We start from the raw sequence: 72,089 nt of genomic DNA on the forward strand, positions 1-72,089 counted from the left end.
GAAAAACAAATTAAATGCCAAGCACGCCCACAAGGCCAAGCGGCAACAGCAGTTGAGACAAGTGGAAAAGGAACAACGTCAATTGTCAAATTTTCAGTCTAAAAGTTTGCCACCGTCTTTGTCAAGCGAAAGTGAGAAAGATGGTATATGATGTCAATATCGACCAGTGGCCAACGTACTCATGTAGGATTAGCTTCTTGCAAGGAAACATGCTGGTCAAAGTAACATCGACAAGTGAAAGTGTGACATTCATTTGGGCACTGACGCAAAATCGCACTGAAGGTGAATGGGTGCTTCACACCTTTTAGAAAAGACAGTGGCGTGTCGATAAACATTATGCCAGCGGAAAGTACACTGAACTGTCTTAAAGCATGACATTGTTGAGAGATCCACTTGTCCACATATTGCTGACATGATTACGCAGCTGAATGGAGCCAAAGTCTTTTCCCGCCTCGAGTTGAAGAAAGGGTATCACCCACTCAAACTGGAAGAAAATTGCAGGTACATTGCTACCTTTTTGTCTCATTTCGGTTTATTTAGATATAAAGGACCACGTTTCAGAGTGTCATCAGCTGTTGAATTCTTTCAGGATGTCATTCATTGCATAATACAGCCAATCACAAATGCTTTCAATTACAGTGATGAAATACTGGTTTTGGGGCCACATGAAAGGTACATGATAAAGTTCTTACCCAAGTGTGTTGTATACTTGCCGATGTAGGTCTCCCTTTAAATACAGCAAAGTGTGAATTTCATTTAAAAAAAAACCTCAAGTTCTTTGGTCATATTTGTTTTTCATTGGGGAATGATTCCAGAACCAATTATAGTACAAGCTTTGCCATCTAATTCTCGTACACAAGATGTAACTATGCTGCGATCCTTTCTGGGTATGGCCAATTACTGTTCAAGGTACATATGTGGCTTTGCCACTGTAAGTGCCCCACTGAGAGACTTAGCAAAACAAAATGTTCCATTTCGATAGTCCATCAAAGTTGAACAAAGCTTCAAGAAAACCAAACATGCGATTGAGAATGCCACTGAAATGGCATACTTTGATCCAAAGCTTCAAACAGAGATTGTTGTTGATGCCAGTCCAGTGAGGTTAGGTGCCATCCTTGCCCAGCACAATGTAAATGTAAATTGATACTTGTATAGCGCACTACTCACCCGCAAGGGTCTCAAGGCGCTTGTATGAATACCGCTGTGGAACCCATCCTGGCTTTCCCTGTGAGGCATCCACTCCTGGGCACCCCCAAGGTGGAGGCCAGGCATCCTTAGCGTTGTGGGGGCCGTTGTGGAGATTAAGCAAGCTATTGCCCAGAGTTGCAGAGTGGGACTCCATGATTGGAATAGGCACCGAGGCGAGAATTGTCAGGTCCGTGGAATTTTGAGCCCAAGCCCCGCCGAGGCGGGGAATTGAACCCTGGTCCCGGGCCAGACCTCTGCATCAGGGTCTGCCGCTCTAACCATTGAGCCACACTTCTCCACAATGGATATACAAATGCACCAAGACGGATCGTGGCTTATGCTAACAGGAGTTTGTCTCAGACGGAACGTCCTTATGAACAATCTGAAAAAGAAAGCCTCGCTGTGGTCTGGGCCTGTGAGCATTTTTACGGGTTCCTGTATGGAAGTCACTACTGTCACCAATCACCAAGCATTACTCACCATTTTCGGCAATCCTAAAGCCAAGATGCCCCTCTCATTGAGAGGTTGGGGTTGGGGCTGCAGGAGTATGATTATACGACTGTGCATCATCCAGGAAGAGATCAAAACCCAGCTGACTCCTTCTCACGTGTACCAACACTGTGTCCTGGCACTACTAAAGCGACTGATGCTTATGTAAACTTCATCATGCAATCCAGTACCCTGCTGCCGTATCGGTGGAACAAACCATTGCTGCCACGAGTACTGACAGGGATTTGCTAATACCCAAAGACATCATTACACATCAATCTTGGCGAAAACATACTCATCCTCTTCATGAGGACCTTCGAAACCAGAAATTAGAAAAAGTGCAGGAAGAACTTCCAGTTTCCCCAGACGGCATTATATTACAAGGGTCAAGAATTGCCATGCCCGAGAGCCTGAGACGCCAAGTCATCGAGCTGGCACATGAGAGACATTGGGAAGTTGTTGCTGCTAAACGAGCCCAACGGGACCGAGTGTGGTTTCCTCGTCTTGATGAAAGAGTTGAAAAGAAATGAAGGGCGTGACATTTGTGCGACTGCTTCTCATCCAAAACAACCACATATCCGTTAAACATATCTGATCTTCCAACGCATGCATGGGATAAGGTTACTGATGATTTCTTCGGACCCCTTGACAATGGTCATCATCTACTAGTAATTGTCAATAAATACTTCCATTTTCCCCTTCTTTAAGACCAACTACTCATCACAGAGTCATTGAGAGGTTAGAAAGTATTTTTGCAACATGGGGTGTTACTAGGTAAGTCTAGACGTAGATGTTGTAGGTGTAGATGTAAGTGGCAAGGCAGAAGAGAGGTATGTGTAGTTGTTGAGGTGGGCGTAAAGGTAAGCCTAGAGGTGAGTGTAGATGCAGATGTCGTAGGTGTAGATGTAAGCGGAGAGACAGAAGAGAGGTAGGTGTAGATGTTCAGGTGGGGGGAGGTTTAGAAGTAGAAGTGGGGGTAGCTGTATTGCCTGGTGGTAAGTGTAGACACAGATGTTGTTGGTGTAGATTTAAGCAGAGAGACAGAAGAAAGGTAGATGTAGTTGTTGTAGGGGGGAGATGTAGAAGTGGGGGTAACACTAAGCCTAGAGGTAAGTCTAGATGTAGATGTTGTAGATGTAGATGTAAGTGGCAAGACAGAACAGAGGTAGGTGTAGTTGTTGATGAAGGGAGAGGTGTAGAAGTGGGGGTAATGGTAAGCCTAGAGGTGAGTGTAGACCTAGAGGTCGTAGGTGTAGATGTAAGTGGAGAGACAGAAGAGAAGTAGGTGTAGTTGTTGAGGTAGGGGGTGTGTAAATGTGGGAGTAACGGTAAGCCTAGAGGTGAGTGAAGACGTAGAGGTCATAGGTGTAGATGTAAGTGGAGAGACAGAAGAGAAGTAGGTGTAGTTGTTGAGGTAGGGGGTGTGTAAATGTGGGAGTAACGGTAAGCCTAGAGGTGAGTGAAGACGTAGAGGTCATAGGTGTAGATGTAAGTGGAGAGACAGATGAGAGATAGGTGTAGTTTTTGAGGTAGAGGGAGGTGTAGAAGTGGGTATAATGGTAACCCTGGAGGTAAATCTAGATGTAGATGTTGTAGGTGTAGATGTAAGTGGCAAGACAGAAGAGAAGTAGGTGTTTTTGCTGAGGTAGGGAGAGGTGTAGAAGTGGGGGTAACTGTAAGCCTAGAGATAATTGTAGACATAGATGTTCTAGGTGTAGATGTAAGTGGAGAGACAGAAAAGAGGTAGATGTAGAAGTAGAAAATGAAAGTGTAGAGGTAGGTGCAGATGTAGGTATGGAGGTAGCTGTAGGAGTGTAGAAGTGTAGAGTTAGTCTTTGAGGTAGGGTTCACATTAGAATCGGGGTAACTGTAAAGGTTGGGCTAGTACCGATGGCCTGTTTTCATCATATTATATATATCACCTGTGGGTCTTCATCATTCTCAACCTAGTGCAAAATGAACAATGAAAATAAAGGAGGCATCATCTGAAGTCTGGTCTTTATTTTGTGCTCCTCATTGGTGCATATCTTGATTATAGCATCCTTCATTTGAACACCCCCCTCACTATTGACGTATGCAGTGCCTCGCTGTGGTCTACTGAGTTTTAAACTCCTTGGGCCCGATTCACAGAACTGACTTAAGACAAAATCCTAAACTTACTACCATTTTGGTATTCACAGAATGCACTTACTGCTTTTGGTATTCACAGAATGCACTTACTACTTTTGGTATTCACAGAATGGATTTACGACTACTAACTTTACGTCCGCACTCGGGCCGGAAATTCCGGCCTGGAGGCGGAGCTTCCGGCACGGAGGTGGGGCTTCCGGGCCGGAGGCGGAGCTTCCGGGTCAGAGGCGGAGCTTCCGGGCCAAAGGCGGAGCTTCCGGCCCAGAGGTGGAGATTTTGGCCATGGCTAAATCTCCGCCACTGGCCGGAATCCCCACCTCCGGGACGGAAGCTCCGCCTCCGGGACGGAAGCTCCGCCTCCGGGACGGAATTTCCGGCCCGAGTGCGGACGTAAAGTTAGTAGTTGTAAATCCATTCTGTGAATACCAAAAGTAGTAAGTGCATTCTGTGAATACCAAAAGTAGTAAGTGCATTCTGTGAATACCAAAAGTAGTAAGTTTAGGATTTTGTCTTAAGTTAATTCTGTGAATCGGGCCCCTTGTGATTCCTGAGAGAATGGAACAGTGGTGGCTGGTGACATTTGGAGGAGGTGAGGCGTAAAAGTCACGGGCAGCGCAATGTGGCAAGTGAGCGTAGCGCGCGAGCTCGACCCTATGAAGGAATGTTCGGGAGGGTTCTTCCCCTGCGAAAATTTAGAAAAAAGAGCAGGCAAAGGTGCATTTTCAAGCACATTTCATAAAGCAAGAATATTAATGAACCATTCTATATATTCCCACCTTTCATCTTCTCCTCATTATCTTTTATTCTTTCTGTCATCACTCTTACTCCTATCCATAACCCTGCACTTAATCCTACTTACGCTTAATGATATTTACATCTCTATTTACTCTTAGTCCTACGGTTACTTCTACTTACTCATACTTACACAAATTTGCACCCACTCAGTCCTATTTACACCAAATCATACTTCTAATTAGTCCTACACTTCTTACTCCTTTTCTTGCTTATTCCTCTTCTTACTACTATGCTGACGCTTCACCGCAAATGCATAATGTAATAGCAGTGAAGGCTCGCAAACGAAAGGTGGGTCGTCTAACAATTAACAAAGTTCTTAAAATGCACACAGACGAACAACGTTACTTTGCTGTACATTAAAGCCAGGCCTATTTTTCCAGAGTGTGGGAGACAAGTATTAAGTGAAAGAATTTACCAACAAGGGATTGCTCGAAATAATGTTTTTGTGTTGACGTTAAACGCTAAATGGAGAGTATGCCCCATAATGCCACTGAAGCGAGGTAACATATGCTAGACGCCTACACACTGAGAAAAATAAATAAGTAAGCCCCTTACAACAGTAATAATAAAACAGTCTAGAAAAAGTACAGGCAAACACTGATGTATGAAACATGTTACCTTTTTGGTCAGAACGTTTCAAGCCCCAGCTTCTACAAATGTTATATAGTTTGCCCAACAAGAGGAAGGCAAGTGAGGCTATGTACCATCGCAGCAGAAAACACAGGCTCTCCACATGCCCCAAGCTGTCAACATCCGGTCAGTATCCCACCCAAGTACAGTCAAAGCAGGGTGTACAGGCTGCACAGGCGAGGCTTAAGTCTGCTGTTAGTGATGTGGTGTGTAGGAGGGTGGAATGTGTTTGGCTTGGCTGGTGGGTGACAGTAGCGGGTCGGATTGTCATGTTTTCTGGCCATGTATTTGGGGAATAGGCAATTTTGGCACTGCTCCTTATGGGGGCGCCTGGCGACAGAAGGGACTGTATTTGAGTTTCTCTACTTCTGGGTTTTGTGTGGGGTCTGATGGTAGAAGGACTGAATGTAATATTCCATGACCCTGGGGTCTGATGGTACGGTTATGCTAAATATGGATGTTTCTTCGTTTTTTTGTGATAGCCTGAGGAAACGTGGGGCAGTGCTCCAAGAGAAAAAAAAGAAAATTGTAATGGGCTCTCTTTTTTTGGTATTCGCCTACTGAAGAAAAGAAATATGCACTCTGTCAATGCCGCAAGCTAGACCAGCGACAGGTGTTTAACATAAAAAAAGTCACAGAGCCACTAAATGCATATCTCGCTCCGCACAAGAAGCATTTTGTATACTTGTGAATTCAAAAAAGGAATGTGTCAATAAGCAAAATGTGCTGCCAGCGCATCCTAGACTTTCAACCCCGCATCTCGCCCCTGCCCCATGGTTCACGGACGATCTGAAAGCATCTAAATCCGTATGTAAACACTTGGAGAGATCTTGGCGAAAAACTTATGCCCTGAATGACAAATTAATCTATCGTTCGGCACTCAGGCAATACCATCAAGCCTGTCGTAAGGCGGGGGGGCGTGGCCTGCTGTGCAGCGAGATGGCTGCTCCTTGAGCGAGCTCCGCTGGCCTAAAAACGATCCTGTAATAATCCTGCACATCGGGGCGATGCTGGTCTGCCCGGACTGGTAGCAATTGCTGATTAGACAGTGGGGGTTCGGCGGAGGTGCGCTGTGTTCGCCTTCTCCCGGTCGGAGCTGCGCTGTAGCCTGCGAGGCCTGTGGCCGGTGCTGGAGGCGGAGCTTGTGGGAGCGCTAATGCGGAGAGCAGGCACTTGAGCCCGTGGTTGCATTGCGGGATCAGGCCCTGGCCGCGTGGAGGAGGAGAGACCAACTGCCGCTGGCTTGGAGGCCCCTGGCGCCGGTTGCCCCCCCGGCACCCCGTTGTGGGTTGAGACACGGTGGTGGGCGCGGTGCCTGCCGCCGGGCGGGCGGCCTGTGGTGGTGAGGCTCCGTGGCTGCTTGACCCGGTGGGTGCTGCCTGCCGCCCCGGGCGGAGTGCATCGGCGGAGCTACCCGGCTCCAGGACCCACTGCTGGACGTGAGGGAAGCAGTGAGTGCTGCGTGGCTGCCTGCGTGTGGCTGACGGGAGACCTGCTGTGCCCCTGAGGCTGGAGACCGGAGGAGGTGGTGAGCGCCATTTTGTGGAGTGCGGGCGCAGACAAGGTGGAGCGGAGCGGCTCCTTGCTGACGTCGGGGCCGACTGAGGGAAGTCCGAGGCGCCGCTGCGCGACTGTGAGGAGCGTGGTGTGTGAGGCGGCGGCAACACCAGCGACTCTGGGGGTTGCGGTGGATTCCCTTGGAGACTCGTCTTTGCTGCGACGCTGCCCGTAGGCTGGGCTGGCTGGTCCCTGGCGCAACATAGGAGCGGATGGACATCTGGGCAGAGGCGTCCTTGTGCGTGTAGCGGTGAGTGGACTGCATGACCAGAGGCGGCACACGCGTCGCGGGAGTCGGGGGCTACACTGCCTGGGGCTTCTAGGCTGAAGTAGGGATATTGGACATTGCCCCCACCCCTCGCGTGCGATGGGGTTGAAAGATGCTCTACTGGGGGCCCGAATGTGACCTGGCTCTGGTGGATGGCGACACTCTATGTTTGTCTGCTGGTGGAGTTGGCGCTGGCCGCGGAGATAACAGTTGACGACCTGCTCCCAAGAGCGGTGTGAGGTGGCTGCGGATTACGCCTCCGATCCTCAAAGTTAGATACAGTATACGTGTGAGGCTCCTGAGTGGTGGCGGCGACCTGCTGTGGAGCGCCTGACCGGGAACTAGTGGATGGCCCTGGCTGGGGAGTTGCAACGGGTTGCGGAGGCGATCTACTGACCATGGGGAAGCACGACTCTAAGCAGCCGAAGCTGCATTTTGACCAGAAGCGCTCCACGAGGCAGGTGGAGTCGGAAGCAGGAGTCTCGACCGGAGGAGCGGCACGACCAGGTGGCGGAGGACCATGGCGAGGATTTGCGCACGCTTATGCTTGAAATGCGTTCTAGCTTGCGCACCATTGACACTAAACTGGACACCCTTACAAGTCAGTTAGACTCTGTGAAGACGCAGGTGGCGACACATGAAGCGCGGCTGAACACTGTGGAAACTCGCCAGTCGGAGTTTCATGACTTCCAGGTTGAGACTAAGGGCCAGCTACTCCACATGGATAAACTGCTGAGTATAATCTGTGCGAAGAACGAAGATTTAGAAGCGCGGTCCCGGCGCAATAACCTCTGCGTCACGGGAATTCCGGAGACCACTGCCATATCCAAAATGGAAACCTATATCACTGATCTCTTGCACGAGCTGTTTGACCCTAACCTATCTGCGGTGTTTGCTGTGGAGAGGGCGCACAGATCCTTGGGCCAAAAACCCCCGGTGGGGACGCCGCCCCGGCCTATCATTGCGAGACTACTGAACTACCAGGATCGTGATCAGATCCTAAAACTGGCCAGGGAACGTGGGAGAATCACGCATAAAGGCAACAGTATTTCCTTTTACCCTGACTTCACCACGCTGGTGCAGGCTGCCCGACGGGAGTTTCTTCCGGTGAAGCGTGTTCTTCTGCAGGCACGGGTTCCATACTCACTCCTCTATCCTGCTAAACTAAAGGTGTCCTTTGAGGGGACCGCCCACGTCTTCACGGACGCCAAAGCGGCACTGAAGTTCGCCAAACATGTGGGTGGTAAATCCACGAACCGTCCCCGTGGTGGAGCGGAGGCGGCTGAGAACCGGCTGAGTGACAATGATTGACCAGGAGTATTGTCTGGTGCATTTATGGGGGCAGATATTCCTGACTCTTGGTGGGCTCCTGTATGGCCGGGTGGGGGGTGGATTCGGGCACCCTGTAGCTTCATGCACCGCTGTCTGATATACTGTTTTTTTCTTTTCACTCACTCTGGTTTGGGCAGCTCGCGTCCCCTGCAGTTCTTCTGGCCACCCTATTACATGCAGGGCTGTAGCCGGCATAGCTGCTCCCCCTTGGGAATGTTCCCTTATTTTCTCAATGTCTATTTGGGGTTAATGGGGGGGTGATTATTCTACGACCCGGTTGGGGGGTTGGAGTGGGTGGGGGTGGGAAGGTAGGGGTTGTAAGTTTGTTGACTGCCAGAATTCACACTGTATGCTCTGGGACAGATGTTCTATGCTTACCGGGTGGTCCTCGTAAACGTGTGTTGCTATGCCTTTGTACTGTTAGTGGGTGATGCCCATGGTAGATAGAACGTTGAACTGTCTGACCTGGAATGTTCGAGGGCTCAATGATCATCGTAAGACACGATTGGTGCACGCCTACCTGGTGCGTCATGGTGTGGATGTCTGCCTCCTGCAGGAAACGCACTTGAATACTGCTCCGGCTCCGAGATTGCGTCACACTAGGTGGGGGAATGTCTATTCGGCTATTTATTCTAACTATGCCCGCGGGGTTGCGGTTCTGATCCGACGGGGGCTGGACTGGAGGGAGGGCTCTGTGCAGTGTGACCCGGATGGTTGATATGTTTTAGTGCAGGGCCTGATATGCGGCTTATCCGTGGTGTTTGTGGCTGTGTATGGTCCCAATGTCGACTCTCCCTTGTTTTTTCATAAGCTTTGGGGGCAGGTGAAGGCTACTGGGTGCAGTACAGTGGTATGGGGTGGTGACTTCAATGCGATACTCGATGACAAAGCAGATAGAAGAGGGGCGGCCCGTACACTGAACCCGCTGGCTAGCTCTGCATTGAGGGAGATAATAGCGGACGGTGCACTGGTTGATGTGTGGCGTAGCAGGCATGAGGCTCTAAGGGAGGTCACCTTTATATCAGCGCACTGTGGCGCTTGGTCGCGCCTGGACTACTGGCTAGTGTCGCGGGACGTGGCCTTGTGGACTGTGCAGGTCGAGCATATGCCCCGTTCCCTGTCTGATCACGCCCCTTGCATGTTGAAATTGCTAATTCCTGGGGGTTCGTGCCCACCATGCTCGTGGAGGCTCCCGCCTCACGCATTACTGGATGATGCCTTTAGGGAGGAGATTAGGACAGACATTACTGATTACTTCGAACTTAATGCGGGATCAGTGGCCACAGAGGCCTCGCTGTGGGAAGCTTTTAAAGTCGTTATTAGGGGCAAATGTATAGCCATACAGGCCGGGGTGCTGAAGGCAATACGGGGGACCCTGGCGGCATTGGAAACTGACATAAAACAGCTCGAACACACAATTTTTGCCACTGGAGAGCCTAAGGGGCGGGGATGTTGAAAACTAAGCTCTTGGCATACGAAGAGGAGGCGATGAGGGAGGTGAAATTCCTAGGGAAATACGCAGAAGATCGACGATATGGTGAGGGTGGGAGACCGGGGAAAGCCTTGGCCAACATGATTAGACCGCCGCGTCTCGCGACTTACATTCACGAACTGCGCACTAAGTCTGGCGAGCTGATTCATGACAGAGGAGATATTGTGGAGGCATTCTCTGGGTTTTACTCCAATCTCTATGCTAGCACCCAGGAGCAGTGTCCGGAGGGGCTGGAATCCTTTTTGGATTCAATTGCACTGGTGTGGTTTAACAATCGCCATAGGGAGTATATGGACCTTCCGATAGATGCTAGCGACGTGGCGCAGGTCATTAAGAGTCTGCCGCCTGACAAGGCGCCGGGACCTGATGGTCTGACCACGGCATTTTATAAGGCGTATGTGGATGAGCTGTCGCCCCGGTTACTGGCGGTATATGAGGAAGCACTAGAGAAGGGGATATTGCACGCGACCATGCGAGAGGCCCTAATCATTACACTGCTGAAGCCGGACAAGCCGGCTGATGACCTGAATTCCTATCGACCCCTATCCCTGATTAATGTTGATGTAAAGATACTAGCTAAATTGCTCGCGAACCGGGTGCAGCCTCTGCTGCCATTGATAGCACTCCCCGACCAATCGGGATTCATACCGGGTAGATCGACCTCACACAACCTGCAAACGATTTTCTCCGCTCTGCACTACCTGCACCCCGATGTCAGGGCTGCGGTGGTGTTTCTGGACGCCACCAAAGCCTTTGATACTCTCGAGTGGCCCTACCTATTTACTATATTGGAGAGGATGGGCTTCAGCGCACTGCTCATCAAGAAAATCCGCTTGCTCTACACTCTTCCCAAATCCAGGGTGCGGGTAAATGGTATGGTTTCGGAACCGTTTTCCATCTCGCGGGGCACGCGGCAGGGCTGTCCCCTATCCCCGCTACTGTTCGCTATTGCTATGGAGCCGCTTGCGGCCCGAATCCGCCACCATCATACAGCGCGAGGGATAGGCTTCAGTTCTAGGAATCTCCTTATATCGCTGTACGCGGACGATGTGACTCTGTATCTCATCAATCCCGCAGAGAATTTGGATCCCGTATTGCGGGAGTTTGTCCGCTTTGAAGGTCTTGCGGGAATCGCCGTAAATTGGTCAAAGTCAGTGATCTTCCCCCTGACCGATGGTACCATCGCGGTGTCCTCCGAATACCCCTTATGTTGGGAGGCTGACGAGGTCAAATATTTGGGGGTTTGGATAAGTCGTGACCTCCAGGCAATCTGGACTCTTAACTTTGGCAGGGCGATGATGTGGTTAGGTGAGAAAGTCAGGCTCTGGACTTCCCTGCCGCTGTCCCTCACGGGGAGGATTGCGCTGACTAAGATGATTGTACTACCCAAGTTCCTCTATCTATTTGTCAATATACCCATTCCGCTTACGTCGCATTTTTTTGCCACCCTGAGATCCCATCTGGTGTCGCTGGTGTAGGCGGGCGGACAGGCTAGAGTGGCTTGGGATATTTTGATGCTGCCTTTGAAACAGGGCGGCCTGGGAGCTCCAGATATGTGGCTATATGCCCTTAGTGCCCAGGCTCAATTCCTGCATTTTTGGACCCACCCTACTCCCTTCCAGCCGCACGTGGTGGTGGAGCGAGACGCTGTGGCGCCCCTCCCCCTGAATGTGGCGATATGCGCCGCGGCGAGGCGCCCCAGAATGGATGTGGACATGGTGGGGGCTTTGCAATGGGCGTGGGAAGGGTTGCGTAAAAGAGCTGGGGTTCCACTGATGTATGCCCCCTCGATCCCACTGGCCCATAACCCGATGCTGCCGTGTATGGCAGATGGAGTGGAGAGGCGCCTTGTTGAGAAGCTACATCTTCGTACCTTTGCCGATCTTTTCCCTGGGGGCAAGTTCCTGTCCCCCGGGTGCCTGCAGAGGGCGAAACGGTGCCCTTCTCCGAACTTTTTTTGTATCATAAACTGAAAGCAGCCTGCCGAGCATTGAGTGGGGACTTTCCTGATGCACCGCCGACCTTTACAGCTTTGGAGGTGGTGTTGGGTTCCCCGACCCCGCATAAGCTGGTCACTCGTATATATCGTCAAATGCAAAACATGGCGCCGTTGGTAACGCCCAAGTCCCTACAATATTGGAACGAAGAGCTCCAGCCAGCGATCTCTGAAGAGCAATGGGAATTCTGCTGTGGGCAGCTTACTGAGCTCTCACCCAACTATAAGTTGCGTCTCATACACTTTAAATATCTGCATAGGTTCTATAGAACCCCCATCAGCCTGAGAAAAATGGGGCTTAGGGAAACGGATGAGTGTTGGAGGTGTGGGCATGCATCGGCCTCTTTTCTTCACATAGCGTGGTCCTGCCCGGAGTTGGAAAGTTATTGGTCTCAAGTGTTCCATTTGACAAAGCAGATAGTGGGTCGTGCGAACGCCCCGTCCCCTATGCTTGGGATATTGGGTTATGTCAGGGATACCTCGCCGAAATCGCGTAAGCTGCATGCGCTGCTCCTATTGTTCGCTAAACGACAAGTGGTGATACATTGGGGTAGACGTAGGGTGCCCACTGTGAAGAGCTGGCTAGCGGATGTCACATATGGTCATTCGCAGCTCACCACGTTCTGGGAGCTGCTGCCTTCTACATCGCGTCCTCATGATATTTGGGATCCATTTGTGAATTGGGCCCGGGAACGACAAAGCTTGGAGGCAGAAGAGGGTGGTTTGCCTGGCTGATCTCACTGGGGGGTTTGGGCTGTGGGAGCGATGCATAAAGGGTGTAGCTGTCTTATTTCCTCCCATGAGCTTGTGTGGCGCTTCTGCTACTAGAATAGTTGTGTGTAGTGCCTGTGCGGTCCTGTATGATTGCTTTTTGCGGGCGCTGGTGCCTCGTGTATTGGGCCCCTGATTTTCCACATCCAACGACACTGCAAGCGTTGCCTACTGTACAATTGACATGTGGACCACCGCAATTCCTCCTTTTTATGTATGACATCTAAACGCATACTATCTGTGATTGTGCTATAATGCAAACTGGCAGGTTTTGTTGGTTGTTCTTCTGTTGTCAACATTGTAAAAAATGTTCAATAAAAAAAAAAGCCTGTCGTGAGGCAAAAGCTCTGTTTGTCTCACAGTCTATTGAAAAGGCCATTAATCGGCCGAAAGCCCTCTTCTCCATGGTCAAGAAGTTAGCTGGCTCAAATACCGCCCCCATTCCACCTGCACTAGGGGAAGTGGAATGCAACGAAATTGCTGACTTTTTTATATCTAAAGTCGAAACCATCTATAGTGCCTTGTCCCGAGCCTCCCCTATACCCCCCCTGACCCCTCTATTCTGCCCCTACTGAGCCCACAATCCCAGGCAACACTGATCTCGGAATGGCCCCTACTAGATTCCAACTAGCTGCTCGCCTGTTTAACAAAGGTCAACTCAGGTTCCCCCCTGGACCCAATTCCTATGAGCATTCTTCGTCAGCTATCCCCTGATGCTCTAGTAATTATCCAAGAGCTCCTTAATTCCTCATTGCAGGAATCTATAGTCCCGGATGAATGGAAAAGAGCTCTGGTAGTGCCACTTTTAAAAAAACCTGGTGCGGATCCCAAGACGCTCGCCAACTTTCGACCCATCTCTCTATTGCCCATGTTCTCAAAAATCATGGAGAGGCATATTAACCTACATCTTACATCTCATGTGGAGACCACAGGTTTTTTACATCCATCACAATCGGGATTTCGCTCTCATTTCTCCACTGAAACAACCCTCCTGGGGGTTACCAAGAACCTACGCATCCGTCTCGACCATGGCGAGACCGCGGCGCTTATTCTTTTAGATTTAAGCGCCGCATTCGACACGGTCTCTCACTCCATTCTTTTGAATGCCCTGAGAACGGCTGGAGTGACTGGCCCTGCTCTTGCTTGGTTGGCCTCTTTCTTAGATCACCGCACTTTTCAGGTTGTCGCTTCCGGTTCATCTTCCTCTGTCCGCTCATCCGCGTATGGTGTCCCACAGGGGTCTTCACTGAGCCCTATGCTCTTCAATATCTACGTGAGACCCCTAGCTACCATCGTGGAAGACTCTGGTCTCTCCCTTTATTCATACGCTGATGACACCCAGATTCTTTTTTCCCTTTCCTCGGCTGCAGCTAATGCTCCATCTGCTCTTAAATTAGGACTTAGCCGAGTGGCAGAGTGGATGCAGGCGAACCTCCTGAAATTGAATGGAGATAAGACGGAGGTGCTCATTCTGGGCAAGCAAAAACACCTTTGGGGCCCTGCACACTGGCCGTCAGAGATGGGTTCACTACCCCTTCCAGTGACCCAGGTTCGTAACCTTGGCTTTGTCGTGGATGATTCACTCTCCATGCGACACCAAGTGGTTAAGGTGGCAGCCACCTGCTTCTCCATCCTGGGGTGGCTCCGCAAAATCTTGTGGATGCTGCCAGAATGGTCTAGACGCCAGGTGGTCCAGGCTTTAGTCACCTTCCGCCTGGACTATGGCAATGTGCTTTATCTAGGAGTTACCCAGGAGCTTCAGAGGAGACTTCAGCTTTGTACAGAACTCAGCCGCCCGCCTCCTCTGTAAGGTCCCGTGGAGATCCCCAATTTCTCCTTTCCTTAGAGACCTTCACTGGCTCCGCATTACAAACCGTGTCAAATTCAAAGCCCTCTGTTTTTTGCATAAAATCAAGCAAGGGTCGGCCCCGGGTTATCTTAAGGGCCTGGTCCAACCATACTCTCCATCCCGCCCCCTCAGATCATCAGCTCATGGCAATTTTCTGATTCCTCGTTTCAAATTGACGAGAATGGGCGGATGCTCCTTTTCCTGCGCTGCCCCTAGGCTTTGGAATTCTCTCCCGACTACGCTGAAACTTGAACCATCTCTGCTGAAATTCCGCAAGGACCTTAAAACCTGGCTCTTTTCTCATTAACAACTGCGATGGGTAATCACTAACTCTACCGGCGCCGGGAGACCCCTTGTGGGTAGCTGTGCGCCTTATAAATTCAACTACAAATACAAATGTATGTAGGCAATATGCTCTGACATCAATGGGTACCAGGAAAGCCCAGTGCCAATATTATTCTGACAGCAGCAGGCCCTACTACCATAACCATGAGGATCATGGGAGCCAATTCTTACCACGGTTCTATGTATTTTGGGCCAGGGGGAAATCGTGGAAGTGGTATCTGTGCTCATAATCACAGACTGCCCTCCATGCTCGCTTCCCCTGGGCGCAAGTTCCAATTGTGAATGCGGACCTACAGGCTCAGAACATATGCAGCACATTTGCATAGGAACATTTTGGCCCTTGTAAATGTATGTCCGAAATGTTGTTAATGAGTCTGAGGTATGCATAAATTATATACTTGTAACTGCAACATGTATGTGCTGGAGGGGGTGTTTCCAGGGGAATCTCTACATGTCTATGGACATGCGATACAAATTCGATGAAAACCTGCAAAGAAGTAACATGGATGCTACGGACGTTGTGGCATGCATTTCCTATGCTTACCTGAGCCCCTACCGTGACGTACTCCCAATGAAATACACATTAATCTTATAGAAACGCAGTACACCCTTGTCAACTGGTTTTGCCGTACGTGTGTAGGACTTTGCTGAATGTATATAGAAATCATTCATTTGTGGAGGAAATTTTGGTTACAAAAATACGTTCGGAATTAGGACATTTTCAAACGCCAACAGCACAGAGGGTATGTAAATGGGTTCACAGCTACTCTGGGGAAAAGAAACATTACATAAATTGCCTATGTTTGTGAATAAAATGATGTTAGGGGCACAGCGTGGTTGGTGGCATGGTGTTATTATTAACAGGATCAGGAATTATTGCTTTTATTTAATTAGGCAGAATTTGAGCAGAATCGCCTCGAGAAGCTTGTCAGAATCAGTGTGTGCTTTTTAGGTCTCGCCTAGGCAGCACGCATGCGCTGCATTAGGAGGGTCTTTGGCCATCGGTCTTCACTTTTCAAGCACTGCACTCGTGCTTGTGGCGGCATCCACCTTGCGGGAGCGAGCAGCGATGCGTCACAAGCACAAGTGCAGTGTTTGAAAAGTGAAGACTGCACACGCACGCACGCACAGCTTACCCTCCCCCACCTCCCTCTCTCACCTTTTTTTTTCACCCACTCCCCTGCAGGCTAGTTTTTTATTTACAAACCTATCTGGGGAAGGGCGTGGCTGTTTGTGTAAATTGCTCTTGCTCTTGTGAGGCATAATGACCAAAGCCACTTCTGCTGAATGCACTACTCTCTTGGCTGGCGCTGCGCTTTTTTTATGCCATGCCAGCCGCCATGCACGATGCCCGCTTTTAAATTTATAAGTGTGGTGTTCTGATCTCATTTCCAAGTGACCTGATTGCTCTGTTTAGGCGGGGGTTACAACTCACAGCTATGGGTAGGTGGGAGGTCTCAGCCCACTGTAATCACACAGTCAAGGCTTCATCCGATCGCTGCGCAGCTCTCGCTAAGGACACCAGAGGTAAGGTTTAGAGAATGTAGCTTTCGGTGTGCTGCTTCTTTAAAGGGCGGTTTCAAGCCACAAGAAGGTGCATCAAAGGGCAAGCTCTGAAATCAGTGCGCTGTGAAGGGTGAAAATATGGAAAGCATCTGATTCTTCACATACTTGGGAAGTTCTGTCTCCCCTCGCTTGTCTCTGTCCATTGCGCTCTTTGTGAGTTCACTGCTCACTGTTGCAAGTCGTCTTTCACCTTACAACTGCAGCACCTAAGTCACATTCTTTTTAATCACGTGCTCTCTCTGGTGTCTCTCTAATTTCCTCATCCCCCTCCAGTGCTATTTCTCCTCTCTCGGTGGTCTTTTCCGTCGCTTGCCTCTGCTGCGTTTCTCGCTCTTTTTCTCTCAATTTATGGTTTGCCGCAGTGCAATACAACAGAGAGCCTTTTCCTCGCACCTCCGTAGTTAAACAACAGTATGCTAATAATATTGCCACTGTACTGTGTTTTTTTTGCTTCATGTGTCACAAAGAGCCCAGTGAAGCCAGGCAGCTGCTCCAGTTCTTCGTCGCGATCTAACTGACAATGCCTTAATCTGTCAAGGGGCCATACTCACCCGTTCTACATCTGTGGCAGTGACCTCTCTTCCTCTGATTCCAGGGTGTGTAAATAACCCGGAGCTTCCATTTAGTGAAAACTTCCTATAGGTCCTGCCTCACAACAATATTTTCTCTCCAATGGAAACTAAAACAATGATTTAGCTTTCCCCACATCGCAAAACTCACTATTAATAATGACTGTTTTTGTTAGTCAAATCGGAAGGATGAAAGACAGCTATGGCCCTACGGGCGTCTCGTTATGCCTATGCACCCTCTGATTTATTCCTTACATTAAATATTCTAAAAAATATCCGTTAGTATTTGGTTGAATTAGGGACCCTTGTTCCTTTCCTCAACTCTATATACATAGGTCCATGGTAATTTCAGTGTAAACCCTTGTTAAGTACTACACTCACACTTTTTATTTTTTTACTCAAACCCAATGGATGGGATGGGCGTTAAGGCTGCGTTGACACCTGAACTGGACAACTTTTAATCATTTTTTTTTAAAGTTTTATTCGTAGATTTTATATTCCTGTAATTAGGATGCTTTAGTTACCTCCCTGGCAACCTAAACTAAAGTTTAACCAAATTATTTTCACTAATTAACCATTCATTTTAAAACAAAACTATGGATTAATCAAACAATTACAGTTTCACTAGATCCGCAAGTAAGTCTATTCCCCAGTGGTAGTATTAGTTCTAGTATTAGACTTAAACAATTTTCAAGTGCTAAAAATCTGTGTGAAATATTAACTCTATATCAGAGGCATTCCTTCAGTTGACACAAGTGCCAGCAAAGTCCTGGCTCCGCCAAACCGTGTGCAAATTAAATCACGGCTTTGCGATTCATCATCAGGCTTAAGTGAAGCCACTTGAAGTTACATGGATGGATTAATATACTAATAAGGTATGCGCAGCAAAGCAAGGAGAGCTATTAGTGTCCTAAGCGCTTATTTAAATTCTATGTTTGGAAGCTCGCTTTCAGTAATTCACAAATGCATGGAAATCCGAAAATAATTAAGTCTAGAGGTAATAAAATACAGACGTTGTTTTAGTGAACATTACATAATCTTTGAAAGTATTCTAAGTGGTTGACCATGCGTCTGTCTATCATTTTCACTGGTGTACCTGTGGTGAAACACAAACACACTCTTTAAATGACGTGTGCATTGTCTGTAGGTTTTTGGTCTTATGATAATGAGTAAATTGTCCGTGACTGTTTGTTAGAAAACTTTCAGGTGTACTAGTTAGGTAGGGCTGATTTTTGTTAAAAATGTGTTTAATCCTTTATGTAGACATATACATGTCCAGGATAGAGGTGATTGCCTTCAGAGCGTTTCTTAATCTCAGGAACTATAGTTCACAACTGACTAGAAATGTGGGTTTCCATTCTAGAACTTTATATTTCATTGCGCAGTCACCTCGTTCTTATTCAGCTGGTTGTCCCTATTCTGTAAAAAACAGAATTTTGTGCACAAATTGGGATCACAACTCGTCCTCTCATGCCACTCTGTATAACTCGCCATGTTTGCCAGGTGAAACCTAGTGAAATGAGTTCTGGGGAAGAAGTGCCCATTTCGAGTATTGAAACCCTGACGGTAGAAAGAAGGCACATTATCCCGGATTCTTGGCACGGAAATTAAAATTTGGAGGTAAAATGTCCCTAGGAACGAATACACTGGGTGGTATAACTGCTTGCCAAGTGCGGTGTTGCATCCCAATCAACTAGTAATCAAACCTTAAGTGTGCGAGAAGACGGAGACTACAATTCAGAGGACAATAATGATTTCGCCGTGTGACCCAAGTGTGTGGGGCTGTTCCCCCATGCTGACTTTACCTGTACAGAAATCTTGACTATAAGTACAGAAACCGTGTCCGTGCTTGAAATGCTGTTGATGACCAGTAATCTCACAAAACTGTCCCCCATAGAAGCTGGAATGCCCTCCAGGAGATGGGAGACGCAGGGAGAGGTGGGAAAACTATCTGGACCAGTCAATACCCATCACAGCGTAGTGAGATTGTTGTGCGCAGAGCGGCCCCGTCGCACTTCTTTAAAAACTCTGGGGCATATTAACAACGGCCAGCAATAATTATCGCTGGCCACGCTTAGCGATAATTACATTATCGCAAGCTATCTATGGTATTTATCGCCCTGGTAGCGCGTTATTAACAACGCGTTACTCCAGGGCGATAAAAATTCCAGAGATAGCGAGGTTATCGCCCTTTTGCAAGAAACATCGCTGGTTTTCCAGCGATGTTCCCTGCAAAACGGCGATAACCTTGCTGATACGACCCACAGGGTCGTATCAGCATAGTCCACCCCCTATGTTAGGGATGGCTAAGTTAGGATTTTAGCAGACGTTAGGTTTTGGAGAAAAAAGCTGTTTTCGCCAAAATCTAATGCGTCCTAAGATCATGTCGGTTGCCTTGTAAATATCGCAATGTAAACATCAGCGATATTTGCAATGTAGTCCATCTTGGGTACGCCCAGTAACGCCCACTTTGCATCTCATTGGAGATGCAAAGTGAGGCGTTGGCAAAAAGGGTGCTAACATGCTATTATGCATGTTTGTCCCCTCTTGTAAATAGGGCGCTGGTTTTAGCTCCGCGTTTTTGGCTATGTAAGCCAAAAAAGCAGAGATAAAGCCCCTGTAAATATGCCCCATAGGTTTATTCATTATAAGTTTCTCACCAGGGCCTATTATACACCCAAGCAGCTCCAACTGACAGAACTCAACCCTCAGGATGCCCTGCGTTGCATCATGGATCCAAATCACTGTCCAGACCTGGACTGGCACTGCCCACCCTCACAGGCGCTTTGATCTGATTTGGTCCCTGTAATCAATGACATCGCCCGCACATTTTTGCAATACACACCCTTGTGCTTATTAAGATTCAGAGCCGACGTCCCCAGGAGCCAGCTTTAGCTGGTAGACGTTGCCATTTACAATAACTCTATCTAAAAAAAAAAAAGAATGCCAGACCTATTGCATTTCTAATGCTTGTTGGTGTTGGTGAACGGATTGCCAACTATTCACACTGCCCCTGGGGCACACTCATCCACTGCGCACACAACACGGAAAGAGTGAAACTTCAGTCTGAAGGCCCATTCAAACCTTGGTCTCTCCGCAGCCACCACTGGTCTGGGAGGGGGGTGGGAAGGGGTGCATGGAGGACCGGGGGGAAATTATAGGGACCTTCGCGCAAGAACCACACTCCACGCTGTTACTTGAAGCGTAAAAGGCCATTTTATTAGGACATGGTTGCAATCATTTAGACTTTTTTCGACAGTACATAAATGCAATAAATATACTTTCCCCATCCCATACCGACTCATTCTCCTTTCATCCATTCTCAAAACCATCTCACCTGTTACACTCTTCCCCCATTCACTCGGTGACCTCCTTCCTCTCCCCATTCTCACCTTCACTTGCCCTCCAAGCATCCTCTGTGTAATTTCCTTCATTGGTCATTGCTTCCCACGCCCGCTATCAGTCACCTGTGTACCGTTCTCCCCCCCCGAGGGGTGGATCCGCCCGTATGTGACTACCCACCCCTCCAAAGTACCGCCAACCAGGGAAACCCCCGGAGGGCGGTTCCCTGCCCCACCCCCAGTTCTAGTGCACCTTTCGCCTCCATCCAGTCTACCTTGCGGCACCCTGTGGACGACCCTCCATCCCCTAACCTGCGTCCCGTATAAAGTTCGCTATTGCCGGGACACCCCAGACTGCGAAAGGTGCACCTATTCTAAGTAGGACTACCTGTCTCCCCAGGTTGCATTCCGAACGCCTCCCCCACCCCTCAAGGCACCAGGTGGATGACCATCCACCCTTGAAAACTGTGTCCTGTGTCAATAAGCAGCATTTACCAAACAAACCCCGTCCGTGACAAAATTGTACCATTGCACACACCATAGCATGGTTTTTGTACCCTGAAATGAAACTCTTTTCACTGTCGTCCTTCCCTCCGTCTCCTTAACCGCGGACCGTCCCCCTGCAATCCTGGTCCATCGCCCCCAAACTCCCTTCTTGGCAAGGCCCCCATCGGTGGATGACCATCCACCCGTACAGCCAGTATCCGTTGTAATCCAGTAACCTTCCAGGCCAATCCCCCATCCCCGAAGAGCGTCCCAGCCCCAAACAAGACCACCTGTGACTCTTCCAATAGTCCCATTACCTGCGGGCCATTCCCCTGTAAGCATGTTCGACAGCCCTCAAAGTCCATCCTCTGCAAGGCACCATCGGTGGACGACCATCCACCCATAAAGCCAGTGTCCCTTTCAAACAAGTTACATTTCCAGGGCAATCCCCATCCATGAAAAGTGTTCCGTCCCCAAACCAAAACCAAAACCGCCCGTGTCCCCTCAAACAGTCCCAGTGGCGGATGGTGACATTTGAAAGTGGTGGGGCGTAAACTTTGTCGGAGTGCACCGTGGCGAGCGAGCGCAGCGAGCGAGCTCGACCACCTTAGAGGGGGTTCGGGGGGGTTTTTCCCCCCGAGAAAATTTTGAAAAAAAAGTGGGTAAAGGGTGCATTTTCAAGCAAATTTGAGAAGCACAGAGACTAGAGCTGCAAACACACATAGAGCCCACTGCAGAGGGTATGTTCTTAGGTGAAGTCCTGCTGAAACTAAAATGCATTAACATTATAATCTCAGTTTCCCCACTTAACAAAGAGAGTCATCCCCAGAAAATGAGTTCCCCATCCTGTTTCTTCATTACATTTTCAGACAAAATTAGGAACATTCATAGACCATCCACACATGCATTAAGCACATTGTAAAAACAAAAAAAAGAATCGCGTACAATAAAGCACAAATACACACACACAGTCGCACATACAGACATACATACCATAACACACACTTACAGACATACACAGGCACATCTTGAGACTCAACATAATGAAGAACATGACAAAGAGACAGAGGGAGCAAAAATGTTTTGTGCTGATGGAGAGTTAATGTATTCACATCATGCCAGGAAATGGGAAGGCAAGAAACCAGAACACCAGCCAAATGCTTCGACAAGAACGTTGGCCACAGCAATAACACTAATCGACCTATCAATGATTAAAAGACAACTGCAAACAACAGCAGAACCACCAGACACCGGTGATATGACAGCTCTTAGGAAGGAAACTCCATGACTGTGCAGTCCTGTCTCCAGTTGTCGCACTCATGGGTCGATCTGAGACCGAGGACCGACAGCAAGAAAGCTAAACACGAGATCTCTGCTCAGCTGCAAAATAGAAGGGTCCTGGCCAAGGGCCGGATTCACAATGCCCACACGTCTGAAGTGGGAAGTCTACCCCTGTGGGTCTACTCAGTTATGGCATTCATTATGAACCCTAAAAGAACTCCAGGAATCTAGTTCATTCATAAATTTGCAACACCAATTAAATAGGCAAAAATATACTCGGATGGAATTCCACCAGGGGAGAAATTCCTCAGGAATAAATTAGGCAGATATGTGTATAGGCCACTTTTTAAAATTGTAGATATGGAATATATTTGCCATTCCAAAACACCTCTAACAAATATGGATATGTTCCTGCCTCTCCCATATTGAAATGGTACCTATTCCTACCTTTCGCCAAAGCAGTTTTGCCTGCTTTCCAGGGTGGAAAAGTACCAGCAAACGGTTTGTGAATACCCACAAACCTAGGAAATTGTGAACACCTACTGAAATGTTAGGCCATGCTCCAGAACACCCACACTACTGCTTCTGCAAGTATTAACGCAGAAATTCAACCACACTAACAGCATTTCCGATTCCGATAGTCCGAAGTACAATGCGCAAGAGCAAAATTTCAGCACACCCGATTCTGTGAATCAGAATGTTTAATTTTCTTTCGCAAATTTCTATTTTTGTTCAATAGGAACTCAACTTGCAAAACCTTTTGTGAATCGAGCTATAAAGCGGTTTGACGCCTCATGGACAAAAAAAAAAAAAAAAAAGGACTGTTCGACGAGCTCAGAGATTAATCAAAAACAACTGGTTACAACAGCTGCAATGATACCTTACATGGGCCAGGGCTTGAATTCAAGCCTTTGGCTTCAGTGGGCCTTAGTAAAAAACACAAAGTAACACGTCTACGGCTACATGGTCGACATACCTCCACATCAGCTGCATCACAAGCCAATTTTTGTTCCTCATATTAACTTGTTTTTTTATAGCACTTCATACTGCACTCCTGCCATTTCTACTCCTATGCAATTTTATGGTACTCAATTTTGAAGATTAGAAGGCTGCATCAGCCCCATGAATTGTCGCTCACCTCTCTTTACATGAGCACCAGTTATGTTACACACGGACAATTATTTTTTTTTGGCAGGCTCGGGGAGATCAAGTGATTTTCCCAGAATCACAGGATGTTGAGCCGACGCAGAGACTCAAACCTGGTTCCCTAGCTCCAAAGTCAGCAGCTCTAGCTGTAAGGCTACGTCCTCTTCCCCTTTGGTATCGCTGCCGACTGCCAGGGTCTGGTGATGGATGGTGTAGGTGGCACTGCTCTCTTTCTCTTAGATCTCTTCAGCGTATTTACTGCCATCACCCGTGGCAACCTTTGCACTTTTCCTCATGGTTTTACTTCGAGCTCCACATTATTCAATTTCCATATTTGGTCATTGGAAAACCTGGATTCCTCATTTAATCTCAATTTTCCTTAACAACACACATGACCCAATTTCTCCTGAGTTAGTTGACAATCTGGAAATGTTGTCCAGGGGACTTGTTTATGAAAAGGATTCAATCCCTGTTGACTAACGTTATGCCCACTTCGCCGGGCAATTATTAATACTGTCACTGGCTGCCCGCTCTCCTGTCCTTTGCTCATTAATTCTTTCACTGGCTGTTATTCCCCCTTTCCTCTATCCTAATGTTGGCTTGTATGTTAAAACTACAAACCAACAGGTACATGGTACAGCATGAGGTATCTGCATCACAGTGCACCTGTACTGCTAATCACATCTAACAAATTCAAAGAAAATGGAAATGGAAAAGAGGAAATGCATTTTTATTCCAAATACCACATTTCTAAAAATAGCCATCAAGTTTATGAAAGCAATGCAGCATTCTCAGAATGACAATCAATGGCTGCCCCGTGTTTCTATTGGTGAATGCTCTCCTGAGCAGGATGTGTCACCACGCTCCCAGCAGCGTGGTAGCAGTTCCCGCTGGGTTCTGTATACAAACATGGATGTCATTGGCTGTAAACTGCCCCTGGCAGCCATTTTGTTTACAGTAAACACCAGGACCTCTCCATTATTGGTCAGTAAATGTCACATGCGCTAGGCCTGTTTGGAAAACTTCCTCTCTCTGATTGGAAAAAAATAAAACAACTATATTTCCGGATTGAGCATCAGTTTTGCCCTATAATTCTCACCACTATTTTGAGGGAGAGATGAGGACAGGGTTAAATCATAGGCAGCAAATCCGCCCTTACAATGCCAATGAAAATTAGAATTTAGCAAGCCCTACTTTAATATTAGTCATTCCTCGATACAGTTCAATGAGTGAATAATGTTTGTATTGTTCGCCTCACAAAGAAGCCAAATAGAATAATAAAGAGATAAAAATAGCACACAAACGTGGTGCCAACGCCGAGAAATAAAAAAAAAGTGCGCGCCTCTTAGCACGTTGCAGTCCTTCTCCAAACATTGCATGAAACCAACCAGCGTTATAATTGCTTCGAGTTGTAGCCAATTAAAGCGTAGGAACCGGACATTTAAAGGACAAAACACGACAACGGCTCCAGGTAAACAAGACACCGTAGCAAGGCTTCTGCCTCTAGGCATTTCAAAGTGCACGCAATGACACCGAACTAGTGGTCACAATAAAAAACGTCACAAGTGCGGCGACAGAATTTAAATGCCCACTTACACTTCAGGGCAAGTACGAAACCAGTGGGGCAAATCTGCGCACTTCTAGCCCCTCCTCTAGGCTTGTTCTACGGACGGGGTATGACAAAAAGGCATTCATTCATATAGTATCGGTCACTGTACACGCATTCATTTATGAATGCACGAAAGTGGGGCTGTTGCGAAACACATGAAGCCACACGTATCTGTCAAAAAACTCTCCCCGACTCCCGGGTGAGCACACGCAGATATAGTTATAAAGTAGTCAAAAACTAAGACGAGTACACACAAAGTAAACACTCTCTTTCAGGCACACCTCCCCAGTGAGCGCCATATGAATGCAATTTAGAAAGCGATCCACACACTATGTATGATCTACTCCTGTGAAGATTTGTCCACACTTTATAAACAAACTGTTTCTCTCTCACACATGTCACACAAATATCGAGTGTGACATACAGTGACACAACTTGCTTTAAATAGGATACAAAAACAAAAAGGTAACAACTAAATCAAACATCAAGAGAGCCATAGGGCAGAGATTAGAGATTCTGATGTGTAGTTCATAAGACATATATACATATTAAAGGTGATCAAAAACAAAAATACTAAATCAAGGGCCAATATGTATACTTTAAAAATTACTGATGTTTATTGGTCCATTTGTATTTATTCATTGTCCGTTTAAATGCAAAATGTGCATTGCCTAGTCAGGAGGTGGTAGTGGGACGGGGAGGGAGGAAGGAGGGGGTTAAAAAAAAGTTCACTTGCCTGTCGGCTGCCTCCGTCCTCTCCCTGGTTCTCGGCCATCATTCATTCCCTATGAGGGCTCCTTAAACACACTCCGCTCGTGCTGCCAATTCTTACATTACTCGCTTTTCTTCATGTCCAGGCCCGCGTTGGCGCCTCTCTGCGACTGCCCCTTCAAACGGTCCAGAACACCACGTCCCCGTGACGCAACCCGGCCCTCAGCCAATCCTGGCGCTGCAGCAGCGCCACTGATTGGCTGACGGCACAGCCTACTCCTCGCCCGCCGCCTCCCCATTTAGGAGACCGAGGGGCTCCTAATGGGCATGCGCAAGGCAGCAAAAATACAAGTACGCATGACTGGGCACGGAGTAAAAAATTAAGCTCCATGCCCACTCATGCGCACTTGTGCTGCCTTTCCCAAAGGCGTCTGACAATGATGTCAGTCAACATGACACCGGACCGCCCACGGTCCGACGTCATGCTGACTGACATTCACAGAGGGAGGACTCGGGAGCTGCGGTTGCGGACAGTCACAGAGGAGGGAGCTGCAGCTGCGGGCGCGGCGCGGGCGGGGGGGCTACGCCCCCACGCCCCAATGGACGCACCGCGCCTGAACAGTCCCCATTACCTGTGGGTTATTAGCTGTTAAGCATGCTCAACAACCCCCAAAAATTCCCTCCTCTGCAAGGCACCATCGGTGGATGACCATCCACCCTTACTCCAGTGTCCCTTGTAAACAAGAAACATGTCCAGGACCATCCCCATCCATGAAAGTGCCCCATCCCCAACCAGGCCACCAGTTTCCCCTCAAACCTTTTCATTCACTGCAGACCATTTCCTTGTAAGCATGCTAGCCGTCCCCTGAGACCATTCATTGCAAGGCGCAGTGTTTCCCCCTAACCCACTTCCTAAGTTCCTTGTCATTGAACCATATCCCTTGCCATGCCTCTTGGATTAAAACCAGACCTGCCATTTTCCTGAGTCCCTTCTCTCCCACAGCTTTGCTTGTATTGGAGCCAGGTCCCATATCGTATGACACAGTCACTCTCACTGGCCGCAACGCTCACCCTGAGTCTATTCTACTGTTCCCCCCTCAATCATCAAACATCCCAAATGACTACGTTCCCCGCCTGATGACATCCGTACACCCGCTATGTCGCCTCTGTTGCTGCCCAAAGTTCGGGAGAAAGTCCGCCTGTCCAGGCGACCACACTGGATCCCAGGCCACTCCCCCTACCTGCAGTAGAAAAAGAATGATTAGTCCCGTAAGGATTATGTCCCGTCGGCCCAGCCCTCGAACGAAACCTAAATAGCCTGTAGCACCGCTAAACTACCTTCCGCATTTGGCAACCCCAATTCCCCAGCCATAGGCCTCGCTTCTCCTAACACCAATCACTGGTGCATCATTCCCCCTCCTCGCTTTCCCCAGCTCCGTTGCCACCCGCTCCACTTCCCCCCCAACCGCTGTAGCCGAACAACAACCCAAACCTCCCAATCGCCCTTTCCCGGGCCACTACCCTCATTCTCCACTACGCCTCAAGCGCCAACGCTGCCCTATTTCGAAAAACGTCGTGCCCCTGTTTCACCCAGACAAGCCAGGCACAAACCGCCCGTCACCACAGGCACTGCACCCGTGTCTGCTGCCCCACCGGTACCTTATCATCGCGTCTCCTGTGTCCTGCACTACCATACTCCCAGATGCCCCCGACGAAATTGCCATATGGTCAGTGGTGTTACGACACGACCACCGTGTGCTGGCTCCTTGCTCCTGACACGTAACACATCCCCCCGCCCCTATAACTAAAACTGCGTCCTGTGAGCCAGAATCCCTGTTTCCAAATTACTGCCTGCTACAACCCCGGTGACCATCTCAACCCCAAACGCATCTTGCAGTGCCCGAAAGCCCCTAACCCTGTGTGGTTCCCCCAAGCAGCGGCCCAAGCCTTCTCTCTCTCGTCAGCTCCCCCTCCGGCGCACCCCCTCAGCCTCCTTTACTGCGATGCCTACCAAAAGGTGATTATCTTAGCAAGTGGCCAACAAACTACCTCTACCAGTCCCACTCCCCAGGCAAGTCCCTACCTGTATAACACTGCCCCCGTCACGCCTCGTGACGCTCGCGCTCCAGATACTGAGGTCCCAGAGCCCCGCATTTCTTCAAGACCTCAGCCCCCACCCAGTGTTCACAGTCAGTCAGGCAATCCTGCTTCCTCTGCATATTTGCCCTGTCTAACAGCTGCCCTCGCACCCAGCGACATTCCCCCTCCCCCCCACCCGGAGACCTCCCCTACTCCCAGTCCTCAAATGCTCCCTGTGCAGATGGACTTTGCACCCAGGTCTCCTGTACAAAAAAGAGGGGGGCATCCGTGATGGCCAGCCACGACTCCCAGTGCTCCTGCTCGCCGCAGCCACTGCTTCCTCTTGTGAGTCAACGAGTGCCATGGAACCATGGCCTCCAACTGATCGAGAAGGACCTCCAGGCCCCTGCCTACCCCCAAGGGCTTCTCCACCCCATCCACCGGTGCGGCCCAGCTTGCCCCGGGAATGACCCCGTCCCTCCCACGTCGTTGTCCAACCGACACGGGAGCCCTCACCAGTCGCCTCCGTCCCCCCGTGACCTGTCCGTTAGAAAAAAGTCCCCCGAAAAACCCACACCCCCTCCCTCCAGGTCCACCCCTCGTCTGATTACTGGCCCATCAACGTAAGTGGCGAGAAAATTCTCCTGCCTGTCTTCCCAGCTGTGGGTAGCGGCTGAATATTGCGTCGAAGAAAGACCACCCCAAGTTGAGCTACGTTTGGGCTGACCTTAACCCTTCTCCCACCGTTCCAGCCCAGCACACACCCCCTCCATCTTATAATACCCCCAGCTGTCCCCGGGCCTCACACCTCAATATGCTGCCCCATGTGTTCGAGACCGATATCCATAACTTGCGTCAATTGGCACCCCCAGCTCAAAAGTCACCCCCCAAGCATGGCAAATAGTCGCTAAACACGACAAATAGGGACAAGCTACCCCGTGTTTGCCAGCCTTCCGTTCGCCTGATATCACCATCGGCCGTTCGAAACCCAAAACCCTCTCCTCGCGTGGCCCCAAGGTTCCCATCGTCTGACGTACGCCGCCTCCTTGCTTGTATCACCACGAACTCCCCAGCTGACCAGCTGTGTGTCATTTGGGCCCTGGGTTCCCCAGGCCCCCAGCATTGTCCCAACCTTACTGAAGGACATGCCATTGCATACACTTATAAATGAGCACCCGGTGACAACCAGGGCGTGAACACCTAATCTTCAAAGTACGACTCCCAGACTTTAACCCCCCCATTCATTTACCTGAGTGTCCGTCCGGGACCTCCTCTTCCAGACCGAAGCTGCCATCCCCCTTGGAGCTCCTTGCCCCCGCTCCATCTTAGGCCGCACTCGCCTGAAACAAACAACAAAATGGACTGGTTACCGGAACTCCCCCCCCCCACGCACCCCCCTGGCAACCCCCCACTCCCAGGCCCCATCGGACATCCTCCTATCGCACTGTATCCGGCACGCCAACTTCTCCTCCGTCGCACACCGTCACCTTCTTCCATCCTCACCCCAACACCATCCATACCACCCTTCACACAGCACATACTCAGAACTTGGTAGTATTCACAAGGTTGTATTGCTCAATGCGCGAATCCCTCGAAGGAGGGCAGGCCGCTGCGGACCCCCCTACCGCTTCTGGCCAGCGTCTCGGGGCCGTTGTGCGCCCCGCTGGCATCACCCCATATCTGCCGGCCTTCTTCGCCGGTCCTGGATCCCCCCCCCCCCACTTGGTCGCGAAACTAAGTGGGTCCCCAGCACCACCGGGCCTCGTGCCGTGCTGGCAGTCCCTCGCCCGGACTCTCATGACCCCAGCCACTACTGCCTGCAGCTCCCCGCCTCCCCCTAGGCCCACCCCCTACACCTCCTTCCCTAGCAGCAGCACCTATGCAAAGCCCTGCCTCGCTCCTCCTACACTGACACCTGCTACAGCCCCCCTCCCGAAACCTATGCTGGCCCTTGCCTAGCCGAGGGTAAAGCCGCTGGGGTGGGCCCACTGTCCACTACCATGAGCGGCTCCACAAATGCTGGGGTAAACCGTAATAAACTACCAATGCCGCCCCCACACCGCAAACCACGTCCCTCTGAACCCACGTGGGCAATGTGCAGAGCCCTTTTTGCATATTTATATAGCGCGAACTCGACCCTAAGGTATTGGAGCGCTTTCCATCGCACCTTATCTGCATTACACATTCCGGCACGGGGAGAGTAAGTGATTTGCCCAGAATCACCGGACGTGAGCGCGACCACGAGGCTCGAACCCTGATTTCCTGCACCAGAGGCGGCAGCGCAGCAGACCGTCGGAAAAACCAGCTTCCGGGAAGCAGAAAGAGGAGGGGTCCCGCCTCTGCCCCCCAGACCCCGTTGTATACCCCGCGTGAAGAAACCGGGGCGCTCCCACCATGCCGGGCAACACACGCATACCCCGCCTCAGTCCCGCCCTGGGCCGCCTGACAAGATCGCGCCGCCGTGAGTGCCGTCCCTGCGCCCGCCCCCCTCCCGCATGACCCATGACAGCACGCTCGCGCAAACGACAGACACGCCCACATTCAGAGCCCCCCCTGCCCCCGCGCATCCCGGACAACCGTGATATGGCAGCCCCCCGCCCCCTACCTGAAGCGGACGGTCGAATCTGCCATCCAGCGCACGGAATCCCCCTCCAGCGCACGCGAGGCCATCCCGGCCCACACGCCTGATGAGACTGCCCCAGGACGTAGGATATCCACCCGGCCGGCCCATCCAAGACCTCATGCCGCTCAAACGTCCGCCGCATCGATGACACCATGCCTTCCAGCCCGCTGTGGCAAATTCCCTTTCCCTACTCTGACTACCAGTGCCAGCCCCCCGCCGATCGACCAATCGGCACCTGGCCTAACACTGTATGACCTATCAGCTACAAACTTTTTTCTCCCTCCTGGTGGTGCTCAGGTGTCAGGAAGAGGCCGGATACTCCTCTCCTGACACCTATATACCCTCCCAACTCCTGCCCCCCTCCTTCCTATGATCCCACCCCCACCATGTCCTTCCGGTCGTTGCGCGAATACCCCGGGGGAAGGCTGGTCTTCGACCTGTACTACCCCCGGTGCCCGCATTGTGACTATGAAACTGCCTGCAGGAGAATAGAAGGGATGAACAGACTTTGCATGAAATGGGCACATAGGAGCGAACAGCCGTGAAAGTAGCCATGCAGGATGCTTTGGACGACTACGATTAAACTATAACGGAATGAAGCAGACCTGAGAGGAAAAAAGGGCTGGTAGGGAGTCAGTCACAACATAATCCTGACTCTGTAGCAGCCCTACAGACCCTTCAGGGTTTTCAGCCTGCCACAAGATCAACTGTTTTGTCTACACTGCAGTCGCGGCTCCACTCGCAATTCTCGGGTGGGAGTGAGGGGGGTTGTAAAATGTAAATAATACTAAAACTTACCTGATCTCGGTCCCGGGCCGCCTCTGCTCCTGGGCCGGTCCGGAGCAGGAACAAAAGCAGGCATGCTCCCTCCTCCATCCCCTCCTGTAGCCAATCACAACCCTGCAATGACAGCGTTGTGATTGGTGCGGAGTCCCGGGCAGTGCCCAGCCCGGCACCAGGTAGGGAGGCCATTTTCTCTATGTAGGCTGCATGCCTACATAGAGAAAATGTAAAGTGCGCATGATTGCTTTGGTCGGCCCCAGGGCTGACCAAGCAGTCAGGGCACTCAGAGTGGTGCAAGCCACTCCTCCCCGACGCACCCAACTGCCCGCCCCCAACCAGGCATATCCTCCTGCCCGCCCCCAACCAGGCATACCTCTGCCTTCTGCTTCTTCGCAGCGCGAGAAGCAGAAAATAAAATGGTATTTAAAATACCATTTTAATTTCTGCTTCTCGCACTGTGAGAAAGCAGAGGTGCAGCGCTCCTACGCCCTAATGGAGCGGCCGCCACTGGATGGAAGAAGCCTGCTTTCTGGTGACAAAGGCCCTCTGGTGCTGCATCGTGGCTACCACGGTGGGACTAGCCGCCTCTCAAGACGTCTCTTGGGACAAGTGGATGGGTTGGCTTCTGTGGTACAACATATTCTGGTATTGTTTACATTGCATCGATGCTATTCACATTCGTTGAATGCTACGCTCTAGTCTAGAAGTAAAGAAGAGCTGAGACCAGTCCGCCAAGATCGTAATCAGGCGCTAAGTCTTTTTTCAGTCTCCTAAAACAGCACCTCCTGGACTTCTTTCAGCTCCTCACTTGTTCACTAGTAGCAGGAATGTGTGAAAGACAGGCAGGCTTATCTGAGAGACCAGGACTCCTATGAAAATGAACTTGCGCTGTACCAGAATATTGTTGTCAGAAAATCATCTGTCAAACACATCATGTCCTAAAAATTGTGTACAAAAATATCTCCCCATCGGAGTCAGTAGTAAACAAGCATTGGCATAGCCAATAGGTCTCGCCTTTGGAACCTTATAAGTGTTTAGCCAGGCAACAGTTGCGAGCTGGGTCTCGCCTGACCCAGCATGCGCTGGGTCAGGCGAGACCTAAAAATGTACACCCAAAGGGGAGATATTTTTGGAAGGAATATTTAGGACATGACATTGATATCGCCTGATATTTCTGTCTACTCTAGTTTGATTTACAAGCAGTTAACTCTCTGGGCTCACTCAGGGGTCAGGCAAGCGCCCACAAAACGAATACTAGGAGCTTCGAAGCACCTGATGTCACAGACACTGAGCACTGGCTCTAATCTCAGGGTGTGCCCCCGTCACCTGGAAGTCCCGCCCCCTGAAGCTTCCGGTGACTGCCTGGCACGTGGTCTTCACAGGGAGCGCGTGAGGCAGGGTACTCACTTTTCACACTCACATGCCCGATGTCTACTCACTGAGGTTAAAACTGTCCTGCTTGTTTAAATCTTTAATTATTGTATTTTTCAAAACTAAACAGTGTTCAGTATAATATTACATACTGGCTATTAGATATTCGTAAACATTGCACATTATGGGTCATAAAGGAGACATTTCGATATATTTGCAGCAGAGCAGGGTATTAGACTGGACTGTAATAATCAAATTACATGGGGCAATTAAAATAAAGCCATCGCTGCAGTATACAAGACATAAACAGTAACAATTAACATCGAGCAGTGGTTCTCAACCTGTGGTCCAGGGACCCATGAGGGTCCGTGTAGCCTCCTCAGAGGGTTTGCGACTACTTAGAAAATTAAAGAATAATAACAGAAGATTAAAGTGTGTATAAATAAAAAAGATAAATGCACAATTTAAAATGTTTAAACCGTTTACTGCCTCTGAAATATCAACTCACAAGACTTTCGAAGGCACCCCATGCAAAGCAGTCGAGATTCTAACCTCACAGAGAAAACACCACAACACTGGACTGTAGGGCATTTTTTAAAGAGCTGGAAATGGTCAATCCATGGGACCAAGACATTTCAGATTTCAGCTTCAAAAAACAGGTAAAGAAAAGAAACGCATCTGAATTCAACTTAAAGACAAGGGGCTTAACTCACAAAAGTAAAGTTAGACTTATTATTTTCAGTATTCACAGAGGTAAGTTACGAGTGGTGTCTTTACATCTGCACTCAGGCGCAATTCCCGCACTCAGGGTGGAATCTCCACACCAGGGGTGTAGATCTGCCCCAAGTGTGGAGATTCTGCCCCGAGTGTGGAGATTCTGCCCCGAGTGTGGAGATTCTGCCCCGAGTGCGAAGATCTGCCCCAAGTATGGAGATTCTGCCCGAGTGTGGAGATTCTGCCCCGAGTGCATTCGTAAAGATACTGCTCGTAAAATACTTTTGTGAATAGCAAAAGTTGTAAACTTAGACTTTTGGTCTAAGTTTCCCTTTGTGAATCGGCCCAAGTTGTTTCGAGGTCTACAAAGTGTTTCAAGACAAACATTAATCAAACATCCATTCTATTTAATGTAATTTTAAAAAAAATAATAGTCCTTCTCCGTATTTTTGTAATGCAATCTCCAGAGGATTCTAGAGGTCAGATAGTCTCTTATATGGACCTCTGACCTCCCCCTTCTCTCTGATTAACAGCTCAATTCAATGCCAGGACCGGAGGCTTCTGATTATGCTTTGTCAATTTCTTTACTGGCTCAGCAGCAGCCAATGAAAAATAAACCACACTTAAGGCCATATGTAGGTAGCCTAATACCGGTCGGTAACGGCCGATTTTCGATAAATATACCGTTACCGACCGGTATTTAGGCTTTTGCTATGTAGGGGGAACATTTCAGGATTCGGTAATTTACCGAATCGGTAAAATTACCGAATCGGTAATTTTACCGATTCGGTAAATACCGAATCCTGAAATGAGATGTAGGTGACACTCAAATGAGTGATGTGTAGGGAAAATAATTCGGTATTTAGCACCAAATATATGTTGGTGCTAAATACCGAATTCATTGCAAAAAGCAATATTTTGCTGGACTAACAGTGCCATGTGGCAGACATACATGCCCTTAGGGCATGTATGTGCGCCACATGTGCACACATGCAGGAATCAGGGGTGCAACAGGGTGTCAATGTGACACCCTGCCACCCTTGAATGTGCTCCCCCCATTACCGAATCGGTATTTACCGATTCGGTAATGAGGCATACCTTCCCATTGGTTCAATCAATGGGAAGGTATGCCTCATAACCGATTCGGTAAATACCGATTCGGTAATTACCGAATTTCTCCGATTCGGTAATATTTACCGAATGATTACCTACATACGAGTTACCACTTCTTAAATACCGAATCGGTAAAGTTCGGTATTTAAGAAGTGGTAACTTGTATGCTACCTACATATGGCCCTTAGTAAAAACATAATTTCCCATGAGGCTTTGAACCACGCCTCCTCAAACATCCAATAGCAACATATCAAAGTGAACAAAATAGGGAGGCACTATCTTGGCTTCCTCGTTCTTTGCTGCGCCGCAGTCAAGATAAGTGCCTCTCTATTTCGTTCTACTTTATCAGTATTGCGTTGATATTTGATTAATTGATGGTGTATTTGCTCTGCTGCACGTTTGTGCTTATTTTGTGCTTTGTTTTTTGACTTTCAGCATGCCTCGCGCATCGCGCTAATTGTTTTCTCTGTATCGAGCGTTTTTACCGCTCTGCTTCAGGCGCTCGTTCCTTTATTTAGTTTCTGTCCCGCTTTTGTGAGCGCGTGTTGCGTTTCAGGTTCCTTCCCCATTTCTACCTTTACCGTTGCCACCAGCGCCGCTGGCTTCTCCGTTCGCTTTGGGCGTTCGGAGGGGATTGGCCCCCCCGCAGGGAGCGAGACGCATGCCGGAGCCCTGCAGCGCAGCCAGCGTACGTCTCAGGAGTCTGCACGCGCTTGCGCGCGCACGCGTGCAACTCCCTATTCTGACGGATAGACGCCTTGCCCTGGGCTGAACAGTGGGTTAATACGCAGCTGGCAGCCAGGAGCCGATACCGGGCCTAATTTGTGTAGTTTTCGCAGCGTTTTTCCACCGGAGCTTGGGGAATTAACCCTTTCACATCCAGATCCTTATGGTTCATAATTGTTGGATACCCTTGCTTTGCAAAGGTAAGTGAGGGTTTTACCACCCTTCATTAGTCCTGCGCTTGATCTTTTTAAGGTATCTCTGTGGCTCCACTGCCCCGGCTCTGCTCCCAACCGACGCCCTGATTTTCAGAGGATTGTGGACTGATAAATCTAGCTTCCCTCTGGGGATTTTGATAAATATATATATTTTATATATTTTGCTGAACCATGTCAGACTGCAAGTTCTATGAAGAGGAGGTAGCTGCGTGTGATGCTCCTGAGGATGACGCATACTATTACGATGAATCCATGGAGGAAATTATAGATAAAAGGCTGGATGCCAAATTGAATAAGGTGCTCTATTCCGCCTTATTACCCATCTCACAGCGTCTGGAGCTCCTGGTGGCCAACAATCGTTCCCCTTTGGGGGTTTCTCCTGCCCCAGCACCCCTCCCTCCCCCGAACGTCCAGGTCTTCCATGGCCCCATGTACCCACATATGCTGCGCTCTATAAGTCCAAGGAGCAGGCCCAGGAAAACATCACAACCCCTACCCCAATCATCCCTATCTAGATCCTGGATACCACCACTGACACTGTAACTGACACTGACTCTTCTCCGGAGTCCAGGCCCCGTAAATGCGCAAAGAAACGCAAACACTCCTCTTTCCCGGTCCACCCTTCCCCCTTTTCTTTTGATCCCTCAGTCATTGTTCACCCTCGCTCGGCTGATTGGGCTCCTCTCCCAGCCGTGGCGGAATACATGCAGACCCACTTGAGAAAGAGTTTTGACAAAGTGTCCACGCCCCGATTTAGCGCACAAGGTTGCATTGACCCCAGACATTGACTCTTCAATGACCACCTTTTTAAAGAAATACAAAGAGGATCCAAAAAAGGGTATTGACCGCGCTCTCCGGGCATGCCAAGACAAGGTATTAGACATTGCCGGCCCACTGGCCAAAATCCTTGAGCTCGCTCTACAGGCGCAAGAGACTGGCGCTGCCATCCATCCCAAAGTTCTAGCTGGGTGGACCCAGAGGGCAATCTGTCTCCTTGGAAATGCTAACTGCGCCTTGTCTTCTGAAAGTTGCAAGTCCGTACTTCTCAGAATTGACCCTCAATTGGAGGAGCTGGCTGTGGCCGAAGCAGGCCCGCTAGCTGAAGGTCAACTTTTTGGTGACAAGTTCGATAAGGACTTAGCCAAGTTTGTGAGTACCATTGCTTCTCTGGATAAGTCCCAATCTTCCCTGAAGAGAGTTTTCCATCAGTTCTCTGGTAGGGCCGGTCGTGGCAGGGGACGCTCGACCGGCCGCTACGTCAATCCCAGTCCTCAGAGAGGGTTCGCCCACCGACTTAGGGGTACACCCAAGAGCCAGACCAAGCGGGCTTCTACCCATCCAGGTCACGAGGCTTCAGAGGCCGCTTCAACGGAGGTGTTAACAGGGGCTACAAGAACTTCAATAACCAATCCTCTGGTAAGTCCATTGTTGTTTCCAATGATCCTCCTCAGGGGCAGGCTGTTACATTTTGTGGTGAACTGGACACGTCTGACCACCGATGCGTGGGTTCTTCACACGGTCCAAGGGTACCAGATAGAATTTCTAGACTCCCCCTGTCAGGTGACTCCTCCCCGCCCTCTCCTTTTTTCCCTTCAAGAACAGAATTTTATAGACTCCGAACTTCATGATCTTTTGGCCAAGCAAGCTATTGCCGTAGGACCCTTCTTTCCTGGAGGGTTTTGCAGCAACGTTTTCCTGGTGCAGAAGAAGGGAGGTGGCCAAAGGCTAGTTCTGAATCTCAGAGACTTCAATCCCTTTGTGATGTACAGGCATTTCAAGATGGAGGGAATCCATCTTTGGAGGGAATCCATCTTTCGAGAGATCTCTTGCTAGAACAGAACTGGATGGTCCGTCTGGATCTGAAGGATGCCTATCTCACAGTTCCGATTTGCCCCTCTCATCAGAAATTCCATCAGTTCCAATGGAAAGGGCAATGGTACCGTTATCGCACACTACCTTTCGGACTATCCTCAGCTCTGTGGGTTTTCACCAAACTCTTAAAACCAGTTGTAACCTGTCTTCGGGAAATGGGGGTGCGCATGATTGTCTACCTCGACGACATGCTGCTCCTGGCTCAAGCTCGAAACTTTCTCCTCACTCATCTAGACTGGACGATGTCCCTGTTGCAGGAGCTAGGGTTTGTCATAAACGCCAAAAAATCCATGATCATCCCAAGCCAACAGATAGACTTCCTAGGCTTTCAGATAAACTCAGTATCCACCCAATTGCTTCTTCCTCTGACCAAACTCAGATCTATCAAACGAGAGATCAGGAACACTATGTCCAAGCAAATGATTTCCTTGCGAGTAATGGCACGGATTGTGGGCATCCTGGCGTCCTCCATCCAGGCCATTTTTCCAGGGCCTCTACACTACCGGGCCCTGCAACGTCTCAAGATTTATTACATACAGAAGAGGTTTTCTCATGATCACCTCATCCCCCTATCCGCAGAGGGTCGGGAGGAACTTCTTTGGTGGCTGGAGCACATGGCAGCATGGAATGGAAGAGCGATTTTTGGTGCCTCTCCGGACTTCATTGTCGAGTCCGACGCCAGCCGATGGGGCTAGGGCGCTCGGTGTGGAGACTTTGCCACCGGCGGACGTTGGCCAGCCGACGAGTTAAAGCTGCACATCAACTGCCTCGAATTACTTGCAGGTTCTTTCGCCCTAAAATCAGGTCAGCTTTTGATCTTATTCCAAGGGCTACACTTTGGCAAGTACTACATGATCAGGGGCTCCCTCACATTATTCTGGCACTTCTAATACGCCTTCACGAGGGAAATTATGCTAAGGTCCGATGGGGAGACCAAATGCAACTGACAGACCCAATATAGGTTGTAAGAGGGGTGAGGCAGGGCTGCGTTCTAGCCCCCACCTTATTTTCACTTTTTGTAAATGGGGTGGTGAATTATTTAGCAGAAGTCCACGCAGATGCCCCTTCATTGGGGAGTGTCAAAATAAGCACATTGCTCTTTGCGGACGACACGCTTTTAGTTTCTAAAACCCCAAGTGGCCTTCAACTGCTATTAGATCGCTTCATGTCTTTCTGTGAGATGAGAGGATTAGAAGTAAATACCTCAAAGACAAAACTTTTGTTAATGAACCCCCATATATCGTTTAAAGGGAAACTATTATTGGGGGGGGATTCCGCTGGAAAGGGTGGATTCCATTGTATATCTTGGTATAACCCTCACTGACAAAATTGAATGGAAACAACATATTTCGAAGCGAATTCTACAGCAGAGGAAGACTTCTGGGGCTATAATCTTAGAACATACTAGACCGATTGCAGCCCCGCTACAGATATATGACCAGAAGGTGGTTGGCTCGGCTCTCTATTGGGGCTGAAATCTGGGGATTTGATCATTTGGAGGGCCTGCTTCTTATAGAGAACAAATTCCTAAGATCACTCTGTTCACTTCCCCAGATAACCCCGCTCACTCCTCTAAGACTAGATCTGGGCAGAACTACAATAATGGATAAAACGAGCCTTCGACCTCTTCTCTTTTGGCTCCGCATTAAAAAAACACCTGAGCTTGTCCACTATGCGATTGCTACCGAGGAGGTTTTTAAGCTGGATCGTTTCTAAAAAATTGGCTGGTTCTGTAACATCAAAACATTGCTTTTTGAAATAGGCCTGGGAAACCTTTGGGAAGAAAAGGACTCTAGCTTACTGCCCAGTAGAGAATGGGTCAAGTCCTACTATTGGAAATGGGTGGCAGAGAGAACAGTCACACAAGTGAAAGGAGGTCGACTCACGATCGAGTTCATGGAGTTTAAGATGGTTGGTGTGTACGAGCCCTACATGGACTTCCTCACTGTCCCGCAAGAGAGGAAGTTATTTATCCAATTTAGATTTGGATGTCTCCCCTTAAACTCCTTTACCGCGTCATGGAATAGGGGCTCCCAAGCTAAATCAACCAATTGCCCATGTTGCCTCGAGACAGAGGAGACGACTAAGCACATTCTCTTTGCGTGCCCTCCGTATAAAAACCCAAGAACTAAATGGTTAGCCCCTGCTTGCAGACAACTAGGAACCCGTAGTCACCTTGAGGCACTACGTATCCTCAGGACAGAGGCCACAAATAGTATGTGCAACGGCCAAATTCCTGGGGAGGTTCTGGTTCATTAGGAGGCAGAAGCTAAAATGAACTGAGCATCTCACAAAGAATCCAGTCCGCACTCGATGTCTTACGATCATGGCACTATATGACTCATGTTTAAATTACAGAGAACTGAGCTACACTGTATTTCTGCTAATTATGCACCAGCACTTTATGTACCTTTTAAGTGTTTTTAGCTTGTATGGTTTTATTATCTTGGAAGCCAGTTCTTTTAACCTGTCTTTTAGTTTTTAACGCCTCGGGTTTTAATGTGTTTTGTTGCTGCATAAATAATGTCATCTATTTTTGGCTTACAATTTCTATTATGAAAATCTTGTTTTAACTACCATGCTTGTGTACGCCTATGCACTTTGATGGTCTTAACGACCGAATACAGTTTGATGATGATGATGATGATAAAATCAATATCTCCTCTGAAGAGCAATTGTTGCATCCTTCTCCGGATGGACAATGTGTCGGCGGTGAGATACATCAATCGCCTAGGAGGAACGAGATCTCGGATGTTGGCCAATATAGTGAGGGAGTTCTGGCACTTCCGCCTAAATCACAAGATCAATGTCATAGCGGAATACCTGCCGGGCAAACTCAATCAGGTGGCAGATTGGAACTCCAGATTCCTGAGGGATTACAGCGACTGGAGGCTTCATCCTTCCCTTTTCGTGGAGATCATGGGTATGCGAGGTCCCTGCAAGATAGATCTCTTTGCCTCTCGTCTCAATGCACATCTCCCGCAATTCTTCAGCTGGAGACCAGACCCGATGCTATGATCCAGAGAGTGGCGGCCCGTCAACAGGCAAATTCACTTGTGTTGGTGACACCGTTGTGGAAGACTCAGTCCTGGTTTCCCACACTATTGGAGTTGTCAGTGGATTTACTGTTTCAGCTCCTGGTATTCCCGATGTTTCTCCATGACCCAGTGGTCCTGCAGAAGCAATTGTCCCTCATGGTATGGACGCTCTCAGGCGACATGAGAGCATTGACGGACTTTCGCCGGCGACTGCCGGCTTTATACAACAAGCTTGGGCTCCATCCACCCGCAAATGGTATTCAGCTTCCTGGAAGCGATGGGTGGGTTGGGGCCTTCAACGGCAGGTGGATCCCGTGGTATCAGATGTAAAGGAGGTGTCGAATTTTCTGTCAGAATGTGTCCAGATATTCGACGTTATGGGACGTCTCTAAGGTTCTGTCCTTACTGGAGTCTTGGCCGGATAATAAAGATCTCTCACTAAAACAGTTATCAGCAAAGCTCACAATGCTATTATGTTTGATCTCATGTCGCAGAGTGTCTGATGTGTGTGCTTTGGATTTGGCAGGAAGAATGTTTTCCCCACAGGGTGTCTATTTCATCATCTCGAGACGGACCAAAACTATGTCACGTTCGGTTGAGTATCCTGCTTTTCCACACAATGCTAAATTATGTGTTTTGCAATGTCGAAAGGTTTACGAGGAGCGCACTCTTGCGCATGGATCTGATCCTTTGGGTCAGCTTTTGTTAGCGATTCAAACGCCTTTGAGACCGGTGTCGGCTGCCACCTCGGCTAGGTGGGTCAGATGGGTAATGTCAGAAGCAGGCATTGATATTTCTGTGTATGGTGCTCACTCCGCTAGAGGCGCCATGGCCTCTAAGGCATACATGTTAGGGTCTCGTTTAGAGGATATCTTGAAAGCTGCCGACTGGTCTTCCGATTCTATGTTTAAGGTGTTTTATTAGAAGCCTATTTCGCATGTTTCCTCTGTTGTTATTGATGAGCTTTGAACCAGCATAATCAGAAGCCTCCGGTCCTGACATGGAATACAACATTTTCCAGCTATCGCGGCAAGAATTTTAGATTCTGTTAAGGACCCGGAGGTGAGGATTATCTCACCCGTTGGGACAGTTAAGATCAACCGCCATGTTGTATATTGTTCTATATTCATAAACAGTTATTACCCACCCTGAGATATCAAACCTTGTGGGTTCCCTATTTTCAAACTTGTTTCTGTTTCAGGGAACGATCCTAAACAGAACTACGGTGCTGATCTGGATGGAGATGGACCACCTCGCTGTTGGAGGATGGAGGCTGCTCCCAGGATTCGTGGATTATTCTCCGTTGAGAACTTGGACTCTGCTGTTTGTCTCTCCGTTGAGAGTTGGAACTTTTTCTTCGTTCGGACATTATAGACTGGTATTGCAAAGAAAGAGGAAGCCAAGATAGTGCCTCCCTATTTTGTTCACTTTGATATGTTGCTATTGGCTGTTTGAGAAGGCGTGGTTCAAAGCCTCATGGGAAATGATGTTTTTACTAAGTGTAGTTTATTTTTCATTGGCTGCTGTTGAGTCAGTAAAGAAATCGAGAAAGCATGATCCTCGCCTCCGTGTCCTTAATAGAATCTAAAATTCTTTTTGCGATAGCTGGAAAATGTTGTATTCCGTCCCGTGCCAGAGATCTACGGATATTCGCTGCACAGAATCACTCCTTCCGGGTTAAAGAAAAGCATGCAACCAATCATGACACTGCCTTTATTTTTGAGCAATTAAGATTAAATATCCGCGCATTCGATTTGGCCGCTTTGCTGTAGGAGAAATGACACAAGTATGGGCCATCGAGAGGATGACATTAGCCTGAGGGCTTTGCAGCCACCTCACAGACAGCCCAGCTCGGATGGTCTGTCCCTGCCCAGCACGCGCCGCTCTGCGGAGACAGTTGTTAATGACTCTCTCAAAGATACTGGACACACAATCCTGCAATGCGGCAATGTACAGCTTTAACACCCCTGACAGCTGTTTTATTACCCAATTTGTTACATCTGTGAATTTGGCTAATTTGGCTCTTGAAATATTACAAGTGAGTGAATAATTGGCAATGATTGATTCCGGGAGAAAAGGTGTTCTGTAATCAGTGTGTGTGGATATTGACACACCCCTGATAATAAGGGCCACGGATGGCCCCCAGCCCTGTGCGCTTCAGCCGGAGTCTAACCAAAGGATTGAATCCCTACCTTGTAACTTTATCCACGGATTGGACAAGATCAAACGATTATTGAACAGCGTTTATTTATTCAATGCGCTGTATTTTGGAACAATGTATTATTCAAACGATTTTAATTAAACAAACAGTAAAAATGAATATTACTCTTATGAACTCAACTCATCACATCTGTTCGCCCCCCCTCATCGCCCTCCTGAGTGCACACTGATAAGGTTTGTTTTTTTAGTATATATAAATCTAACACTTCATACCGCACTTGTGCAAAACGACAGAAGCTCCTGGTACCCAATTCAACGATCCAGTCTTTGGTTCCTCCCTCTGACCCTGAGATGACCTCACCAGTCAGCAGTGGGAGGTTAACTCACTGAGTCACCCTGCCAGTCATCACTGGGCCTGTGAGTTACCTCCACCTCTTCTAAATACACACCCTCTGTGGTGACTCGTGAGCTGTGGAATGCCCCTTCCCCCTCCCCCCCCCCTCCCCCTCCCCCCCCCCCTCCCCCTCCCCCTCCCCCTCCCTCCCCCTCCCCCTGCACCTGGAATGTTTCCTCTTCCCCCCTCTCGTTTTACACTTTGTAGTTGTTTGGTGGCAGCGATAACGGTTTGTTCTGTCCTCTTGCTGTCCAGTGTGCTGCTCCTCTGTGTAAAGTTTCGCCCCCCCCCCCCTGCCCCCTTGTACCTTATTCCAATCAATGCGGCTGCTTGCCACAGCGCTTCGATCTGTGCTGCGCTTTCTCTATAGACATGCAGCGCTATGACACCTCTGGGCCGGTCCCCGACACCACAGAGTGAACACGAGCCCTGGACATGGGGAACAGGCCATATCTAAGGGGCTGCAGTCACGGGCCAGACCAGACGGGGACGAGAGCCCCCGGTGACCCCGAGCCGCCCGTCCGAGTCTCACAGCCTTGGACTGGACTCCAAGGCCGCGCTCATGCCCTCTGTGCCTGCCTTTGAACGGCGGGTAGAGCTCTCTTGTTTCACTAAGACACCATGGACGTCATTGAGGGGTCGCCAGGGGTCGCAGCAGTGACCCCTGGCACTGCCTTTGCGACCCCTGCCTCAGTGCCTGGAATGGAGCGGCAGCTCGTCCCTGTGGAGGTCCACTGGGCGCCATTCTCCTTGTTTCTCAAGTTTCTGTTACACACATAATGAAGAAAAATACATGTTCATTATTATTGTAATAAAAATGCAGTAATATTAAATGGGATAGGACTTTCCCTGGTAGCTGAGGTAAGTGTTTACATGTATACTGTGTGCGTGTGTTTATGTGAGAAACTGTATGTGTGAAGGGGTGTGTGTGTATGTGAAAGTGAAGGTCAAAGGCTGTGTGATGTCACTTCCGCTACCCCCGGCATTTTAGGGAACCGACGTCCATGTACACGTTATTTCTTTTTCATCTCTTTTCCGGCCCAGATGAGGTAGGGTCCCCGCTCGTACACACTAGAGGACAGACCTAGGACAGAGGGAGGGAGCCATGCTGCGGGGGTCCCCCCTCCTTGCATCCTCCCCACCCCCAGGGTCTCTGCTGTTGTCCACCTCCTGCCCTTGGGCCCATTACAAGCAGTGTCTGGTGTTTAGCTGTGAGAGCGCATGAGCGCAGACAGGGCCGGACTGGCCGGAGCGGCACCGGGCGTTTCCCCAGTAGGCCGGACGGGTGGGGGGTTTTGTACCCTTGGGGGCCGCTTTTGCTGCAGTGCTGCAATATCGCCCCCCTGTACCAAAAGGCGGGAGGCGATGCTTCTCACTAGCATACCCCCACCCCCTCCCATCCGTTCCCGGGGCCGGTTGAGCAGCAATCTGCCAGGGCTGGTTGCTGTTCGCAGTCCGGCCGTGCGCGCAGAGCAGGAGACATGGCGCATCCACTGAGCACGCTGAGGGACAGAAGCTTGTATTTCAGGACAGATCATTTCCTATCATTTGCAACAAGAATTTTACACTCTATTAATGACACGGAGGCGAGGATTGTGCTTCTCAATCTTTACTACTCCAAAGATAGCAGCCAATGAGAAAACAGTAAACAGTAAAACATACTACATAGCCCACGCGGCTTTGAACCACGCTGTAGGAGAGTAGGGTCTGCAATCCTATGATCACCCAGATTTTTTTGCTTTTGCTTCATTGGTTTACGACTTTCTCCGGCCGTGGGCCTGCCAATCAGACCCACAGCCTAGCTGTTCTCTCTCGAAATTAACACACATGTACATTAGGTGCATCCACTAATTGGAACTGGGCCGCCTTGTCAGTCCCTGTCTCAGCATACCACAGGTATCCAGGGCATCGGTGTACCCAGGGCCTACCAGGGGCTGAAGCATGTATTATGCCACCCCTGGAATGGCCGCCCAAATCTGACGCAACTGGCTGCACGACAGCTGGGGCCACGTGGTGTAATCACCCGTTGCTGTAGGTGTAGTATTCCTACACCTAAACCCTAAAATGGACACATGGATTCCTATCAGTCACTCCTATAGCAGGCCTTATCAATCTTGAAGGCAGAGTGCAGGGAATCATGTGGGACGGTGCTCTGGCGCGAGCTGAGCCCGTCGACGGCTTGCGGAACCAAGTCCTAATAGCCGTTCCATGGTGACGCGGGCCAACTACTTGTAATGCATTATAATCCTAGCGGTTATTTGCTAACTTTGGCATCACATCACCTACACATGTCGAGTAAGGTGTCATACGAATGGGAATACGAACCCCTCGCCAGTCCTGGCGACGGGGTTAGCATTCCCCCTTTTAGAGGGACACGACATGGAAGTAACCTTGAACCCCGGTTAAAGTTGACTCAAGCCTCAGCATCACAAAATGGATGCTGCCACCAGACACAAGTCTGACCTCCTGCTGCTGGGGGACCTTCCAGCAAGGGGAGCTTGGACAAAGGGTTTCCTGTCGAGGGCGGTGTTAGCACCATCCCAGACAGGGTTTGTGTATCCCAGGTAGGCAGGGCTGAAAGGAAGGTGATTGCAAGTGGCACCCCGGTGCTCACTGTGCATAGCCCGGCTCAAACCAGTTTCGGGGGCACACCAGCCCCTGAGCTGGCGCGAAGCCGGACAAAGGATAGGGGTGTAACCACCCCCCTCCTGGCTCCACCCATAGGTAGAACCTAGTCACGGGCCAGCCCCTTTTCTTAGAATAAAGGTAGGAGCGAGTCCCCTTCCCAAATTGGATAATCAGATAATCGGATAACTCCGAATCACGAACCACTTTCCACGAAAGGAACTCTTGACTATTTCTGAAGACTCTCCCTTGTGGCTAAGGAGTAGCCACCCTGCACCAGCAGGCACCATCTAAGCGCTTGCGGTTTGCTGTACGTCTCCTACGGATCAAGACTGCCCAGCTCGACGAGACCCGAGTTCCCTGCCATCTCTGACCTTTTACCTACCTCATCAGCCCAGCTGAGAGTCGTAGGTGTGACGAGACCTGCGGGACCGGCTATCTTCAGAACCTGCACGACGCTTATCTAGCACGCCCACCGAGGGACCCTCGAGTGAGTGCACCTAGGGTTTGAGAAGCCCTAAACCCTGAGCAGCTCCAGCATCGAAGTCTGTCTCCCCAGCATCCACGAGATCTGCGTGGGGGCCCTTCCGCTTCTTGCTGTTCCCAGCGTTGTCCGACCACTTGCCGACCGGCTTGTGGCCCTCTTCACGACGCTCCAAGATTATTTGCATCACCGGTCTGGTTGCTCCAGACTGGCTCTTGCTCCCCTTCAACAGAGGAGTACCACGGACCCTCCTGGTCCACTCCCGACGCCATCTTGACTCCCCCGCTTGGGTTGCCACTGCCAAGATCCGCTGCCCCTTCCTGGGCCCAGCATCATCGACAGCAGACACCTTCGTGGGACAGCTCGCCCTCCATCCTGGTCGCCTCCGCGCCTCCTGGTCCAAGGAACAGCCGAGTCCGACGTCACCCACTCACCTGGTCGAGGTGACTTCAGCCGGTACCCCCCTGGTACCCACACGATCGCTGGCTAGCGGTTGAGAACTGAGTCCTCTCTGCTTTCAGGTTTCCTTCATCACCGATCCAGGCTTGGATCGCTCTGAACATCGTCACTGGTCGCCTGCCAGCAACTTCTTCTTTCAGGCTCCTGAGACTACACGAGGACTCCCGACATCTTGCCGAACTTCACGCAGCCGCAGCCTCCGGGCTAGGTAACTCGAGCATCTCGGTGCTCCATCGCAGGTTCGCTCTACAAGTGTCCAGTTCCTTTTTCGTTTAGTCCCACTGATCGGAACACTCCGGAATCAGTACCTCCAGACTCTCACCATTCGCATTTCACTGTTAGTGTAGATGGTTTCTCGTGCCCCTCGGGCATTTGTGTAAATTGTGCAACTGAAGTATTTTCCTAAGAGTTTTGTAGTGTGCTTAGCTCCCTGACTCATAAAGAGCCAGGGTAGTCTTGTTATAAATAAATATCCTTTTATTTTCATAACAACTTGTGTGGTGTCCTTTCACTTGGTGTTCAAGGGGTATATGTGATGGTAAACAGCTGGCTTAACACGCCCTCTAGAGTTTAGCCTAAGACTGCTCGTATCCACGCTACTAGGATAGCTGGTCTATAAGGTTGACTTGAAACCAATCATCAATAAGGGTCGTTTGGAATGATACACAGTGATCACTAGAATAGTGAGCACTACATATCAGGCCAACTTCTCACATTGGTGAGCAGCGGTTGGGATTTGAGCTTGCTGTTGTTTTACCACACACGTATCCTAAGAATATCGCAGTGAAAGATCACATAAGTACCCAGGTACATAGAACTTAACTTAGAATACTCCGAGTTCTACTGAACCGGCTGTTGTAGTGTAACAGGGCTTAGCACACCCTGACTACAACTCTTAGCAAGGGATCAGTAGGTAAACCCATAGTGTAGGTAGGTGCAACACTTACACCTCACTAGAAAAGCATGTCGGTCCACGGAGAGTCTGCAGGGACTCCCTTAGTGGTCAGTGACCCTCCACAGGTCGTGTCACGATATGCAACTCTTAGCTTCAAGGAGATGAGACAACTGTGTGCCTCCAGGAAGCTAAACCAGGGTTCTAACCCTACCATCGCAATACTGATAGGTCTCTTAGAGGCGTACGATGCTAGGAGGTCCTCTAACCCAGGTCCCCCCAGTGCAGATGGGAACATGCCTCCCTTAGAGGGAACCCTCGGTGACCCAGACCTCGACCTCCACACAGAGGAGGAGGACGAGGACGAGTTATCGGGAGACGAGGCAGACAAAGGTCCAGTGGTAGTCGGCAGGCTTACAAGGACCAACTTAAGCAGGCATGAGAATGGAACTGGGGGAGCCCCGGGCCCACGCTCAAGCAGGCTTAACCTTGGGAACGGACGAGCTAGGTCTCTCTCCAGAGGCTCTGGCAGATCGGTTCATACACATGTCTCTCAGGCACCTTCTCAGAGAGGAATGACTTCCCCTCAGAGGAGGGAGCATGAAGCGAAGATGCGGGAGGTCAATCTGAGGATCGAGCGGGAAGAACTTGCCCTCGCCAAAGAAAGACTTGCCTTGGCCCGAGAGCAGAAATTAAGTGGGTTAGATCCCACTGGTGGCAGCATTCTCAATAGAGAGAAAGACAGGGGTATAGACACTAGACACCTGAGTAAAATAGTGCCCCCCTTTAAACAAGGGGACGACATCCACAAGTGGATAACTGCCTTGGAGAGGGCCTGCACTGTCCAGTGCGTCCCCCCAAGTCAGTGGGCAGCTATACTGTGGCTTTCCTTTGAAGGTAAAGGAAGGGACAAGCTCCTCACTACAAGAGCTGAGGATGCTAACAACTACCAAGTCCTGAAGAACACACTGATTGATGGGTTCGGCTTAACCACGGAACAGTACCGGGTGCTGTTCCGGGACACCCAGAAAATTCAGTCTCAGGATTGGGCTGACTTTGTCGATTGTGCCACTAAGGCTTTGGAAGGCTGGTTGCTGGGTAGCAAGGTTACTGATTACACAGGATTGTACAATCTTATCATGCGAGAACAGATTTTAAACAACTGTCAGAACCAATTGTTGCATCAGCACCTTGTCGACTCGGATCTGACCTCTCCCCAAGAATTGGGAAAGAAGGCAGACAGATGGGTCAGAACAAGGGTCAAGCAGAACCAGAATCAGAACCAGGGTGGTCAGAAGAAAGCAGACCAAAAGGGTAACAAGAACGAACAAAATGACCAGAAGTCTTCGACAGGTCCCCAACAAACAAAAGAGGGTGGGGGTCAGGCTTCACAGAAGAAGAAGACTCAAGAAGGCCAGTCAAAAAGGTGGTGCCAATACTGTAAAAGTAAGACTCACTGGTTTAGTGAGTGCACCAAGAAAGGAGGGCAAACTCCTGCCACTGCAGCCCCTAAGGCACCTGCGCCCCCTAGTACAGTCAGCAGTGGTAGTGCGCCTCCCAAGGCATTAGTTGGGTTAACCTTGGGAACCGAGGGGAGTGACGACTTAGTCGGCACGCTCACTCAGGCCGTCCTTGTCTGTACAGGAGATATGGATATGTCCCCTGATGCCAGTCCCAATACTTTGGGCAAATACAGACAGACACCTTTGATAAATGGAAAAGTGGCTCAGGCCTACAGGGACACGTGTGCCAGTGTCACCATGGTGACGCCTAACTTCGTGGACCCTGGACAGATCATGCTAGGTACCAGTTACCTAGTGACCAATGCCAGCAACGTCACTACCAATCACAGTATGGCAGTTGTTGATTTCTCCTGGGGAGGGGTAAGTGGCCCGAAAAAGGTTGTGGTTAGTTCAGACCTCCCCGTAGAATGTCTGTTGGGCAATGATTTGGAAACGTCACAATGGTCAGAAGTGGAGCAGAGGACCCACATGGAGATGTTAGGCTTGCCAGCACATGTCCTTGCTGTGACCAGGTCACAGGCCAAAAGATGCCCCACTGAACAGGTGCTGGATCCTGGAAGAACGGACCAGACACCTTCCAAGAAAAGGAGCAGTAAGGGTAAGGCTTCGCCTTCCCCCTTGCCCCAGGTCGTGGATCAAGTCTCCGAGGAGGCTGACCTTAAAGAACTGAGGGAAACTGAGCCGCAAGAGCTCGAACCTGGTCAGGTTGAGTTTCTGGACTCAGGGGGACCCTCCAGGGAAGACCTGGGGAAGGCACAGTTAGACTGCCCCTCACTTGAACCCCTCAGACAGCAGGCCGCTGCTGAGGCTGCAGGGAACGCCACAGGTACCCACAAAGTGTACTGGGACGATGGACTCCTGTACTCCGAGGCAAGAGACCCCAAACCTGGTGCGACCAGGAGGCTGGTCATCCCCTTGTCTCTGAGAGGTTTCCTTCTCACCTTGGCCCACGAGATTCCCCTTGCAGGTCACTTAGGCCAGAATAAGACTTGGGACAGAATTGTTCCACACTTTCACTGGCCCCACATGTCCGAAGATACGAAGGAGTTTTGCCGCTCCTGTGTCACTTGCCAAGCCAGTGGTAAGTCAGGTGGCACGACAAAGGCCCCCCTCATACCACTACCAGTGGTGGGGGTACCCTTTGAACGAGTGGGGATCGACATTGTCGGACCAATGGAACCCCAGACAGCATCGGGGCACAAGTTTATACTGGTGGTGGTGGACCACGCCACCAGGTATCCCGAAGCTATTCCCCTTAGGACCACTACAGCACCTGTGGTGGCACGGGCCCTACTTGGAGTGTTCTCCAGAGTGGGCTTCCCTAAGGAGGTCGTCTCAGACAGAGGTGCAAACTTCATGTCGGGATATCTGACTGCTATGTGGAAGGAATGTGGTGTCAACTACAAGTTCACCACACCCTATCACCCACAATGCAATGGGCTTGTTGAGAGATTCAACAGGACCCTAAAAGGGATGATTCACGGACTACCTGAAAAGCTTCGGCGGAGATGGGATGTCCTGATACCCTGCCTCTTGTTCGCCTACAGAGAGGTCCCGCAGAAGGGGGTTGGCTACAGCCCTTTTGAGCTTCTGTTCGGACATCCTGTAAGGGGACCCCTTTGTTTGGTAAAGGAAGGATGGGAGAGACCTCTCAGAAAGCCGGCATCAAACATTGTGGACTATGTGCTCGGCCTCCGCTCGCGGATGGCGGAGTACATGGAAAAGGCGTCTAAAAACCTGGAGGCGAGCCAAGAATTACAGAAAGCTTGGCACGACCAAAAGGCTGTCCTGACTGTGGACCAGCCTGGACAGAAGGTGTGGGTGCTGGAGCCAGTGGCCCCAGCAGCACTCAAAGACAAATGGTCTGGGCCCCACACGATCATTGAGCAAAAGGGAGAGGTCACCTACTTGGTAGACCTGGGAACTCCCCGGAGCCCCCACAGGGTGCTCCATGTAAACAGGCTCAAGGCATATGTCGACAGGGAGGGCATGGGCTTGCTCATGGCCACAGATGAGGGACAGGAGGAGGAGAGTGACCCTCTCCCAGACCTGCTCTCTCAGAACCCTGACGATGGATCAGTAGATGGTGTTGTCTTTTGTGGCAGCCTCTCTGGACATCAACCAGAGGATTGTAAACAGGTTCTTCAATCCTTTCGACATATGTTCTCTCTGACACCCAGTCAGACCAAGTGGTGTACCCATGAGGTCGACACTGGGGACAGTCTGCCCGTAAAGAGTAAAATCTATCGGCAACCTGATCATGTCAGAGACTGCATCAAGACGGAGGTGCAGAAAATGTTGGAGCTGGGAGTCATTGAACCCTCGGACAGCCCCTGGGCTAGTCCCGTAGTGCTCGTGCCGAAACCTCACACCCAGGGCGGTAAGAAAGAGATGAGGTTTTGCGTGGACTACAGAGGTCTCAATGCGGTCACTAAGACTGACGCCCACCCGATACCAAGAGCAGACGAACTTATCGACCGGTTGGCCTCGGCCAACTACTTAAGTACGTTTGACCTGACAGCTGGGTATTGGCAAATCAGGTTAGCTGAGGAGGCCAAGCCCAAAACAGCATTTTCTACCCCGGGTGGGCATTATCAGTTCGTGGTAATGCCCTTTGGTTTGAAAAATGCACCTGCCACCTTCCAAAGGCTGGTGAATCGAGTTCTCACTGGGTTGGACGACTTCTGTGCGGCGTATCTGGACGATATCGCTGTCTTTAGCTCCACCTGGGAGGATCACCTGGTCCACCTGAGGAAAGTGTTAGAGGCCCTGCAGAAGGCAGGCCTCACTATCAAGGCCACCAAGTGCCAGATAGGGCAGACACAGGTTGTATACCTGGGCCACCTTGTAGGTGGAGGCCAGGTTCAACCATTGGAGAGCAAAATACAGGCCATCCAGGACTGGGCTCCTCCAACCACCCAGACTCAGGTTCGAGCTTTCTTGGGCCTGACTGGTTATTACCGGAAATTTGTCAGAAATTATGGATCCATTGTGACCCCGCTAAACGACCTGACAAGTAAAAAGATGCCAAAAAAAGTTCAGTGGACAGCAAGCTGTCAGAAGGCATTCGATGACCTAAAGCAGGCCATGTGCACAGCACCTATCCTAAAGAGTCCAGACTACTCCAAACCATTCATTGTCCAAACAGACGCTTCGGAGCTGGGTGTGGGAGCTGTTCTATCGCAACTGAATTTTGATGGTCATGACCAGCCCATAGCTTTTATTAGCAGGAGGCTGACCCCCAGAGAGAAGAATTGGTCAGCTATTGAGAGGGAGGCCTTTGCTGTGGTTTGGGCCCTGAAGAAGTTGAGGCCATACTTGTTTGGCACTCACTTCAAGATTCAGACCGACCATAAGCCCCTCTTGTGGCTAAATCAAATGAAGGGTGAAAACCCCAAACTACTTAGGTGGTCCATTTCCCTACAGGGGATGGACTTCACAGTGGAGCATAGACCTGGCACTGATCATGGCAATGCAGATGGGCTCTCCAGGTATTTCCACTTAGAGCAAGAAGACTCACCTGGTCAAGGTTAGCTTATTGTCCCAAAGTTTGGGGGGGGGTCATGTAGGAGAGTAGGGTCTGCAATCCTATGATCACCCAGATTTTTTTGCTTTTGCTTCATTGGTTTACGACTTTCTCCGGCCGTGGGCCTGCCAATCAGACCCACAGCCTAGCTGTTCTCTCTCGAAATTAACACACATGTACATTAGGTGCATCCACTAATTGGAACTGGGCCGCCTTGTCAGTCCCTGTCTCAGCATACCACAGGTATCCAGGGCATCGGTGTACCCAGGGCCTACCAGGGGCTGAAGCATGTATTATGCCACCCCTGGAATGGCCGCCCAAATCTGACACAACTGGCTGCACGACAGCTGGGGCCACGTGGTGTAATCACCCGTTGCTGTAGGTGTAGTATTCCTACACCTAAACCCTAAAATGGACACATGGATTCCTATCAGTCACTCCTATAGCAGGCCTTATCAATCCTGAAGGCAGAGTGCAGGGAATCATGTGGGACGGTGCTCTGGCGCGAGCTGAGCCCGTCGACGGCTTGCGGAACCAAGTCCTAATAGCCGTTCCATGGTGACGCGGGCCAACTACTTGTAATGCATTATAATCCTAGCGGTTATTTGCTAACTTTGGCATCACATCACCTACACATGTCGAGTAAGGTGTCATACGAATGGGAATACGAACCCCTCGCCAGTCCTGGCGACGGGGTTAGCATTCCCCCCTTTTAGAGGGACACGACATGGAAGTAACCTTGAACCCCGGTTAAAGTTGACTCAAGCCTCAGCATCACAAAATGGATGCTGCCACCAGACACAAGTCTGACCTCCTGCTGCTGGGGGACCTTCCAGCAAGGGGAGCTTGGACAAAGGGTTTCCTGTCGAGGGCGGTGTTAGCACCATCCCAGACAGGGTTTGTGTATCCCAGGTAGGCAGGGCTGAAAGGAAGGTGATTGCAAGTGGCACCCCGGTGCTCACTGTGCATAGCCCGGCTCAAACCAGTTTCGGGGGCACACCAGCCCCTGAGCTGGCGCGAAGCCGGACAAAGGATAGGGGTGTAACCACCCCCCTCCTGGCTCCACCCATAGGTAGAACCTAGTCACGGGCCAGCCCCTTTTCTTAGAATAAAGGTAGGAGCGAGTCCCCTTCCCAAATTGGATAATCAGATAATCGGATAACTCCGAATCACGAACCACTTTCCACGAAAGGAACTCTTGACTATTTCTGAAGACTCTCCCTTGTGGCTAAGGAGTAGCCACCCTGCACCAGCAGGCACCATCTAAGCGCTTGTGGTTTGCTGTACGTCTCCTACGGATCAAGACTGCCCAGCTCGACGAGACCCGAGTTCCCTGCCATCTCTGACCTTTTACCTACCTCATCAGCCCAGCTGAGAGTCGTAGGTGTGACGAGACCTGCGGGACCGGCTATCTTCAGAACCTGCACGACGCTTATCTAGCACGCCCACCGAGGGACCCTCGAGTGAGTGCACCTAGGGTTTGAGAAGCCCTAAACCCTGAGCAGCTCCAGCATCGAAGTCTGTCTCCCCAGCATCCACGAGATCTGCGTGGGGGCCCTTCCGCTTCTTGCTGTTCCCAGCGTTGTCCGACCACTTGCCGACCGGCTTGTGGCCCTCTTCACGACGCTCCAAGATTATTTGCATCACCGGTCTGGTTGCTCCAGACTGGCTCTTGCTCCCCTTCAACAGAGGAGTACCACGGACCCTCCTGGTCCACTCCCGACGCCATCTTGACTCCCCCGCTTGGGTTGCCACTGCCAAGATCCGCTGCCCCTTCCTGGGCCCAGCATCATCGACAGCAGACACCTTCGTGGGACAGCTCGCCCTCCATCCTGGTCGCCGCCGCGCCTCCTGGTCCAAGGAACAGCCGAGTCCGACGTCACCCACTCACCTGGTCGAGGTGACTTCAGCCGGTACCCCCCTGGTACCCACACGATCGCTGGCTAGCGGTTGAGAACTGAGTCCCCTCTGCTTTCAGGTTTCCTTCATCACCGATCCAGGCTTGGATCGCTCTGAACATCGTCACTGGTCGCCTGCCAGCAACTTCTTCTTTCAGGCTCCTGAGACTACACGAGGACTCCCGACATCTTGCCAAACTTCACGCAGCCGCAGCCTCCGGGCTAGGTAACTCGCATCTCGGTGCTCCATCGCAGGTTCGCTCTACAAGTGTCCAGTTCCTTTTTCGTTTAGTCCCACTGATCGGAACACTCCGGAATCAGTACCTCCAGACTCTCACCATTCGCATTTCACTGTTAGTGTAGATGGTTTCTCGTGCCCCTCGGGCATTTGTGTAAATTGTGCAACTGAAGTATTTTCCTAAGAGTTTTGTAGTGTGCTTAGCTCCCTGACTCATAAAGAGCCAGGGTAGTCTTGTTATAAATAAATATCCTTTTATTTTCATAACAACTTGTGTGGTGTCCTTTCACTTGGTGTTCAAGGGGTATATGTGATGGTAAACAGCTGGCTTAACACGCCCTCTAGAGTTTAGCCTAAGACTGCTCGTATCCACGCTACTAGGATAGCTGGTCTATAAGGTTGACTTGCAACCAATCATCAATAAGGGTCGTTTGGAATGATACACAGTGATCACTAGAATAGTGAGCACTACATATCAGGCCAACTTCTCACACACGCCTCTTATTAACCAACCAATAGTCTCTTGCCATCACTTACAAAACAGCGAGGCACCACCTTGCCTGCCTCTTTCTGTGCAAAAAACACAGTCCTAAGAATTAAGAACCAAGACCATGAGATGAAGGAGGAAACAGTTCATCCGACTCTCAATGGAGGGTTACCGAAGCCCAGAGCATCACATCTCCGACATGAAGGAACTGCAAATATAGCAACCAGAGTCGTGAACGCAGTCCACAGGAAAACAGCTTTCCACAGGTGCATCAGTTTTGTTTCAATTCAGATCCTGAAAAGAAAAATAGAATGAATCCCATCTTAATGCATAATACATAACCCTGGGCGTAGTTCGTGTAGTAGCGCTACACGTAGCTACGCAAAGTGCCCTTCGCACTACGCAAGCTACGCGTAGCTACGCAAACTGCATAGTGCACTGTGCAGAATGCTGTTCGCACTGATTGCACAGTGCCGGATGCTTGTCCGCACTGTGCAATCATTGCAAACGGCATCTTGCACAGTGCAAGCGGTCGTTTTCTGCCACTCGAGTAGATTTGTACTCGAGCAACAGCTTTCTCAACACGGACTGGTAGTTTCTCATCGCAAGCGGTCACGAGCATACGCGACCACTCGCAATGAGTAACCTGACCTCCCCGTGTTGAGAATCTCGCTGGGAGGTTTATTTTCCACGCTCGCATTCGGCAACTTGATGTTGCTGATCGCGAACGAGGAAAAAGTCTCGCTGGGATGTTTTTTTGCTTGCTTGCGGTCGCCAACTTGACGTTGAGGGCCGCGAGCAAGCAAAAAATACACGCTACGCTACGCGTTTTTGCTCTGTGCTACGTGCAATTCACGCAGCGCGTAGTTGAGCAAACTATGCAAACTACGCGAGCGTAGCGTAGTCCTACGCCCAGGGTTAATATTACAGCACAAGGGAGCCAAAGAAACAGTCTGTACATAACAAACAATGAAACCAAACATCTTACCTGTCCCAACGGGTGGGATAATCGTCGCCTTCGTGTCCTTAATAGAATCTAAAATTCTAGTCGCAAATGCTAGAACATTTTCTATTCCATGGCAGGACCGGAGGCTCCAATTATACTGGTTCAAAGCTGAACCAAAATAGAAGAAACATGTACCATAGGTTTATAATCAGAAATATTAAACATAGAATCGGATGACCAATCAGCAGCACAAAAGTCTTAGACGCCTTTGCTCCTCCAGCTGAATGAGAACCATACATGTAAATATCAATCCCAGCTTCCGACATGACCCAGCGGACCCAACGATCCAAGGTTGCTGCCGAAACTGGACCAAAACATTTTTGAATAGCCAACAACAAAGGACCTAGAGGGTCAGCCATACGCCCCAAAGAGTGTTCTTCGTAAACTTTCAAAGATTTTAGAACACATAACTTTGCATTGTAGGGAAAAGAAGGATAGTCAATGGACATTTACATATTCTTTGTCCTTTTTGAAATAAGAAATGAAACACCAGTTGGAGAAAACAACCTACCTGTTAGGTCCAGAGCTCGCACATCTGACTCTCGTCTACATGAAACCGAACATAAAAGTATAGTTAGCTTGGCAGAAAGCTGCTTCGAGGATAAAACAGAATTGTCAGGCCAGAACTCCAATAGAAACAGAACATTTGTCACATCTCATAACTGAGAGTATCCCGGTTTCAGAGGGTGAGCCACCCTAATACCTTTTAATAACTTACATATCAGAGGATGGTTACCTAGGGTTTGCCATCAAAGAGGTCATGACCAGCAGACAAAGCTGACCTGAAACGATTTACTGACCTGTAACATAATCCAGATTCAGCACATTCAGAAAGTAAATTTAAAATATCTTTTAACTCGGATTCCCCGGGATCCACCTACGGTTGAAGGCACCAACCCACCCATCTCTTCCATGCAGAAGAATATCATTTACAGGTGGAAGGAGCCCAAGCCTGGTGTATAAAGCCGGCAGCCACAGACGTAAGATCTGCAATTTGGCCATGTCTACCGATATCTTCCAGGCCATGAGATTCAACTGTTTTTTTAGAATCAGAGGATGTGGGGATCCCACCAGATCCAAGAGAAGATGCTAGAAGACAGGAAGAAGAATAGGAAGGGCTATTGACATTTCAAGATGAGTCAGAAACCATGACTGTGTTTTCAAAGTGGAGTAATCAGGACAAGGGATGCCGATTGATACCTGGCCTGAGTCGTAATCCTCGGAATCATGGCATAGTTCACTGGGCCTGTCCAAGTCTGCAGAAAGGCATCTGTCCCAACGGCCATCGGATCCGGTCTCCAGCTGCAAAAATCCTTCAGTTGAGCGTTCAGATAGGATTCAAAAAGGTCCACCTGACAGGGCCTCTGGGATAGCACAATCTTCCGGAAGATGCGTGGATGGAGCTGCCAATTGCTGTAATCCACCAGGAATCTGGAATTCCAATCCGCCACAATATTGTCCTTGCCTGGAAGGAACTCTACCAGAACCGTTATCTTCTGAGACAGACAGAAATGCAAGAACTCATAGGCAATGTTCGCAAGAAGGCGGCATCTGGTTCCCCCCAAGCAGTTGATGTAACGAACCACCGAGACATCGACCATACGAAGGAGTATGCAGCAGTTGCTCTTGACGGTAGAAAGTAACCTTATGGTGAAGGAGCCTGTTAGGAACTCCGAACAGTTGGTGTGAAGTCGCAATTCTATAAAAGGCCTTCGACTGCCACTAGAAAACTCTCCGCATCGTGCTCTCCAACCCCAACGACTAGCATCTGATTTGATGACCACGTCGGGGCAGGCCTCCAAAATGGCTTGCCATTCCATGCGTCCATGTGAAGGAGCACCACTGAAGCTCTTCTTGGGCGTCAAGGGACAATGGAATCAGGTGATCATAGCTAAAACCCTGTTGCAGATAATGAATTTTCAGGTGTTGAAGAGCCCCGTTGGGTAATGGACCTGGGAACACTGCTTGAACCGGAGACTCTAGCAACCCCCCAATCTGAGCCAGGGTCCTCAAAGACACCATATGTTTGAACCGGGTCGACCTCAGCACCCAGTTGATGGATTTCACTTTCAGGGGAGGAAGCAGCAATTGAGCTTCGACAGAATCCACCTGAAACCCCAAGAATTCTACTTGTTGAGAGGGAATCATAATGGACTTCTTGGTATTAATCACAAACCCCAGATCTTGTAATTTAGACACTGTCCAAGACAGATGTGCTATCAGCTGGCTTTTGTCCTGAGCTGAGATGAGCGTGTCATTCAGATAGACAATCGTGAGAACTCCCATCTCCCGTAGATGGACAACTACAGGTTTCAGGATATTGGTGAACACACAGGGAGCTGACGAGCGACCGAAAGCAAGGGATTTGTACTCGTACAACTGACCTCTCTAGCGGAACTACAGGAACCATCTGTGAGAGGGACAAATGGGGACCGACAGATAGGCATCCTTGAGATCGAGAGGAACCATCCAATCTTTTTCTTGAAGCAAATCCCTAAGCAGATGGATGCCTTCCATCTTGAAATGGCGATAAATCACAAAGGGATTGAATTGTCTGAAGTTGAGAACTAGTCTCTGACCATCACCCGTCTTCTGAACCAGAAACACGTTGCTTTAGAAGCCCTGTGGCTGTTGGGACGCTGGTACAATAGTTTGTTGTGACAAAAATTCTAGAATTTCTGAGTCTATAAAAGACATGTGTTGTTGGGAAAAAATGAGAGGAGGGGGAAGAGATGGTTGGACAGGGGGATGGGACAGTTCTATACCTCGGACTGTATTGAGTACCCAACAATCCGAAGAGATCTTTGCCCAATTGAGAGAAAAATGGCTTAGTCTGCCCCCAGAGGATGATATGAAGGATGAGAGGGGTTAATTACCTGATGATTGGTTGTCGGATTTGCGATAGCCCCTGTTGACTCCTCTGTTAAAGTGACCACTGTATCCTCTTGATCTTTGTGTCCATCCGGCAGGGACCTCAGGGTGAACGGGGCCACCTGTTTCTTGTGCACGGAGGGCCAGTTCAAGGATCTTAGCCAAGGGGCTGGAAACATCAAGAAGCTTATCTTGACAGGCCCGGAGGGCTCTATCAATGCCCTTCTTCAGGTCTTTGTTGTATTTTTTGAGAAAGGTCTGCATGGAGGTGTCAATGTCAGGGGTGAGAGCAGTTTTGTGAAGGAGATCAGGCCTAGAGCATTTGAAATTTAGACGGGACCGGACTTCTTTGTCAAAGCCTTTGTGAAGAGGTGAGCTTCTTCCATTTTTTCCCCGAGATCTCTACAAGACTTCATTGACTTCGAGTAATAATTAGTATATTTTGTATCTCAGATTCTTTGGATTACGTTGAATTTTTGGATTAAGAGCCTTGGGTCTTATGACGGGTATATCCGAGCTGAAGCCCGTTACCCATCTTGTGTTTGCACTACTATAGGTTAATAGATGCTTTTACCTTTTTGGTGTTACGAGACAATTTAAAGTTTTGGAATGTTAATTGGGTGATATAATTAATTAAGTTGTTTTGTTTTAGGTTGCCCTATTAGTTCTTCACTACTGTCCTGATGAAGATCCACAATCAAGGTTTTAATTCACATTATGCAACAGTCGGGTCGAAACGTCGACATTATTTTTCAAGCCTGGATTGAATACATAGATCCTTATTGATGGATTCAGTCACCACCGGCTCTTAGCTATTGATCATTACTTTTGAGCAGATAATTCTATTTCAAACAGGCATATTACAATGGCTAAGTTGAGGCATGTAAGCCATGGGTAAAAACTGTGCAATAGAACTCTGACAAACATCATTCTTCTTTTCTGTATCACCCTGCACAAGAGCACCTCTATGAACACTTTTTCTATGCACCTTTTGGAGCAGCCGTGATATAAATTGCTTAACATATGTATATATTACCAGAAAACCTTTGAAAAATATATATTAAATTGATATTGAAAATCCCACGTGTGTTCCCCTTTCTCTTTCTTCTCTTTCTCACCATGATTACAATGCATTATTCAATAGTGTAATAGTCCTTGCAACAAATTGCCAGTGGAGCACATTGTTGCGTGTACAATACCATGGATTTAGGCAGGAGGCCCTTTTTTAATTAAAAAAAGACACTTTAATTTCAGCTTCCAGTGACCTAGGCGCTGCACGCAACGATGGAGGTGCACTTGCAGAAAATAAAGTGTAATCAACGCATACGTGGGTAACTGACAGTCATCAGGGAAAAGACATGTGGGTATTTTCCCTGATGACTGTCAGTTTTCACTAAAGAGAGTCAGCAATGTTTTGATGCTGTGGGTATGGAGAATGATTCTATATGACTTGGTTTCTCACTTGAAGGATGTTTAAGAAGAAAGTGCCTTTTGAAAAGATCATATTTTCTGGGGCATCTACCTGGTGGACCTCACATCATATAGCACTGTGCACTGCAGCAGGAAATATCACTAGGCCACAGCGGTGCTGGAACAATTTACAGAGCGGGGGTACGAGGGTGCAGCCATCAGTGTTACATCTCTGAAGTCATAGGGACGGTGGAATATCCAAGCCTCACACAAAGAACAAGTGTCACGCATGAGCCACGCCCACCCTGCAGGAGAGCGGGAAGGGTGTGGTCTGTCACTGACGGCCCACTGTGGAGCCCTCTGTCACAGATTTATCACCGAGGCGGGTGTGGTCTGTCGCTGGCGGTACACTGTGGAGCCTTCTGTCACAGATATATCACTGAAGCAGGGTGTGGTCTGTCGCTCGTGGTGCACTGTGGAGCCCTCTGTCACAGATATATCACTGAAGCAGGGTGTGGTCTGTAGCTGGCGGTGCACTGTGGAGCCCTCTGTCACAGATATATCACTGAAGCAGGGAGTGGTCTGTAGCTGGTGGTGCGTTGTGGAGCCCACTGTCACAGATATATCACCGAAGCAGGGTGTGGTCTGTCGCTGACGGTGCGGTCTGCAGCACTCTGTCACAGATATATCACCGAAGCAGGGTGTGGTCTGTAGCTGGCGGTGCACTGTGGAGCCCTCTGTCACAGATATATCACTGAAGCAGGGAGTGGTCTGTAGCTGGCGGTGCGTTGTGGAGCCCACTGTCACAGATATATCACCGAAGCAGGGTGTGGTCTGTCGCTGACGGTGCGGTCTGCAGCACTCTGTCACAGATATATCACAGAAGCAGGGTGTGGTCTGTAGCTGGCGGTGCACTGGGGAGCCTTCTGTCACAGATATATCACGAGGCCGGGTGTGGTCTGTCGATGGCGGTGCACTGTGGATCCCTATGTCACAGATATATCACCGAAGCAGGGTGTGGTCTGTCGCTGGTGGTGCACTGTGGAGCCCTCTGTCACAGTTATATCACCGAAGCAGGGTGTGGTCTGTCGCTGGCAGTGCACTGTGGAGCCCTCTGTCACAGATACATAACCGAAGCAGGGTGTGGTCTGTCGCTGGCGGTGCACTGTGGAGCCCTCTGTCACAGATATATCACCGAGGCCGGGTGTGGTCTGTCGCTGGCGGTGCACTGTGGAGCCCACTGTCACAGATATATCACCGAAGCAGGGTGTGGTCTGTCGCTGGTGGTGAACTGTCGAGCCCTCTGTCACAGATATATCACCGAGGCAGGGTGTGGTCTGTCGCTGACGGTGCGCTCTGCAGCCCTCTGACACAGATATATCACCGAAGCAGGGTATGGTCTGTCGCTGGTGGTGCACTGTGGAGCCCTCTGTCACAGATATATCACCGAAGCAGGGTGTGGTCTGTCGCTGGCGGTGCACTGTGGAGCCCTCTGTCACAGATATATCACCGAAGCAGGGTGTGGTCTGTCGCTGGTGGTGCACTGTGGAGCCCTCTGTCACAGATATATCACCGAAGCAGGGTGTGGTCTGTCGCTGACAGTGCACTGTGGAGCCCTATGTCACAGAGATATCCCTGAAGCAGGGTGTGGTCTGTCACTGGCGGTGCACTGTGGAGCCCTCTGTCACAGATATATCATCGAAGCAGGGTGTGGTCTGTCGCTGGTGGTGAACTGTGGAGCCCTCTGTCACAGATATATCACCGAAGCAGGGTGTGGTCTGTCGCTGGCGGTGCACTGTGGAGCCCTCTGTCACAGATATATCCCTGAAGCAGGGTGTGGTCTGTCGCTGGCAGTGCACTGTGGAGCCCTCTGTCTGAGATATATCACTGAAGCAGGGTGCGGTCTGTCGCTGGCGGTGCACTGTGGAGCCCTCTGTCACAGATATATCACCGAAGCAGGGTGTGGTCTGTCGCTGGCGGTGCACTGTGGAGCCCACTGTCATAGATATATCACTGAAGCAGGGTGTGGTCTGTAGCTGGCGGTGCGTTGTGGAGCCCTCTGTCACAGATATATCACAGAAGCAGGGTGTGGTCTGTCGCTGGCAGTGCACTGTGGAGCCCTCTGTCACAGATATAGCACCGAAGCAGGGTGTGGTCTGTCGCTGGCAGTACACTGTGGAGCCCTCTGTCACAGATATATCACCGAGGTAGGGTGTGGTCTGTCGCTGACGGTGCGGTCTGCAGCACTCTGTCACAGATATATCACCGAAGCAGGGTGTGGTCTGTCGCTGGCAGTGCACTGTGGAGCCCTCTGTCACAGATATATCACCGAAGCAGGGTGTGGTCTGTCGCTGACAGTGCACTGTGGAGCCCTATGTCACAGAGATATCCCTGAAGCAGGGTGTGGTCTGTCGCTGGCGGTGCACTGTGGAGCCCTCTGTCACAGATATATCCCTGAAGCAGGGTGTGGTCTGTCGCTGGCAGTGCACTGTGGAGCCCTCTGTCTGAGATATATCACTGAAGCAGGGTGCGGTCTGTCGCTGGCGGTGCACTGTGGAGCCCTCTGTCACAGATATATCACCGAAGCAGGGTGTGGTCTGTCTCTGGCGGTGCACTGTGGAGCCCACTGTCATAGATATATCACTGAAGCAGGGTGTGGTCTGTAGCTGGCGGTGCGTTGTGGAGCCCTCTGTCACAGATATATCACAGAAGCAGGGTGTGGTCTGTCGCTGGCAGTGCACTGTGGAGCCCTCTGTCACAGATATAGCACCGAAGCAGGGTGTGGTCTGTCGCTGGCAGTACACTGTGGAGCCCTCTGTCACAGATATATCACCGAGGTAGGGTGTGGTCTGTCGCTGACGGTGCGGTCTGCAGCACTCTGTCACAGATATATCACCGAAGCAGGGTGTGGTCTGTCGCTGGCAGTGCACTGTGGAGCCCTCTGTCACAGATATATCACCGAAGCAGGGTGTGGTCTGTCGCTGACAGTGCACTGTGGAGCCCTATGTCACAGAGATATCCCTGAAGCAGGGTGTGGTCTGTCGCTGGCGGTGCACTGTGGAGCCCTCTGTCACAGATATATCACTGAAGCAGGGTGTGGTCTGTAGCTGGCGGTGCACTGTGGAGCCCTCTGTCACAGATATATCACCGAAGCAGGGTGTGGTCTGTCGCTGGCGGTGCACTGTGGAGCCCTCTGTCACAGATATATCACTGAAGCAGGGTGTGGTCTGTAGCTCGCGGTGCGTTGTGGAGCCCTCTGTCACAGATATATCACCGAAACAGGGTGTGGTCTGTCGCTGGCGGTGCACTCTGGCGCCCTCTGTCACAGATATATCACCGAAGCAGGGTGTGGTCTGTCACTGGCGGTGCACTGTGGAGCCCTCTGTCACAGATATATCACCGAAGCAGGGTGTGGTCTGTCACTGGCGGTGCACTGTGGAGCCCGCTGTCACAAATATATCACTGAAGCAGGGTGTGGTCTGTAGCTCGCGGTGCGTTGTGGAGCCCTCTGTCACAGATATATCACCGAAGCAGGGTGTGGTCTGTCGCTGGCGGTGCACTCTGGAGCCCTCTGTCACAGATATATCACCAAAGCAGGGTGTGGTCTGTCACTGGCGGTGCACTGTGGAGCCCTCTGTCACAGATATATCACCGAGGCAGGGTGTGGTCTGTTGCTGGCGGTGCACTGTGGAGCCGTCTGTCACAGATATATCACCGAAGCAGGGTGTGGTCTGTCGTTGGCGGTGTGTTGTGGAGCCCTCTGTCACAGATATATCACCGAGGCAGGGTGTGGTCTGTCGCTGACGGTGCGCTCTGCAGCCCTCTGACACAGATATATCACCGAAGCAGGGTGTGGTCTGTCGCTGGTGGTGCACTGTGGAGCCCTCAGTCACAGATATATCACCGAAGCAGGGTGTGGTCTGTCGCTGGCGGTGTGTTGTGGAGCCCTCTGTCACAGATATCACTGAGGCAGGGTGTGGTCTGTCGCTGGCGGTGCACTGTGGAGCCTTCTGTCACAGATATATCACCGAGGCAGGGCGTGGTCTGTCGCTGGCGGTGCACTGTGGAGCCCTCTGTCACAGATATATCACTGAGGCATGGTGTGGTCTGTCGCTGGCAGTGCACTGTGTAGCCCACTGTCACAGATATATCACTGAAGCAGGGTGTGGTGTGTCGCTGACGGTGCGCTCCTCAGCCCTCTGACACAGATATATCACCGAAGCAGGGTATGGTCTGTCGCTGGTGGTGCACTGTGGAGCCCTCTGTCACAGATATATCACCGAAGCAGGGTGTGGTCTGTCGCTGGCGGTGCACTGTGGAGCCCTCTGTCACAGATATATCACCGAAGCAGGGTGTGGTCTGTCGCTGGTGGTGCACTGTGGAGCCCTCTGTCACAGATATATCACCGAAGCAGGGTGTGGTCTGTCGCTGACAGTGCACTGTGGAGCCCTATGTCACAGAGATATCCCTGAAGCAGGGTGTGGTCTGTCACTGGCGGTGCACTGTGGAGCCCTCTGTCACAGATATATCACCGAAGCAGGGTGTGGTCTGTCGCTGGTGGTGAACTGTGGAGCCCTCTGTCACAGATATATCACCGAAGCAGGGTGTGGTCTGTCACTGGCGGTGCACTGTGGAGCCCTCTGTCACAGATATATCACCGAAGCAGGGTGTGGTCTGTCGCTGGCGGTGCACTGTGGAGCCCTCTGTCACAGATATATCACTGAAGCAGGGTGTGGTCTGTAGCTCGCGGTGCGTTGTGGAGCCCTCTGTCACAGATATATCACCGAAGCAGGGTGTGGTCTGTCGCTGGCGGTGCACTCTGGCGCCCTCTGTCACAGATATATCACCGAAGCAGGGTGTGGTCTGTCACTGGCGGTGCACTGTGGAGCCCTCTGTCACAGATATATCACCGAAGCAGGGTGTGGTCTGTCACTGGCGGTGCACTGTGGAGCCCGCTGTCACAGATATATCACCGAAGCAGGGTGTGGTCTGTCGCTGGCGGTGCACTGTGGAGCCCTCTGTCACAGATATATCACCGAAGCAGGGTGTGGTCTGTCGCTGGCAGTGCACTGTGGAGCCCTCTGTCACAGATACATAACCGAAGCAGGGTGTGGTCTGTCGCTGGCGGTGCACTGTGGAGCCCTCTGTCACAGATATATCACCGAGGCCGGGTGTGGTCTGTCACTGGCGGTGCACTGTGGAGCCCACTGTCACAGATATATCACCGAAGCAGGGTGTGGTCTGTCGCTGGTGGTGAACTGTCGAGCCCTCTGTCACAGATATATCACCGAGGCAGGGTGTGGTCTGTCGCTGACGGTGCGCTCTGCAGCCCTCTGACACAGATATATCACCGAAGCAGGGTATGGTCTGTCGCTGGTGGTGCACTGTGGAGCCCTCTGTCACAGATATATCACCGAAGCAGGGTGTGGTCTGTCGCTGGCGGTGCACTGTGGAGCCCTCTGTCACAGATATATCACCGAAGCAGGGTGTGGTCTGTCGCTGGTGGTGCACTGTGGAGCCCTCTGTCACAGATATATCACCGAAGCAGGGTGTGGTCTGTCGCTGACAGTGCACTGTGGAGCCCTATGTCACAGAGATATCCCTGAAGCAGGGTGTGGTCTGTCACTGGCGGTGCACTGTGGAGCCCTCTGTCACAGATATATCATCGAAGCAGGGTGTGGTCTGTCGCTGGTGGTGAACTGTGGAGCCCTCTGTCACAGATATATCACCGAAGCAGGGTGTGGTCTGTCGCTGGCGGTGCACTGTGGAGCCCTCTGTCACAGATATATCCCTGAAGCAGGGTGTGGTCTGTCGCTGGCAGTGCACTGTGGAGCCCTCTGTCTGAGATATATCACTGAAGCAGGGTGCGGTCTGTCGCTGGCGGTGCACTGTGGAGCCCTCTGTCACAGATATATCACCGAAGCAGGGTGTGGTCTGTCGCTGGCGGTGCACTGTGGAGCCCACTGTCATAGATATATCACTGAAGCAGGGTGTGGTCTGTAGCTGGCGGTGCGTTGTGGAGCCCTCTGTCACAGATATATCACAGAAGCAGGGTGTGGTCTGTCGCTGGCAGTGCACTGTGGAGCCCTCTGTCACAGATATAGCACCGAAGCAGGGTGTGGTCTGTCGCTGGCAGTACACTGTGGAGCCCTCTGTCACAGATATATCACCGAGGTAGGGTGTGGTCTGTCGCTGACGGTGCGGTCTGCAGCACTCTGTCACAGATATATCACCGAAGCAGGGTGTGGTCTGTCGCTGGCAGTGCACTGTGGAGCCCTCTGTCACAGATATATCACCGAAGCAGGGTGTGGTCTGTCGCTGACAGTGCACTGTGGAGCCCTATGTCACAGAGATATCCCTGAAGCAGGGTGTGGTCTGTCGCTGGCGGTGCACTGTGGAGCCCTCTGTCACAGATATATCACTGAAGCAGGGTGTGGTCTGTAGCTGGCGGTGCACTGTGGAGCCCTCTGTCACAGATATATCACCGAAGCAGGGTGTGGTCTGTCGCTGGCGGTGCACTGTGGAGCCCTCTGTCACAGATATATCACCGAAACAGGGTGTGGTCTGTAGCTCGCGGTGCGTTGTGGAGCCCTCTGTCACAGATATATCACCGAAACAGGGTGTGGTCTGTCGCTGGCGGTGCACTCTGGCGCCCTCTGTCACAGATATATCACCGAAGCAGGGTGTGGTCTGTCACTGGCGGTGCACTGTGGAGCCCTCTGTCACAGATATATCACCGAAGCAGGGTGTGGTCTGTCACTGGCGGTGCACTGTGGAGCCCGCTGTCACAAATATATCACTGAAGCAGGGTGTGGTCTGTAGCTCGCGGTGCGTTGTGGAGCCCTCTGTCACAGATATATCACCGAAGCAGGGTGTGGTCTGTCGCTGGCGGTGCACTCTGGAGCCCTCTGTCACAGATATATCACCAAAGCAGGGTGTGGTCTGTCACTGGCGGTGCACTGTGGAGCCCTCTGTCACAGATATATCACCGAGGCAGGGTGTGGTCTGTTGCTGGCGGTGCACTGTGGAGCCGTCTGTCACAGATATATCACCGAAGCAGGGTGTGGTCTGTCGTTGGCGGTGTGTTGTGGAGCCCTCTGTCACAGATATATCACCGAGGCAGGGTGTGGTCTGTCGCTGACGGTGCGCTCTGCAGCCCTCTGACACAGATATATCACCGAAGCAGGGTGTGGTCTGTCGCTGGTGGTGCACTGTGGAGCCCTCAGTCACAGATATATCACCGAAGCAGGGTGTGGTCTGTCGCTGGCGGTGTGTTGTGGAGCCCTCTGTCACAGATATATCACTGAGGCAGGGTGTGGTCTGTCGCTGGCGGTGCACTGTGGAGCCTTCTGTCACAGATATATCACCGAGGCAGGGCGTGGTCTGTCGCTGGCGGTGCACTGTGGAGCCCTCTGTCACAGATATATCACTGAGGCATGGTGTGGTCTGTCGCTGGCAGTGCACTGTGTAGCCCACTGTCACAGATATATCACTGAAGCAGGGTGTGGTGTGTCGCTGACGGTGCGCTCCTCAGCCCTCTGACACAGATATATCACCGAAGCAGGGTATGGTCTGTCGCTGGTGGTGCACTGTGGAGCCCTCTGTCACAGATATATCACCGAAGCAGGGTGTGGTCTGTCGCTGGCGGTGCACTGTGGAGCCCTCTGTCACAGATATATCACCGAAGCAGGGTGTGGTCTGTCGCTGGTGGTGCACTGTGGAGCCCTCTGTCACAGATATATCACCGAAGCAGGGTGTGGTCTGTCGCTGACAGTGCACTGTGGAGCCCTATGTCACAGAGATATCCCTGAAGCAGGGTGTGGTCTGTCACTGGCGGTGCACTGTGGAGCCCTCTGTCACAGATATATCACCGAAGCAGGGTGTGGTCTGTCGCTGGTGGTGAACTGTGGAGCCCTCTGTCACAGATATATCACCGAAGCAGGGTGTGGTCTGTCACTGGCGGTGCACTGTGGAGCCCTCTGTCACAGATATATCACCGAAGCAGGGTGTGGTCTGTCGCTGGCGGTGCACTGTGGAGCCCTCTGTCACAGATATATCACTGAAGCAGGGTGTGGTCTGTAGCTCGCGGTGCGTTGTGGAGCCCTCTGTCACAGATATATCACCGAAGCAGGGTGTGGTCTGTCGCTGGCGGTGCACTCTGGCGCCCTCTGTCACAGATATATCACCGAAGCAGGGTGTGGTCTGTCACTGGCGGTGCACTGTGGAGCCCTCTGTCACAGATATATCACCGAAGCAGGGTGTGGTCTGTCACTGGCGGTGCACTGTGGAGCCCGCTGTCACAAATATATCACTGAAGCAGGGTGTGGTCTGTAGCTCGCGGTGCATTGTGGAGCCCTCTGTCACAGATATATCACCGAAGCAGGGTGTGGTCTGTCGCTGGCGGTGCACTCTGGAGCCCTCTGTCACAGATATATCACCAAAGCAGGGTGTGGTCTGTCACTGGCGGTGCACTGTGGAGCCCTCTGTCACAGATATATCACCGAGGCAGGGTGTGGTCTGTTGCTGGCGGTGCACTGTGGAGCCGTCTGTCACAGATATATCACCGAAGCAGGGTGTGGTCTGTCGTTGGCGGTGTGTTGTGGAGCCCTCTGTCACAGATATATCACCGAGGCAGGGTGTGGTCTGTCGCTGACGGTGCGCTCTGCAGCCCTCTGACACAGATATATCACCGAAGCAGGGTGTGGTCTGTCGCTGGTGGTGCACTGTGGAGCCCTCAGTCACAGATATATCACCGAAGCAGGGTGTGGTCTGTCGCTGGCGGTGTGTTGTGGAGCCCTCTGTCACAGATATATCACTGAGGCAGGGTGTGGTCTGTCGCTGGCGGTGCACTGTGGAGCCCTCTGTCACAGATATATCACCGAGGCAGGGTGTGGTCTGTCGCTGGCAGTGCACTGTGGAGCCTTCTGTCACAGATATATCACCGAGGCAGGGCGTGGTCTGTCGCTGGCGGTGCACTGTGGAGCCCTCTGTCACAGATATATCACTGAGGCATGGTGTGGTCTGTCGCTGGCAGTGCACTGTGTAGCCCACTGTCACAGATATATCACTGAAGCAGGGTGTGGTGTGTCGCTGACGGTGCGCTCCTCAGCCCTCTGACACAGATATATCACCGAAGCAGGGTATGGTCTGTCGCTGGTGGTGCACTGTGGAGCCCTCTGTCACAGATATATCACCGAAGCAGGGTGTGGTCTGTCACTGGCGGTGCACTGTGGAGCCCTCTGTCACAGATATATCACCGAAGCAGGGTGTGGTCTGTCGCAGGCGGTGCACTGTGGAGCCCTCTGTCACAGATATATCACTGAGGCAGGGTGTGGTCTGTCACTGGCGGTGCACTGTGGAGCCCTCTATCACAGATATATCACCGAAGCAGGGTGTGGTCTGTCACTGGCGGTGCACTGTGGAGCCCTCTGTCACAAATATATCACTGAAGCAGGGTGTGGTCTGTAGCTGGCGGTGTGTTGTGGAGCCCTCTGTCACAGATATATCACCGAGGCAGGGTGTGGTCTGTCGCTGGCGGTGCACTGTGGAGCCGTCTGTCACAGATATATCACCGAAGCAGGGTGTGGTCTGTCGTTGGCGGTGTGTTGTGGAGCCCTCTGTCACAGATATATCACCAAGGCAGGGTGTGGTCTGTCGCTGGCAGTGTACTGTGGAGCCCTCTGTCACAGATATATCACCGAAGCAGGGTGTGGTCTGTCGCTGACAGTGCACTGTGGAGCCCTCTGTCACAGATATATCACTGAGGCAGGGTGTGGTCTGTCGCTGGCGGTGCACTGTGGAGCCCTCTGTCACAGATATATCACTGAGGCAGGGTGTGGTCTGTCGCTGGCGGTGCACTGTGGAGCCCTCTGTCACAGATATATCACTGAGGCAGGGTGTGGTCTGTCGCTGGCGGTGCACTGTGGAGCCCTCTGTCACAGATATATCACCGAGGCAGGGTGTGGTCTGTCGCTGGCGCTGCACTGTGGAGCCCTATGTCACAGATATATCACTGAGGCAGGGTGTGGTCTGTCGCTGGCGGTGCACTGTGGAGCCCTCTGTCACAGATATATCACTGAGGCAGGGTGTGGTCTGTCGCTGGCGGTGCACTGTGGAGCCCTCTGTCACAGATATATCACTGAGGCAGAGTGTGGTCTGTCGCTGGCGGTGCACTGTGGAGCCCTCTGTCACAGATATATCACTGAGGCACGGTGTGGTCTGTTGCTGACGGTGCATAGTGGAGCTCTCTGTCACAGATATATCACTGAGGCAGGGTGTGGTCTGTCGCTGGCGGTGCACTGTGGAGCCCTCTGTCACAGATATATCACCGAGGCAGGGTGTGGTCTGTCGCTGGCGGTGCACTGTGGAGCCCTCTGTCACAGATATATCACCGAGGCAGGGTGTGGTCTGTCGCTGGCGGTGCACTGTGGAGCCCTCTGTCACAGATATATCACCGAGGCAGAGTGTGGTCTGTCGCTGGCGGTGCACTGTGGAGCCCTCTGTCACAGATATATCACCGAGGCAGGGTGTGGTAGCTCACCGTCCGTTACAGACAGCACATTTTCCATTGAGATAGCCACAATTTACACTATGACATGCAGTTTTACTGAGAAAACTACATGTTTAACAAATAATGCGTGGAAATTGAATTTTTATCACTTGGACATCACCAAGTAAAGATTTTTGATTGGTTTCCATCACACTTCAGAATTATAAAAACATGTGCTGCAAGGGTTGTTTCCTAACTGGGGATATATTTGTAAGTGCATTTAAAGGTTGAAAAAACTTACACATATCCCCTTTCCTTTCACACTCTGGGTACTCCTAGCTAGATTGTCATGTAGTTCATTTTACAATATCCCTAACTTTGAACCCTCTAGTTTTCCAGTCAGAGGAAGAAAAGTAAACACCAATCTCCATGTTAAAAGAATAAGCAGAAACATTGCAGATGACACAACCTGACCTTTGACCTTTGGCTTTGCACTTGCAGCAAATGTGACAAGATAAAAAACAAATGTAAAGTCATCTTTATTGCTCGTTCACCTACCGAAGTGCAACATGATTATTTGGGGGTGCTGCAGGACCCTGTGCACCCCTACTTCCAGCGCCCATTATGACAGCCAGTGTGATCTGCAGCACATACGGTTCCAGTAAACATGTTGTAAGTGTCCTGCTTTCTACGTCACAGGCAGCCTTAGGAAACAGAAGCTGGGGCACGGATGTGGGGCGGTCCAAGCGGAGGCGAGTAAACACCTTGCAAGAAACAGGTTCATATTTTGAATAATCCGGTGCCAGCCGGTTTCAAAGCGGAAGAGGTCGACAATACCACTTGTTCCTGACGCACAGACGTCACGGACAGCTACAACTGTTGACCTTTTTTTTTTTTTTTACTTTGAAGCAGGCAAGAATGCCAACATTCAAACCTGTCTTGCTTCCTGTGTTCCCTGAAGCAAATGAGCGCCTCTCACAGACGCGGGCTGGCTAGATTAGAGTGCAGGAACACGCCCCAGGCGTCAGTCACTCTCTGCTCCACTGCCCGGCTGTCTCTGGGTGTCAGCGGCCTGTAAACATAACCCGTGGAGGGGGCAACGACATCCGGGCTCCCAGAGCGAGGACAGGACAGAGGGTGACAGGACAGGGGGTGACAGCACAGGGAGCGACAGCACAGGTGACGTCACAGGATTCCAGGGAACAGGCAGGCAGTGCAGAAACAAGAGGCGTTTCTGTAGCGAAGGCCGATTACTTAAAGTGTCTCCACATTTGTATTTTATTTATTTTTGCTGTTGCATATAGCGCGCACATGGCCCGAAGGCATCACATCGCTTTACAACAGTAGCAGAATACAAGTGCACAGCGAGTTACAGATACAATCATTACATTCAGACATTGGCACCGGTAGATAACGACCAGGACAAATGCCACAGATCGGTCAGAGGTGGTGCTCAGTTCAAGCATCGGTTAAGATGTTGGGGTATCATAAGAAAGGTAGTTCGTATCCTGGCGGAGAGAGTACGTAAGTCTGGTCGAGGGT

The sequence above is a fragment of the Triturus cristatus genome, chromosome 5_2 (assembly GCF_964204655.1).
Source record: "Triturus cristatus chromosome 5_2, aTriCri1.1, whole genome shotgun sequence".
In the NCBI taxonomy this organism is placed as follows: Eukaryota; Metazoa; Chordata; class Amphibia; order Caudata; family Salamandridae; genus Triturus; species Triturus cristatus.